The 72,089-nt window shown below is 33.5% G+C and overlaps 1 protein-coding gene and 1 long non-coding RNA gene across 2 annotated transcripts; one reads left to right on the forward strand and one right to left on the reverse strand.

Annotated features, from left to right (window-relative positions):
- Positions 1-13,251: 13,251 nt before the first annotated feature.
- LOC128555769 (uncharacterized) lies at positions 13,252-23,746 on the reverse strand. The gene is made up of 5 exons (XM_053539241.1): positions 23,500-23,746; positions 22,331-22,482; positions 17,645-17,871; positions 16,876-17,024; positions 13,252-15,868 (listed from the first exon to the last, which is right to left on the reverse strand). The coding sequence occupies exons 1-5, from the start codon at positions 23,720-23,722 to the stop codon at positions 15,765-15,767; spliced, it is 855 nt and encodes a 284-aa protein (XP_053395216.1). The 5' UTR covers positions 23,723-23,746; the 3' UTR covers positions 13,252-15,764.
- Positions 23,747-41,360: 17,614 nt separating this feature from the next.
- Positions 41,361-50,771, forward strand: LOC128555770 (uncharacterized). Its single transcript, XR_008370346.1, has 2 exons — positions 41,361-41,635; positions 49,115-50,771. It is a non-coding gene; the product is annotated as an uncharacterized LOC128555770 (long non-coding RNA).
- Positions 50,772-72,089: the final 21,318 nt, after the last annotated feature.

Raw genomic sequence — 72,089 nt, forward strand, 5'->3', positions numbered from 1 at the left:
AAGTTAGTATCTCCTACTTAGGAGTTAGTATCTCCTACGTATGACTTATTCCCATGGCTTGAGAAATATATCTGATTAATTTGAACAGTTTTTTGAGAGGTTCAAGAGAATATCCCGCGAAAGTGATGTGAGTTTGAGAGAAAGCTTTATTCTTAAAAAGCTGTCTCTTGTCTGTGACTGAAAGCTTTTCTTCAAGAGAGATATCTTCCTTTGAAATATCTGTTAAGATAAGAAGATTAATTATACAGATCCTATATTCCTTATAGAATATCGACTTCAACGTTAAAATGATGTCCCCAAATTAAACGCCATTTCAAAGACATTTTTAAATGAAAATATGGGAAAAAAGCAAATCGATACTTGTTGACTGAACAGAACGATTTACGAAAACAGCCTGACGGACGTGAACACATGGTTCATCAAAAATGGACGTCAATGGTCGTGTTTGTAGGTTTGCAGAGAAAAAAGTTACAGAAGTATCAAAAAAGTAAAATACGCATTCTATGAGAAATATGCTAAATTTTATATTAAACAAAATGTCGGAACGGAATCCAACAACTTCAAATTAGGCGCATTCCACCTTAAGATACCATTATCAACAAAAGTAGACTCTCTCTCTCTCTCTCTCTCTCTCTCTCTCTCTCTCTAAGAGTCTTAATTACTACATATTTTCTCTTAATTACAGTACTATATTTAGCTCATTTTTATATATTTTTTCCCACTGAATTTTGTGATCAATAAATCTGGTTATCCTTTGTTTTGCTAAGTTCATGCCTAGAGAGAAGAAATTAAGGACGAGTAGCTTTGTAAACATGATTTATTCCCCTTTATCGCTCTTCACTGTAGAGGCTATTATTTCTTTTAATATAGGAGCTAATTTCACGCGAAATAACCTTTACAATTTTGTTTGATCAGAGTGACTAGCTAAAAGAATAATTGACTAGTTGAAACTTACTAAATCTTATAAACATTGATAATCGTGTCGTGTAATTAGGTCTATATAAATTCATTCTTTGTTATTGGTTAGAAACAGTGGTTATGAGATAATTTCACTGAATTCAATGAAATGTTATTTATATTATACTAAGTACTACGTAGGAGATACTATGTCCTACGTAGGAGATACTAAGTCCTACGTAGGAGATACTATGTCCTACGTAGGAGATACTAAGTCCTACGTAGGAGATACTATGTCCTACGTAGGAGATACTAACTTTAAATCTCTCTGCTGGCACCAGGACGCTTCCATACGAACGTATGATTTTAGGCAGTTTCTTTGATATTACGGTTATTACATTGTACATATTTTTTTATAAATCTGATTGTTACTAGCTTTTGAAGATGTAATTTCAATTAAGTCATCACTAATAGTAATCCCAAGATATTTAGCATTTTCTGTAGTTTTTAGTTCTTGATTAAGTAATTTATATGGAAAGATGATATTTTTTTTTGAGATTCCTATTACTTCGCATTTATCAGGATTGGATTCCATAGACCAATTACGTTCTCATTCTTCTAATTTTGTCAAATCATCATGAACTTTGTAAGAGTCTACTAACGAGTCAATGTTGAGGTATATGATGGTGTCATCAGCAAATAAGCGTATTCTACCTTCAACAGAGTCAGGAAGGTCATTGATAAAACAAAGGAAGAGACAAGGACCAAACACTGAACCTTGAGGAATCCCCTGATAGAACTGGTAAATAGTGTGAGCCTTTAACTACTACAGATTGAGAACGGTTACTAAGGAAATATTGAATCCAGGATAGAGAGATTCTGTAGACACAAAGTTTCACGAGTTTATAGAGAAGGAGTTGATGATCAATCTTGTCGAAAGCTTTCGAGAAATCCATTACAATGAGATCTGTTTGTTTCCAGATTGGAGATTGTAAAAATTTTCTTGTGTAAAGGATAATAGTTGAGCCTCACAGCTATGTTTGGAACGGAAGCTATATTGGAAAGGTGTGAGAAGATTGTTGACTATTTTGGTTCTCTTAGGGTTGATTTTTTTGTGTTTTATGTATCCTTACGACCTTTTTTGTACCCTCAGGGTTAATTTTTATTTTTTCATGTATCAAGTGATTCATCAAACGGACTTCAAAGAATTGTCTTACTTATCAGTCTGTTTAATCCAAACACACATACACAAGTAATGAGTTAATACAACATGGAATGTTGATTGTCTGTCTGATGGCATAAGGTGACCACAATCAATTTTTGAATGGCATTTTGCGTTTTGATCGGCATGTCACTGGTACCTACCTTTTTCTAAGGGTTTAGATAAAATACCGTTATTAAGCCGCTTTAAGTGTATGTGTTCACATGTCAACTTCCACAACTTTAAAATGCAAATTTCAGGAATTGGTTGCTGTCAACAAGTATGAAAAATTTGTTCTCCAGTTTCTTTTAAATTATGTGTACAAGTTAATTTATAAATTCAAGGCAAACTCAGAAGTTGAATAAATACAAAACCAGGAGCCTTCAAATGAATATTATTTATTTTTACACGCAAAGTTATATGGAATTCACTGAAATTGTTTATGATATCAATATAAACAAGAGGACCCATATGGTCCTGAATATGGTCCTGAGTCGCTCACCTTGACCTTGTGGGTTATGGCAGTCATAGTAAAACTTCACAATTTGTAATTGTTAACTTCTAAATTCTGGGCATTCAGGAAATTTTAAACTTATATTGTATAAGAATAGAAGTATATTGATAATCCACATAGAGAGACTAATATTGCCCTGAGGGTGATGATTCAATCAAGTTTGAAAGAACTCCATTATAAATTTTGCTAATTTACATGCAATATATTTTAGCTCTTACCCTTGTGGCTCTGAAAAAGATTTTGCTATGTAAGCATATCATGTTTTTTTTTCTATATAAACCTTAAATAGGAACCATTTTGACCCTGGGGTATTGATTTGAACAACTTTTAAAAAGTCCCACTTGCCAATGCTACATGTAAAATATCTTAACTCTTGTCATTGCAATTCTTTTGAGAATCTGTTGGTATGATACTATCAAACTAAAACCTAGTATTTTTTATGCATCTAGGTTGTTTGTAAATTTCAAATGAAACTGACACAATCTTAGAGAAAAGTTTTTCAAACTATGATAATGGTTCAAAATGGCAGTCGCATAATGGCGATTTCACAAAGTCCTCAGTTTTTCGCTCTGTAGAACTACTTTCTCTTCAATTTTTGCAGAAATCACATGACAGATCTATGCTTGAAATATAGGTAGCATTTTCAGGTAGCATTTTCATAATGAAATAATAACACTACATAATTTGTCATGTATACATAGATCATACCCCACCACTACAATTTGGGGTCTCATTGTTTAGCTAATTTTGCAGTTTGTGTGTTTGACTGAATATACATTTTCTGCATCAAACATGACTCATGCTTTTCTTTTTTTTAATTCAGTATTGACAATGTTCTGCAAGAAAATGTAAGTTACATGCAGACATTTAAAATAGGTCCTGATGTGTGCTGCAGTCATTGGAAATACATACTGAACAGCAAAAGAAACTATCCAGTTTTATAACTGGGGTAATTTTTGTTTAAAAACTTAAATTAATAAATCACTTATTTTTTTCATATCACATTACACTTGTGGAACTTCACGTGTAAAATTTTAAAAAAATTAATCAACCGTGAAGTCAGTAGGCCTATAATAGCCGTTTTGCAAGAAATTCATGTGCGCCTATAATCAACAATTTTCTTTGTGAAATTTTATTGTCATTGAAAATATTGATAATTGGCTAACTCGAAAAGCAGCATAAAGTTTAAAAAATATTGTTGGTTGCACCGCATGACTGAATCAAATTTAGCGCGAGCGCCCAATTGGGATGTTACAATGCAACTGACGCGCAGAAGTTATAGCCTTTCAAATGGCTATTGTGGGACTACTGACTTCACGGTTGATTGATTTTTAAACACTTATCACGTGAAGTTCTTCAAGTGTAATTTTGATTTTAAGAAACAATTCAAATTTCAAAAGTTTATTTTTTATTTCAAAATATACCGGTTATACATTTGGATAGTTTCTTTTGCTGTTCAGTATAGATAAAGAATAAAGAGGAACAGCTATTAAGTGTGTAATAAATCTGGTATAATAATAATAATAATAATAACCTTTAACAAAAACAATCATTGAATACATTTTACTAAAATACGATTCGCAATAGCATATAAATCTATATCATAACAACACTTCCACATAGCATATGTATATCAATATCATTTATGTCAGGATATAAGTTACATGACCCAGGAAAGTGCTTACGCCTTCAGTATCTAGAACAATGCAATGGGTCCAATGACTAAGGTTGCTATGGCTCGGACTAGCTAACAAACTATGTAAAATGTCCTTTGTCAAAACGTAAAGCTGGTGAGACCATATACAGTACCATATATATTTTTTTCTTCTCTAGCTATCTCGCCTGAATGATTCGTGTACCAATGATTCAAAAATCATTTCAGTAATTAGCTAGATAATTTCAGGGATAAGGTGAATCACGCAATGTTTATAACTAACAACCTTCAACTAATGATAATCAGCTCAAACTCCTATTTTGTTGAAGTTTCCGTCAGACATTGTCTTTGAATCGACAACATACGAGTCCTTTCGCATAGATGTGCAGCCGAAGTTCTCTTACATGAAGCTGCAACTCAGTATGATCGCTCTGACTCCTGGATGCTCAGCGCTTATATTCTATAACATATAGCATTAAACTACCTTATAGGTATGACCCCAATGCCTTGGCTGTATTTGCTAATACCGTTGAACCTTGTCTGTAGGCTGGAACTCTCTTACTGACTCAGAAGATTACCAAACAAAAAGTCTCTGTCTCAGTTTTCCGATGCTCAGCCTGTTCTTGCTATTGTCTATCCCGTAAAGGTTTAATTTCTATGCGCTGGCCCTAAAGCTCGAAACCTAGTTACACTACTGCAACTCTTCTTTAGTCTCGAGCGTATCCTTTTATATAATTTATCTGCCTTGACAGGGTAGCTGCAACAGCTCATATAACAAGGTACTGGGATAAATTATAAGTGGGAGTCATGTTTTATGCAAGAAAAATATTTTCAGTCCAACACACAAACTGCAAAATCAGCTAAAAATGAGACCCCAAATTGTAGTGGTGGTGTATGATCTAAGTTTCCATGACAAATAGTGTCATGTTATTATTTCATTGTGAAAATGCTACCTACATGCCAAGCATAGATCTTTCATGCCATTTCAGCAAAATAATTACAATGAAAATAAGGAAAATAACTCTTCAGAGCAAAAAAAAAATAATGACTGAGGACTATTTTAATCTACCATTTTTTTCGCGCCGTTTTCCTGTTTATTGGAAAAGAAATAAACTGAAAACAAACACCTTTTAATGTAATTTTGCCTAAAAACCATGATTATCAGATGGGAAATGATCAAAGTAAGATAAAATGTACTCATATGTTTTGCTATTAAATGAGGAAGTTATCGCTGCTTTACGACAATTTCTATTGCTGAATGACTCGGCAATTTTGTCTGTATACTTCCCTATTGCCCCGTATTGAATTGTTTTTCATCTTAGATAAACTGCATGACATATTTAGTTTCGTAATCAAACTCTGCTAAGACGTTTTCCGTCTTAACACGGGACCTGGTTACTCTGGCTACTCTGGCTGACCAGAGTAGCAAAAACATGTTAAAATCCTAGAAACTCTGTCTACTCTGGCCAGCCAGAGTAAACAGAGCAAATGAAATCCTGGTGACTCGGGCTACTCCGGATACTCTGGCTGAACATTAGTCTGGTTACCGACTAGATAATCATTTTTATTTTAGAAAAAATTAATTCCGTAAAAAAGTCTGACTCCATCAGTCTTGGCTCTGATTATCTAAATCATTCAAGTTCTAAAACAGAGAATATGATAAATAAAAAGTGTAAATAATATCATTAATCCACTTATGTATCAATTATTCATTAGGTATTCTTCCTAGTTCAATAAGTTTTACTAAAGTGCTCCCTATAATCTACAGATCAAGGTTGTTAACAGGAGGGGCTGTTTATAAACATGTGTGAATGGCAATAAATATTCTAGAACAACCAGCCTTGTAACATGATCATTATCAGAAGTAACAGCTTGACCTGAGACAAAGGTCAATCTCCAGGATTTAGGAGATGCTCAAACCAATTTTGCACAGACCGTATGTTTTGAGAAGATAAGGGACATAATTATACAAAATTTGAATAGCCTCAGGAGTTATCTCCTTTGAACAAAACATACGGTCTGAACACAGATATCAGAACATGTTAAAATCCTAGAAACTCTTGCTACTCTGGCTGAACTCTGGCTACTCTGGCTGAACTCTGGCTGAACTCTGGCTACTCTGGCTATTCTAAATAGCCACTTAAAAATAGTAATTAACTTGAAATTCAGTTTAAACATGCTATTTAGATAGAAATGACATATTAAGTTTCATAATCAAACTCAGCTAAGACTGAAAATGTTTTGCGAAACGGGACCTGGTTACTCTGGCTATTCTGGCTACAGAGTAGCCAGAACATGTTAAAAATCTAGAAACTCTGCCTACTCTGGTTGAATTCTGGCTACTCTGGCCAGCTAGAGTAAACAGAGTTCTGGCTACTCTTGCTGAACTCTGGCTACTCTGGCTGAACTCTGGCTACTCTGGCTAGCCAGAGTAACAAGAGTTCTGACTTCTCTGGCTAAACTCTGGCTGAACTCTGGCTACTCTGGCTAATTTCACGCACATTTACAATTGCTTGAATAATAAATGCATTGTCAACCGTATAGTATCCCGATCTAAATCCCGCCTGTGATTCACAAATTTTACAATAAGCATTCACAAAGAATGTTAATCGTTTGTGATACTAGTAATTGATATACATGTATAAACTTTGCTCAGAACATCTAGGATTACTTACACTACCCTTTTTAAAAAGGGGTTTAACAACTGACTTTGTCCTTTGATTTGAGAATTCACCTTTAGAAAATAGTTTATTAATTAAAAACAGTTTACGAATAAAAGCAAAAGTACATTTACACCATATATTATTAAAATATTGTGGAATAATTACTCCACCAGTAGCCTTTATTAACTTTAGTGATTTATACCAGCCGTTATTTCCTCATCTGTAATACTGGCATTGAATACAAATTGCTCGATTTCATCAAGTTCAATGTTTTCATTTTCTATACCTGACATATCTCCTCCTTGCTCAGAATCTCCGCAGTTTGCCTGTGCAAACAGGTTACTAAAATGGTTACATCAATCATCTAGTGAAATGTTAGAGTCCGTTCTAGGTTTATTAATCCGAATCTTAATCTCACCTCAATTTTTGTCGAGTTGCCTGTTGTTGTTTCTAATCTATATAATGTATTTTTATTATACACAAGTCGTTTTCGTTTGCATGTATTTTATATGTGTTTTGCTATTTATAAACGATACTAAGTTACTTTCACTTCGTCTGGACCGAAAACGTTTCAATCTTTTTCTCGCTTCAGCCTTTGCAGTCCTTATCAAACCACGGTTTGTGTTTTTTCAATATTTTACCAAATAACTTTACTTAAATGCATCACTGCTGTTTAAGATAGCTTCTTCGAATGCACTTATTACTGTAGTCACTGCTTTCATCGTTCAGTAGGGTTTCCACCGCATCAAAACTATCATTTATAACATTGTCTGCTAAGTACCTATTGTATTCATTACTGTTATCATCAGTCTCATAGTTAATCCGTGTATTGTTACCTGCGTCTGTATTACTTTCATCATGGTTTATATTGGACGCTTGCAAATGTAATGTTAATGGTAAATGACAACTCTCAGTATTTCCTAAAATTTCAAAATTACTAATAACATCAAATAATTTTTTGACACTGTTTAATAGTCAACATTACTACTACCGTTTTGATTTAAAAATGTACATCCGCCACTGAGAGGTCCGAATAATCCATTTACGATAGAACAAGCAGATGTTTGACAGAAATGTAAAAGTCTGCGGCCATTTTATTTACTGTATTATCTGATGACGTTCTATATGTTTGCACACTCCTATTTATAATATCATCGAATTCGTGCAGTTCTGGTATGTTAGTAAACTAGTGACGTAGTAAAACCAGCTAGATTAGCGGTTCGTGCATTAAAATCACGATTCAATAGAAGCTCAGTATCAAGGTAATTTGTAGTAATGCAGTTCTCTAACTGTTCTATACCCGACATTATGCCCCAATATAGTTTTCTAAACGTTCGCCAGATTTCAAAATCATATTGTCACTCGTAAAGACATTCGCAATTTATCAAGTATTGTGTTAAAAAAATGTTGATCTTTGTGTTTTTTAACTTTTTGCTGCAATACTGGATGCTTTAAATATTCTTAACCTTTAGCCTGCTAAATTTCTAAAATGGACTGGTCCATCATTCAACTTGGGCAATAACATTTATTATAAGAAGGGTTGTTCACTGAAAATTAACTGGCTAAATAAAGAACAGGGAAGACCATGATCAGCCTGCAGGCTGATCTTGGTCTGAACTGGTCGCAAAGGCAGAGTCACTTGTCTCCAGCAGGCTAAAGGTTAAACAGTTGTATACCTTTAAACAAGATGAGAAATAATAATAGAAAAAAATCATAATTGCTAAAAACAATATTAAATCTAGAAATTCTAGAAGTCTAGCACAAATACATACAAACAAAAATTGAAAATTACTAGGTTTTAAAGGTGTTGAACTGTCCGGAAGTATGGCGTCTTCTTGTAGTTCTTTTCTTGGATTCAAGACATGTATTAGTAAATTGACAATCATTTTATAGACTAATATGTTTGTTTTATAAGCTTTTCAATTTTCATGTTAAACAGCTTTTTCTTTATTTGATTATGTGGTGTTCAAATGTCTTGTAAAATGTCCATGTAAACGTAAAGAATAATGGCACATTTGTAGTTGCAAGCTGATTTCTTTCTACAGGAATTAAGAATGAAACAAGTAAGCATTTCTATTATGACTGCAATACCGTTTAGGTGAATTTTGGACACTATTTACAATGTGTCATATCGCAATGCGGTATATTCGGCTAGAACTAAAGCGTTCATTTCCCGGAAATATATTTTATGTTGTTTTTTATTTTTGTTTTTATTTTTCGTTATATTTACACCTCACTACGCTGTGTAGTTTTTAGTTTTGGAACTTTTTTGTTATAAAAACTACCGATTATTCATTAAGGTTCTTGTAAAGTCATTTGAAACCTCCTCTCAAATATATTTCAATTTTGTACATTTATACCTCATAAATCTTAATTATATTCGGAAAATGTAAGAAGTACTTCTACAAAGGCTACCTTATTGAAATAAATGTATGTCCTTCGACTGTCCATACTAACTTTCAAACATCTTTTTCTCAAACTTTGCTACTTATCTAGGTATATAAAATGATCATGTGATGTGTGAATTTCTTTGTACATGATGAAATCTATAATAAAACCAAAGAAAGCATAGAATAGAAGACAAAATTTACTGTGGATGTAGAATTAAGGGGAGAAACTGACAGTTTGATATCCTTTGGTGATATCTTTCACTGCAATGATTATAGATGTGATCAAAATTCTTATTTCACAGTAAAGATCTTATTGCATTAATTAAGACAAAATATTACAAGCGTATCCCGTGATCAAGTGACGATAATACCTTATAGATATTTTTCTTCGAAATAAGATAAGCTAAAAATAAGTTGGCGTCTCTTTTTAAAAGAAAAAGAACAAGAAAAAGAAAAGGCTTCACGACGTTGTATAAAGAACCATTACATCAAACCTTGCGCAATAATATATCTACATGTCAACCTAATTAGATATTTAGTAACAGCTCTGTTTTATATATTCAGTGTGTTTCGGACACGCGCTTAAGGTAGCCCGGCACGTTTAATAAACCGGCAGTAGCTGGGTAACGTCATTTATCCGGATAACATAGAATAACGCCTGGATTCTGGAAATGAAATACATTTTATGAATTAAGGACAATGCGTACGTAAGCATACTAAGCATACTAAGACGTCAAAGTTGCTATATTTCTAATGATAAAATATGATATTGAAGATTCGACACGTTGAAATTTTCTAATTTGTCTCTTAAAATCAGCTTGACATGTTGGTATGTTAAATCATGGGCAAATATCTCAGAAACGAGCACTTTGACCAACGTATTATCTTACAATTCAAAAGTATTATAGTCCATTTGTGAGAAGTTTAATAAAAATCTATACTGTAGAAATATTTCTATCCGCAAAAATGTTTCCCATTGATCCCCATTGTAAAAAAAAAAACTTGTGTTAGGTCAAGTCAGTCTGCTAAATAATCAAGCATACGATCCTGTCTTTTTTCTTTACCGTATTTTTTAAGTATATTCTGAAGTTAGGAAAAATCAAGGTTAAATCGGTCTACATTGTAGAAAAAATTATTCGAATGTGCAGAACTATACAAGCACCATTACTAATCTGTCCGTGTTGAGGAAGATCAGACCACGGAACATGTACTCAAGAAATGTAAAAAACTATGACTAGGAGCGCGCTGCAACTTGGCCAATAGATACCTCGATCCACCAGAAACTGTATGGAGGCATTGATGATTTGCGTCAAACCACAAGTTTCATCGACAGTGTAGGGCGAAAGAAGGAGAAGAAAGGCGTCATACACATACGATTAGTTTCCGGTCAGGCAACTTTTTTTCATATTTAAAAATATTGCATTTATATAGGTGATACATACATATAAGAGGCTTTCTAAAGAGTGCGAGTAATAGTAGATTAATTAGGTGTTTTCTATGTGCAATGCATACCTCTAAAGCGTAACTCTCGCAATAGCAATATTCAGTACGATAAAACTTGATTGCATTTTACGTTAAAGAGATAACAGCTTTGATGTTATTTTTGAGAGATATTTTTCACATCTTGAAACTTCGTTTAATGAAATATTAAATTGGACATTCGCTTAAAACAAATATAATAAGCATAAGTAAGGTTTGTACTGATCACTTATGTGAAGTTTCATTAAATTGTGCGCACTTGTTTCTGCGCACTGTAGTACAGTTCTATAGTAGCATATGTAACTACATAAACATCTAATGCGAAAGCATCAATTTACTTAAATACTGATAAAAACTGTTTCCTTTGTTCTAAAGCATAGTATAAATACATGGCCACATTGCGTACAACATGCTCATTATCTGATGACATTAAAGTGTGAAATTTGTATACAGATGTATTTTCAACATTTCATTTTGGAATATAAGAAGAGCGAATATCTTTATATAGCGGACACAGGAGGACAAAGTGATATTCATCTTCAAAATAACATTCACAGTAAGGACAATTCCGGAGCTCTCTTGCAATACCAAAGTGTCTACCCCTTTCAATCATAAGAGAATGACTAGAACTTCTTAATGCTGTAAGAAATTTTCTAAATTTATCAATATCAACCACATTTACATATTATTCAACGACATATACTTTTTCATACCTTGTATAATAATTCAGCTTTGCATTGTGTTCACACCTATCTTTCCATTCCTGAATATACTGGTCTTTCAGTCGCTGTGCACATTGCAGTATGAACAAATTAGGGTTGTCAACCTTTTGGGCTTCCCACACATACCCGTAACCATTTTCATACAAATGAGTTCGTATATCCAATATTGTCATAATACATAAGCATATCATTACACATTCTGGTGTATCTGTCTTTTTGGCAAGTTTAACAAACGTATCCAGTATTTGACAGTTCGCTTAGCAGCATATATATATATACAAAGGGTATCTACCCAAATCGCCTTATAGTGTATCATTACAAGCGCTTTGACCTACTTTCATAAAGTTTTTACAAGCAAATATCTGAACATTTCCAGACACTGGGGTTTTTAAGACCCCATATTTCAGGGCCGTACAGAGCAATAAATGCAACTTTTGAATCAAATAATTTAAAAAATGTTTTTTATGGTAGACACGGAGTTATGTAGCGTAATTAGTAAAAATAGAAATACATTTTTGCTTTAACTGACATAACCTCAGCCATTTTGTACACAGACAGCCTATTAGAAAGTATATTCCAACATAAGTGAAAGCATTACCAACGTCTATGACCATATCCCCATACTTCCATCGTTCTCTTGTACCCAGTCTACCACCTTGTTTAAATATAAGCTATATTAACAAGAAGTTTACTGTCAGTACAAAATTGTTTCAATATACTGAGTTGCTTTTGCAGCCCTGCAACTGCGTTTGAAATAAGGGCAATGTCATCTGCAAACATAAGCAAAATATCTCTACAGTATAAGGAAATTGTCGTGAATTGGCGTGTTATTACAGCACTCTTATTTGGCTATATTTGTTGTCAATACTCTGTCATCTTCTGTACATTTCGTCTGCTCGATCTCTTGCGTTTGTAAATTTGAAGGGGCATGTTCCCATCGTGGCCGGCGAGACTTCTCGAGAATCCATGTCGGTCCTGTCTCCCAGAGATTATTGTTGATAAACTGATCTGTAGAAATCCCGCGTGTAAGAAGATCGGCAGGATTATCACATGTGGGACAGTATTTCCATTCATATTGCTTGTTAAGGTTTTGTTTTTCAATGACGCGATTTTAGACCAATCTTTTAAGTGGTTTGTTTGTGTTTAACCAGTAAAGCACAATTTGACTATCTGACCAAATGTTACGTTCGATAATGCTGCAATAAGCTCCAGCTGCAGTAACGTAAGCGATTTTAGCGGCGCTACTCGATTTTTTGCCATCACCAGTCTCGAGTCTGATTTGTTGCAGACGTATGCTGTGGCCCCATGGGATCTTGTTTACTTATTTACACGTACATAACATTTTATAACAACGTCTTAATGGTTAAGTGTAATCATAACCTAATAATATACTATGATACATATTTTTCATTTTTCATGTTTGCTAACCCATTTCAGACTTTCTGGAATTATACTGTTACCGTTTCTAGCAATTAATAAACGTAATCAAGTCATATCTGAGTAATTTGTAATCAGAAAACATATAATGTAGATTTGAAGACTGACTCATAAATAGCTGAGTTTTGTTCATAGTTGCATGGGATACATGCATTAGAAGTTTCGCAAAGTCCCTTGTTAATAGTCTGATAAGGTTACAGCACACTAAATAGCTGTTGTTCTTTATTTTATATAAAACTGACATATTGCTGTTAATGAAATATCTTAAAATATCATATTGAGAAAAAAACGATATCAAGTTATAAATTTTATTCACATCCGTTTTACTAGACCAAGTATATTTTTTAAATCTCATTTGTTGTCCTTTAAATAGCCCATCACCAACACAGTAACAGATTCGGTCGTAGATTAATTGTATCATAAAGTTCCATTTTACTTTTCAAATAGTACTTAATGACATTATCTATTTTCATCCAGACTGAATGTATTTATAAACAAGTGGCATAGAGAGCCTCTATCGCTCCCTTGGTCATTATGTACCGCACTCAGTACCGCTTTTTTGCACCTTCTTGCTCTCAGCTTAAGAAAAGTTATCTTAAGAAATGTGTATACAAGAATGATATAGACCAAATTGCGTGTGTTACAAGGAGAAATCATCAAATGTTTTCCTCTAATCTTAAGTCTATTGCTGATGTAGCAGAGGTACGGAACCTTTCAAATGATTTTGAAAGAAGTCTACATGTATGCAAGACACGATTTCATACAAACCAAACTTGCTTAAGACACATATATTTTCTTTTATGTTTAATTAAACTATTTTTAATCACTGAAGGGGATGAATGTACACCACTGCACGCACTGACACAGTACATTGCAAGCTGACACACGAACAAGATTGCATAATTATGTGGACAGTATTTATATAGACTCTATGTATATAGCATGTTAAAGGTCCCGTAACTGAAAGAACCTAACATGCACCATGCATAAGTTAGGTTTGTACTGATCACTAATGTGAAGTTTCATTAAATTGTGCGCACTGGTTCAGGAGATTAGGCGCGCACAACATTGCATATATAATATAGTAACAAAAAACAGATTCCCATATCTCTGCAGAATATTTATCAAAACAAAAACGAAACATGCACCATGTACAACTAGGTTTGGTACTGATCACTTGTATGAAGTTTCATTAAATTGTTTGTCAGGGTTTGGGAGATTAGGCACGCATATGATTGCATATGCAGGCTCGATGTAAATAAGATTTTATCAAAACATAAAGTCTCATAACTTTTCAGAATTGTTTTCTGAAAGAACCTAACATGCACCATGTACAACTAGGGTTACTACTGGTCACTTTTGTTAATTAAGTTTCATCATATTGTGTGCTTTGGTTCAGGAGATTAGGTGCACACAATGAAGCATATACAGACTCTATGTATTTAGTATAGTAACAAAAACAATGCCCTGTAAATCTGCATTTTTTTCTGAAAGAACCTAACATGCACCATGCACAACTATTGTTACTGATCAGTTGTGTGAAGTTTCATTAAATTGTGTGAAGGGAATGAGGAAAGTTGGTGCGCACAATATTGTGTCTACGGACAGACGGACAGACAGACAACATGAAACCAGTTTTCCCCCATTACAACCTCTTTGTTCGGGGGAGGGTACAATTATACATTCAAACCTATTTCTTTTACATCGTTTGTAGAAAACTTTCATACAACTGATTTTTGCGGTTGATGTCTGCTTAATGATATTAAGGTCATTATTTGTGCTTATAAAAAACTTTTGAAATTCACGGTCAAATTACATTATAATCCAGGATTTGTAATCATAACCACACGGTCAGGAGTCAAGCATTCCGATCTAGAGAACAGGATGAATATTACAGCAACCCTAAAAACCTGAGACTGATATCTGCAATGCCACTTAGGTACTGACATATTGAGGGATGAGTACGTACAGAAAACATACAATCTTTTGAATAAGCTCATATTTGCTACACAGGCAATAGTATAGGCTCAGTCAATAGTGTGCATTTTAAACGACTGGTCAATTAATGTTGACGGAAGAGAAGCATTAGATCATTATCAAATTACTTAAAAATGTAATTTTGTGCAACATTAGTGTCTTTATATTAGAACGAAGAGAAGGCAGTCAGGTCTGAGCTTATTTACACCTTGTATTAATATAATAGCACATTTACACAAAACAAATCACACAATAAATGTTTCAGAGACAGTAAATACAAAATCCAAAGGGATTGATGATATCAATTAAATTATAATAAACAACTCTGTTTTATACAACGTTTCGGCTTTATTCGCCTTTGTCAAGCATAAATGTTCTGAGATGATCACATCACATTTCGACCATGTTCATTGCTTTCTCAATAATAATACTACTACGGCTATGACGTTACGTTACCATAGCGTAAAACAAACTATAACGCGCCAAATAAACGTTGACTAGCAGAAAAACAGACCAATAATAAAGCAGTGATGACAAAGTCATAAGACCCAAGATACATGGGTCCTTGAAAACGATAGTTATTGATAGTAAAATGTGTATAAACGTTGTATAAAACCGAGTTGTTTATTATTAATTGTTTCAGAGACGTTAATTTTGACGTTATGGTAATTAATACAAACGTCATGCACATTGTCGATCAATACCAGGTCCTCTGAAAGTTACTAATAAGCTGATTCTTCAGTAAAAATATTTTCAACATGCATATACATATGTTTTAATTGTATATGATTGTTTGTACTCTGCTGTTATAGTTTGCATTACATGGTTTTTTATCTCAGGCTTCCTGGTCCGTAGTTCGTGAACATTTCCAAATCCTGTCGAAGGTTTTCATCAAGTCCAGAATTTCCATAAGCGCGAGAGATTCTTTTTGCCCCTGTAAAAGAAACATTCCATTACTTCTAAAATGCTTCAGTTAGGTTAGTACGATATGTTTAAAATTAACACTGATATCAACAAAGATCGTTGTTATATAAATTGTTTGTTTTTTACAAAAATATTCATTTTCATCAAAGTCATGTTCATTCTGTAAGAATATAATGAAATTTTGAAATATATATGTTTTATGATATCATGATATATACACGACAAAAATATTCTTCACACTACATACAGTTCAATGAACTGATGACACCTACGTAATACATATATCATTCGATTGCAACCAAACAAAGAAACCAAAATTAAAAATCAATTTAAAATGTGCAAATACTTTGCCATCAAAACACACTAGTGGTTCGGTGTCAAGTGTTGTAAAAACAATCTGCTTTGGCACGAAGGACATATGCATGAAGTCATTTTCAGACGGAAATTCTAATACGCTTTTCTCTGTTAAAACACTCTTACGCTAGAATGACGTCACATTAACGTGCAGTGACGTCAATGTTTTTGTTGCGACCAAGTAAGAGTGACACTATATTATATCTACTGTTTTAGAATGAGGGCATATTAGAATCGAAATAATTTATACCTAAACCTTTTTTAACACTATATATACACTCGGGAGGTAATACGTCGTACAAATAATTTCACTCGGGCAGCGCCCTCGTGAAATTATTACGCCCGACGTATAACCGGTATGGGATAGAAAATATTTTTTCCTGATGTATGATATCTATTCTATTTTTTTTTGACCAATAACTTTTATATATATCACTATATCCAAGTGCACAGAATTTGTTTTACCAAGAATAGAAACATACACATGCCATGTTCCTTTACTAGAAAATTGTCAGCCTTACTGCTCCCTCTTAATGATATTTATTTTGCGTTTCATCAATACATACACCTACACACTCAAAATGAATATTTTGTTTCACCTAATGATACGTAGTAATCTATACGAAAAAATTAAATATTCAAACCATCGACTACGGTAACTACCTTCTTCAAGCATTTCGCCTTGTCTTGTATCAGGTGCTTTTGCTTTCTTATCCCTGTCATTCCTGAATGACCTGTCCAACATCTCCCTGTCATGGTCACCATAGAGGAATGCTTGAAAGGTTTCACGCATCGCACCCTCAGTCACACGCCTACATGTTATATAAATCACTATATGTGTAGAAATTAAACAACATTTTTTTTTCACTGAATGTTTTATAAGAAATTATATTATAACCGAAAACGACCGTTGTATCATAATTTTGATTAATTTTTAAATGCCTTCGAAGATACAATACTTTTTATTTTTCTAAACCTATTGTTCTCTTCCATTCAGTAATTCGCATTTGTAACATGGGACTGTTCATTATATCCCGTATTGGACGATGCAACAACTTTCATTCGAATATGCATGTTAACAAAACGTATCCCCATGAATATAAACACCAATAAATGTTTGACGCAATGTTAAGATGAATCTTTGTTTAACTCTTTTTACAGAGAAAAATAAGCATAAAATTAAACTTATTTATTTTGTTTTGTATAGTTCGGTTATTTCGCATTGTCTTTAACAATACGGGATAAATTCGGACTCGTACCCATCCGAAATACATACTGGACTCGCCTACCAGCTAGTCAAGTATGTTTCTTCAAACTGGTACTCGTCCAAATAAATCGCTGTATTGTACACGGCAATGCTAAATTACCTGATAGTATATGGCACTGGTGTAATGTAGCATACTACACCACAATTTTCCACTACCTGTCTTACCCTGAAGGCTCCTTATGATCCGTTCTGCCCTTTACCAGAATTTCATACAACTTCGCTATATAACGGTCAGTTTCTTGAATATTTTGTATGCTTAATTCAGCTCGTACTGCTACCCATCCTAGAGTTCTCCGTTTAAGTTCCTCGTGAAGTGCCTCCCTTACTTTTGTAGGACAAGCCTTAGTTTGTGTTTCAAACAGAAGTAGTTGCGTTTCAACATTGCATTTCACCTGCGAAAGATCAAGGTCCTTTAAATTAACAAAACCAAAGTGAATAAATCAACATTATATCAAATTTTCGTTGACCGAATATTCCAGAAAGGATAATCTATCAGTACGCATAATGGGATAATAATTATGATATGGATATCCGCATTTCCTCTCCACAATATTTACTATAACAGGCTGAAATCATTTAGTTCACGAACATTCAAATTGTTCATATTTCAATCAGCAAACATTACCGTGCAATATACAACCCATTGAATATTAAGCCGTCCAAAATACCTATGTTAACTGAATATTACAAAATAATTTCTCTGTTTTTACAACTAGTAAGTGGTCCGTTTATCATGCTACTGTTCAACAGAACTGAGGCTTAAAGATCTGTGGTGAGAAACTTATTTTGAACAGTATCCGCATTCGCTTCAAAGGCAAGGAAAATGGCACATACAGATAGTAATATATAACTTAACTCTTGGGCATACATTTGTGACAAGCGTCTTTCCTATATTTCTAACTTCGGTGTCTTGTAATTGTAATTTATTTTGAATGCATATACCGCGACATACCATCCGAAATAAGTACATTTCATTTTAGTCTAACTGCGTTATGTTAGCTCGTTCTCAACTTGCCAGTTGCTTTTGTACAGAAAGGAAGGTAAAATACTCTATGGTACTCAAAAGGGTTGGACTTGTTCTTTGTTTCAAAACACAAATCCTAACGATATCATAGATGTTGAAATTCAATGTCAAGAAACGCTTGACGCACTACTTTTCTTCAATCGCTTAATATTAGCCATTTGGATCATCTAGATCTATGACGTTCCCAACATCGTTCTGTATGTTTAGTAATAAACTGTATTTGAGAGAAAAGCAGTTCCTTATTTCATGATTTTGACTGAAAATAGACATCCCTATTTGCAGACTCCTAGTGCTACATTAATTACTGCCTTCGCAAATATCACGAGACCATGAAAATCACATGACCGTTGAACTTAAACTTGTCTTCTGTTTTATTTTTCATATTTTATCACCAACATTAGCATTCAATCTCTGAAAAATACTCAAACTAATTTCATTAACGAAACACTTACATCAAATTATGAAATAAAAAGTAAGGGGAGACCACTGCTTAGGGGATTGCATGAGTTGAGGAAAGTAAACAACTGGTAGAACTGGTGTGGACGAAGGGAATGTGGTCAGTTTCGATGGAAAATAAATATTTCTTTGGGAATTGTTGTTTGTGATTTGAACAAAGTGTAGACTTGACCGCTTCACTTTAGTAAAATGCAATACACTACCCATTCTTACAGATGTGAGGATAGAATAAGCAGAGGTGTTTGATGTAAACTCCAATAACTTGTATTCAAAAAAGCTTTACAACCACAAAAATTTCCGACGTTCTGCCAAAATTGTTCACAACATTATAATAATACATAAAGGTAGATGTATTGCATCTAGTTTAATATTATTTATAAAGATATACATATATTAATTATTCAGTTTTAAGTATATATATATATATATATATATAGAGAGAGAGAGAGAGAGAGAGAAAGAGAGAGAGAGAGATAGATAGATAGATAGATATATATATATATATGGAGTATATTTGTTTGTTTTGAGTGAGTATGGAATATATCTCACTGCAAAACAAACACATTTTCTTTTTCTTTTTTGCTTAATTACGTTGAGATGTGCATTTGCAACACATTGTAATCTCAGCGCGAAAACAGACATGACACAACATAAAGTTCCATTTTATTTTATTTTTTTGCTGCATAACGTTATGAAATTCTCAATAAGTAAAATAATTTGAATCGAGAAATATATACTATAAAGAACAAAGTGCGACTACAAGTTTCATCCTGTTTTAAGCAAATAATTTAAAATTTATACACAATGTACAAGTAGATCGGCAGCTATATCTCTCACAGTGTGAAAATATAGATTTCATATTTTTACAGTGTGAGTGATGAGATATAAAAATATTTAACTGACAGAATACAGTATTTCATGAGTTAGCATGAAATATATATCGTAAAAATTATAAAATGACTTCACACGCTCGCTTAGATTTTCTTAAATTTTAATAGAAAAGTCACAAACTAGTGTGTCTAAATATATAACAATTTATGTATTTAGTTATATATTTAGACACAATGATGAGCCATTCACGGCGAAACTAGTTTGTGACTTTTCTATTAAAATTTAAGAAAATCTAAGCGAGAGTGTGGAGTAATTTTATAATTTTATGATATTTTGTTCCCGTTCCGGGTTCTTTTTTGTTTGTATATTATTAATATATTACTGCAGAAGTCGGGTTCACAAAACAGACTGAGATATTAAAGAGTACAAAAATATAACTATATTGAATATAAAACTCTACAGTGCAAAATTATAATATATCCAGAACTAACGGGAAAGCTTAAGATGCACTTTGATAAAAGGAAACAAAAAATAATAGGTAAGGGTAGATTTCTCGAAAGCACAGAGCACCAAAAACACTGCACCAAAGCCACACATTTGCAAAGTAGGCCCACACCAAAAAGAAGCTGTAATGGAAAAATATTACAGATAGATTGCTTCAAAAATCCAACAAGTACATATAAATATTTGCCAAATATAGATAGAGGGGGAGGAAGTGGTTAGGGGAAAAATAGGGGGGGGGGGTGGGGTAGGGAGAAAGTTGAAGGGGAAAGTAGAACAAGGATGAATATATAAATGGAATGCTACGTTCCTTAATCACAGTTACACTACAACGTAAACCACTATAGCGCAGACATTCATGTACCAAAGATAAACAAACAACCACACACAACTAACTAACATAGAAAAACAGAGTCAACAGAGCCATAATATCACACTGTTTTCCGATGCGATTCTCACTTTGTCCAAACATTTTTAAAATGCACCCGAAACTATTCTAGAATTGCCCTGTGAATTTGTTAGGATACGAGTTATATGACCGAGGGAAGTGCTTACACCTTTAGTATCTTGAACAATGAAATAGGTCCAATCGATAAGGTGATTATGTCTTAGATAGGTGACAAACGATGTAGAATGTCTGCTTTGCCTAAATGATTCGTGTACCAATGATTCGTAAATGATTTCAGTTATGAGCTAGACGATTTCAGGGATCAGGCAAAAATCACTTAATGCTTCAACTGTCAACTCAAAATCAACTCCTATAGGCTGAAGGTACTATACTTTACTGATCTTTTTGTCGAAGTTCCCGTCAGACAATGACTTTGAACAACAACGTACGAGTCCTATCACATAGATGCTCAGCCTATGTCCTCTTAATCAAAGCTACAACTCTATATATTTGCCCTGACTCCTGGATGCTCAGCGCTTTTAGGCTATCACATGTAGCATTTAACTATCAAAAAGATATAACCCCGATGCCTTGGTTGTACTTCGCCAACAACGCTGAACCTCGTCTATAAGCTGGAACTCTCCAACTATCTCAGTAGATTACCAAACTCTGGGTCTATATTTGCTATCATCTATAGCACTCAACTACCCTTAACGTAAAGCTCATTATAGCTCGAAACCTTGAATGTTGAAATTCTGCAACTCTTCTTTAGTCTATGAACTTCAAACATCTTCTTTTTAATAATTTATCCGCTCTGAAAGTGTAGTTGCAATAACCTTCTCATCAAGGTACTGGGATATATTAGTAGTTGGATCTTCGATGTGTCTTCTTCGACCGCTAGATACAGAATGATCTCTCTGTCATCCATCTACCTATTTATACCTTAGAAGACGTTAGCTTTGATTAGTGCTATTTAAAGAACTTGTGTCTGATTGGTCCAAATCTGTACATGGTATTTCACTAATATTGTTTTAACAAATAGCTGGTTCCCTTTAACTATTGTAAAAATCTATATAATATAATCCAGCTAACACTGTAATGGACCCAAATCGTCCATAAATGACCCAAATCCTATTATTAACAGCAATTCAACAAAAATTATAGCAATGTTAACATGAAAAAGGAGTCGAACACTATCTGTGCTCATTTGTTACGTTATCAATACATCAAATATACAAATTATTCTGACATAGTTCATTGCCGGTAATTATTGGAATTCTTAAAATGCACAGGGCAATTCTAGAATGATCCATATTCTTATACTGCACATAACATACAATATACATATATTGTTCATCCTATGCATGGAAAACACATTTATTTGCCAAATACACGACCTGTTCCTCATTCTGAACCATTGATACAAAAGTTTGAAAAACACAGTGTTGACAACTATGAATAAAAACTATCCTATAATGTGACAATCGGAAAAGGTAGGTAGCAATTTTGTATAGCAAATTTAGAACCTGTAAACTGGTTCTAATGAGTGTGTAAATTTTACTAACCTCATGCTTTAGTAAATACATGTAAAACGTCAGTGCATTATTGAATATTTACTTTGTAATATTTGAAACTTCATAAGCTTTCTTACGTCTTCATAACGTTTGTGTCTCTGATCCGGAATGGATATGTGTGACCTTCGAAAACGATGTTGCATTCCCTTTCGGTCTAATTCCCTTTCCTCGAACTCTTCCAGAGTGGTGAGCAAGTTACTAAATGTGCCGTACAGCATTTGTTTGCTTGCTATAGGAAGAAAACGTATTACAGGAGTTAAAACGTGCCTTTTTGTTATTATTATCACAAAGAAATGTTTCATTTTTAACCTCCACACATTCACTTACATCCGTAAACAAAAATGTAACTGTCCTTTTACTGTTATTGTGTAAGGAGGCTTATTATTTTTTCAATAGATGAAAAATTATGAAAAAGTACAGACTGGTATACAATTCAAGAGTGATATGGTCTAAGCGCAGGTTGTCCTGCACTTCTTATTGCCACATATATTATAACAAAAATGTTCACAGTTTGTGCGACTTAAGCAATCTTGATCATTCGGATAGACAAATGTCCAACAGGAACAGCCACATTCAAAGAACGCAGCCGCCGATACAGCATTCTACAATTAAAATACGGGTATGTGAAACTGTTGACACGTATACAATGACTGAGCACAGGTACAAATTAACACAAACAAATGTAATAATAACAGAAGAAACAAACAGAAACAAACATACATGAAGAGAGAAAAGCAGTGGAATGGTTAGTGGCAGAAACACCACTGGGAATTTTAAACTAAACTCAGAAAAATTTTGGTGTTATTTTGAATTGGTCTGCATACGCTTTGTTCAACGTTTTGTACAATCTTTAACTTTGATATGTCAATATTATGTTAAAATGGTTCTGTTAAATTGTATACTTTTATTTTTAAGCAAAGAACTAATAAAGATATATGTATTTATTATTTCTTTATATTAACTTCATATTTGGAATTCAGAATAGTTCACCTATATCAATACCATATTTTGTTTTGTCTGCCTGAGCTGGTAAAATTACAATAAAAACATCTAGCTGAACAAGTGAGAATGAAAATATTACACAAGGCATTAGACACATTTTAATTCGGATTTCATTAGGATAAACAATGAACAAACTTTACGATAGCTCATATTCTTAAAATTTATTCATGAAACAATATTCTGAAACAACTGTTGGGTTTTTTTTTTCTAAATAAATTTGTGTACATCTTGTCCCTAGTCATACCTTCTGCAGGCCGTTGTAGTTGCATTTGATCCTGGGTCTGAGTTTGACGTTGACAAGGATGTTCATGTTGGAAATGCCTTTGGCCGCCTGCGTTCATAGCGAGCCCTTTACGAAGGGTTTCTACACGTGGGTCAGGAACTTGGGCTCTCTGATTCGGTATCGGATGTCTTTGACTGTGCCTGCTTGAGGCCGTATTGTGCGCAGTACCATATTGTTTGCTCATTTTCAATATATATTTGCAAAGAGTGTATACTGCAAGAAAAAATATACACAAGGCTAAATAATAGAATTAAGATCATGCTTAACTGACTGCTTAGACTCTGCTACAATAAAAAGCATCACGACTCTTACAGATTAACACAAAGTTCTTTATTGACTCTGTGGGACCTCCATGACCAAGTGATCAAATTTGCGGACTTTGAATCACTTTCCCCTCACCGTTGGTTCAAGACCTTGCTTCATATTTAGAATTCTTTATGCAAGGAAGCCATCCATTTGGTTAACAGGAGGTCGGGGGCTCTAACTTGTAGCTTGCCCAGGCCAAAAAACAATGACCGGAGGGGCACCAGGGGTCCTTCTCAAACATCAAAAGCTGTAAAAGTTTGACTTGAGAATTGTTTCGGCGTGGTTCTAAACCGAATACAAAAATGACCGCTGTAACAATTCACATACATGTATATACACTAAAGATCTATTAATTATGTAGTTGTATTATTTCGGTGACGACAGAAGTAAACTGCCATGGTTTAAATGTAGTTGCGATATAAACAGAAAATATTTACTTAAATAGTGAGTTTTCCTTAAAGTTTCGAGCTGACTTGCATAAAAGGACTTGTTTAATTAACATAACAACCCAGAATATTTGCACCAACCATGACTGACTATTTATTTGTTTTCGAATAAAATCATTTTAACCAGTAATACAGCCGCGGCAGAAAATATTCATTCATACATCTAGATTCTAATGTCAAAGATCTCTACCAATAAACTTATATCTACTACATCTAATGACCAATTAAAAAATAATTTCATGAAAGATATTTGGAGCAATCAGATGCGTATCAAGAGCATTGCAGGCGGATGCAGAGTTGCACGCAGTTGCCTTTTGGAAATATAGATCTGTTACTGTTACTGATTGTTGCGCAGTGTAACAGTCCATCAGGTGCTTTAGCCAGCTGCACCTCCGTGGAAATTTCAAATTATGCAAGTTAATTAAGTCATTGAGTGGAAACATTCTTCCTATTTTAGTTACAATGACCTTGACCTGGGTGACCGCCAAATTCTTTCTGAACCTGTGTCTTTGATAAAAGCAACCTAAGAAGTAACCAATCTAAAACTATTTAGCCGAAACTATTTTTCTATTGTTAGTTATAGTGGCCTCAGGTATAATCCAAAGCAAGCTAATTATGCGGGAATCTAGTTTGGTGACACTAAATCAATCCTAACTTAAAATGAAGATACCTCTCTTGATGATCACAGAAAAAATGTAACTATGACCTTGATTTTGATCCTATTGCATCAACATGACTTATATTACAAAACAAAATAGGTCCAGACCGGGATTGGAACCGTGGCCCTCTGTACAAAATTACCAACGATGCAACAGACAAACGCTTATAGTTTTCACCCCCGCTAAAAGCAGAACCCCCCAAAAACATTTCTTCCCCAAATGGAACCTGATTGTTAAAAAATGTGTACAGTGTCTGTTTCATACATTTCAGTTGAAATTTCTATGGTTATAAGTGAATATGTATGTCACCGTAACCAATGTCATTTGTATTCCATTATGTTGCGATATACAAAAAAAAACAGTTTGTAGTAAACTTTTCGCTGTTGGCATTATTGTGCTTGGTTATCATGTAAGTTTCATACAATAAAATCAAAAGTCAGTTAAGTTTCTGCATCATTTCATCTAGTTGGCATTTAGGTACTCATTAGAGTCTTGGTTTCATTTTATATAAACTGTTCGTAAGTTACCGATGCAATAACTCTCGGAAACCCACAGAACACATTTATAACATTTAAGATTGAGCAAGGCCTTACCTTGTCTTTGAACGTGCATATAACACTAGACATCAGTCTGGCTGATCTTTGAATTGTACACTGTCTTGCCGAGTTTGAAATCGGGCTTTCTGTCAGTAAAATTTAACTAGTTATGAAACTAATGTCCCCACCTTCTGATTAATAATGTGTATATATACAAGATTATGTGTCAACAATTTTCTTAACCACTGACATATAGACATAAATGAAAACAATGAAATTAAATGGACTAAAATTAATCTTTCTCACACATGTTGTTTTAGTTAGTCTCGGATACTACACACTTTTGTTTAAGAAAAAGACAAGCATTCAAGCTAAGTTCAGTTTAGGTTCATCCCACATCGTTGCTAATTCAGTTTCTTTATTGCCCGCAATCCTAAGGATATCTGACATCTTTGAACGAAATTTCTGACAGTTTGATTACAACACATTTAATTTTGAAAAACAGCTTATATGGGGACATCATCACTGCCTTTGGACGTAGGTTATATGGCAAGTTTTCGGTAATAGCTCAAGTGTTCTGCTTTTTGAAATCTAGAATAGAATTTCAAAACAGTTATTGGCATGAAGTCTGCCATATGTCAGTACACTATGTTCGTTGCAGTAATGACTCAGATTCCAACTGATAATACAATATGAATCCTTATAAGTCAATAGCGCTATAATAAGGTAACGACATGGTGTGTGCTATAAGAAATTCAAATGAAAGAATATTTGGTTAATACTTTAAACTATTAAAGAACACTGTTACTATATCTGAGGACGTTAACGTAATGTTTCGTGATCTCTTTCATTTATATGCCTATGCAAACACTTCATACACATTTAGCAAAATGATTTTTTTTCAATTTCCATTTTTCTTTGTTTGTTATTATTATATGATTCCATACTCATCGCCAGTCCAAAGTTCGTGCTTTTCACCAGTCACAAATTCAACACAAAACTTGAGAATAACGTAGAACTTTATTTCTAATGTCATTTAATAAAACACTTATGGAATGGCTTGTCAGTCAAAAGTAAAAACAATATCTCTTCAATATGTCTTTTTAATAAACTGTTTGAAACAAAACATACTTGCATGATTATTTTTTATATAATATGTGGCTATTCAAAGTGATTACAATGTATATTAAATTTCATAAGATTTAACAAAATCCTACAGTATACAAAAATCTAGGTTTTCAGATGTGGTCTTTCAATTTCCTTTTATATAAAATATTATTTAAAATGTATCTTTTTATATAGATGGTCAAAAAAGTGTTGCTTTGTTCCAGGTACTCTATTTAGTACGCACAAGATTCCATCGTATAACATAGTGCAATGTCATTAATTGTCATCAGTTTAGATATAATTACCCTGAAATCACAGGACTACGTTAACATGAACTGTTAGTATTTATTGTCATTAAAAGAAAAGTTCGAAGAAGACACAAAAATTATAATCCCTGGTTTTCAAAGAGTTTTCATCGTAAAATTGTCCATTTGAGGTCGGTTTTTAACAAAGCTGTATACTAATTTGAGTCTTCTTAGGGTTGTTGCACATTTTTCAGTTCAATATACCTGTATAACACGAACAGATGCCTGGTATAATGTGTAGTATCCTAATTCTCTAATCAGTGCATTAAAGCTTTGTTAAATCTAAATCCCCATCGACATTAACTTTTGTACTTCTACAGCTATCACATGACATTTGTTTAACAGAAGTTTTTGACATAATTACACGTCAACACTTAAAATCCGTAACAACCAGTGGTAACTACAGATACAACAGCGCCTAAACAAGCTGAACGCCTCTTTTCTCTCCTGCAGTGAGTGAATGCTCTTCCTCCGGTACGGTTGATATTGTTGCCAACATTTTCTTTTTCTTCTTTAATCTGTCATTTCTTTCTAAATATTCATCATAATATTCAATCTCTTGACCACGCCCTTGTTTCTTTATCTGGGTTGCAATAAGCACCATTAACGCCATAGCGTAGAACATAATCACTATGACAACATATAATAACTCATTTAACTGGCTGTCACGGTAAATTTCCTTACTAGCTACTCCAACGATAGTTCCATTTAGGGAATTTATCAATTGTAATTCGGACTGTGATATTTTGCTCGTATTTACGAACAAATGTATGGATGACTTCGACATTTTCGAAAGTAGATCAGGGATTATCTAAAGAATTCACGTTTTTCAAAGTCCGTAAATCATCTATGACAATAGATTTCGAGTATATGACAATAGATTTAGAGTATCACAATAAAATATCCTTAAACACCACTTAACATACAAAGCTTTGAATGAAGTAATGTTACAACTGTGTACTTTCATATAACCATCCCTTAGGAAAGCGTTCCAGTGCGTGTAAGCTTATCAGCAGCACCTGTAGTCTTTGTTGGTTACTTGGTATGGCCTTTCGACAGATGATAGGACGCTGACCATTTCAAAATATCCTTTGGTTACACATTCCTGAAATAAAACAAGGAGTTCAATACTTTAAAAACGGTCTAGTAGTACATTATTATATTCTTACATGTATATCTATTTCGAATTAAGTAAAACACGAAACACTAATATTTTCGACAGTGACATCTGAATTTCATATTGTGAGAGTGACGTCACATGATTTTTTTATTTTCGCCAGCATTATCATTTTTATTCTTGATATAGGAGAACTTCATAACATTTATATAGCAACAGCATTGTGATACGTATGTTATAAAAATGTTAGCTGTGCACTGAGAAATAGGCACTCTTTTCCATAGCGTAATGATATTTCGGTCCTAAAGGCGCGCAATATTTCTGTTGCAGAACTCGTGCATATTTCTAGATACAAAGCTATTAACCTATCAGTATTTGGTTTGCCTGAAAGCGTGCTTGGCATATATCACTTGTGTACTAATTTCTTCATTAAAATCTCTTAATCCGTTTATAGAAACACGCGTGATAAAAAGATATAAAACTGACTGACAGAATTTGAATGAATTGCGCTGCCTACTCGTAAATCAACCTGTTATTAGTATCAGAAATGTGACGCCAAATCATTAATATAAGACAGATGTGAAAAAGGAAGCTCCTAGTGCGTTTACAAATTCTATTCTTTGCCTATCAGCCATATTAAACATATATTGTACGGGGTTGACCAAGAAATGATGTAACTGGCACCAAGAAAACGCGTACAAGAAAGAGAAAGCAACAAAGTTCATACCCAAATATTTGCATTTTGTTGACGCTTATTTACACTTATTAAAATGAACATTTTAATTGATAATATTATCTATAACACGCATTAATGTACATTTTCATTTCTTTTGAATTAAATACTTCATCATTTGCATAAAACATTTCAACAGTAACTAACTGCAATAAGTACTAATATCATTTGTGAAATATCGAATAGTTGGTTATTCTACATTTCTCAAATCAATTCATGTAAATGGTGGTAACTGTTGGCTAATCAATATCAATTATTTTCTCATTTTCAGGATAATGTTCACAACCATTGCTGGAATCTATAAGACCGTCAATACAAATATCATGTTGAAAGTTATTAAATTGAAGTTCTCATATTATTTTTCAACTGCATTATTTGTCCTCATATCTTTCTAAAGTTATCAGTATATTCCACATATCTGTATTAAAAGTTCAAAACTAAAAATGAGCAAGGATGAAAATACTATTGTACTAATTTAGTTATTTAGTACATGTACTTGAAAACCAATGAAAAGTTTGTAAAATGAAAATATCTGTCAAACTTTGCGAACGTTCCACTAAAGAAAAAGGATAATATCAAACGGGGAAATTTCCCACGTTCCCAAAAACCCAGCCTCCCAAAACGAAATCCCCGCACGCACATGTGCACACTGCAACACACAAAACTCATATACAAAGAAAAACACACAGGACAAAACGAACACTGAGGCACCCCCTTCGAACGGTCAGTGGCAAAAAACCCCACTGCCCAGGGAGCTTAAACCGGTTTATGGCGCGCACCCAACGTTACTCTAGTATCTTAACCCATCATGTTCCAAAGTCACGGGGCAGTGTAAATAAAAGCGGTTAAATGAAGAATGTACGACTGCCAATGTTATTACAAAAAACAAAGCATCCACTGAAACCGAGTTTGTTCATGCATTAGACTAGGTCTTGATTTTTCAAGGCGTAACAATCTTCTACGAAAAGCATATTATTCTAATAGCCTGGAAGAAGAAAATGTTGATAGGCTTTAGCCCTTTATGATTCAGGCTTGAAAACAGAAATTATGTATATTGGAGATAATGAGAAATGTCTGCCAGAAGGGAAAATGATTGTATTTGGAAAATTGTCTCGGTTTGACATTCCGATAATTTAAAACATATTATGTTATGTTATGTCCAGCATTACCTACATTTACTTTTAATTGAAAACAATATATTTGAATGCGGTCTAGACAGGGCCCCAGGGAAAAAGTAATATTTGCTGGAAACGGTAAAGCTCCGAAAAAAATTCCTCAAATGTTGTATAAAAACGCAGTCAAGTAAGTTTATAACAGAGTGTGAGTCTGCGTTATGAGAACATTTAAACCATAAAAACGAATTTAAATTTATTGATTGAACTCCATGTTACCCAAAGGTCTAGAACATAGAAAAATACTTAATCCGGTACAGGGAGAAATTTTTATGACCACCAACATCACTTATGTCTACTGTTGCGATAGTTAAAAAAAATTATGATTTAAATCCCCTGAAAGTATAGAATTGAGCCAAGAAAATAAAAGCAGGGCTCAGTTTGAGGGAGTTGTACAAAAGAGCAATAACCGTGCATGATTTCCCACGCCCACTGAAGCAGACTTTAGCGTAATTGTGTCACACATAAAGATTGTATGAAAACAATGATCAAAAGGACCAAAAATATAACAACACCGAGTCCTTTGTACAGGTAGCGTTTTACGGCAGTCACATCGCACTTCAATACAATGTTATAAAAGATAAAAATATTTAATAAAAGATACTTAAGAAACAACCAAGCAAGTTTATGAAAGGCTATGAAATGTGCAACACCACTCTGGCCACATAGCAACGGTTTATACTGAACTCTATTATACATAAAAATTGAATGGATTCAATATTGAATGGATTCAATGGTCCATAATGACCAGACCAAAAATATACCATCAGTTGTTTATATTATAATCTTAATATGAGTCCTAAATACTTCTTTATTTATATATATGTAGTATTTTATCAGGTTCTTCATAGATATTATAAATCAAAAAAAATATATTTTTGTATAGCATGACAATGTCTCGGAATACTCGAATATCAAAATCATTTCGATATAACATGCATCAATCGTATCCCCTTCACAGCTGAGGGTTTCCACTCTCATAGAGTCTCATTTATATAATTCGGTTTCCATATCATAAAAAATGCACAATATGAAATTACATGTTTTATCTCTTTTTTTTTTTAATTTTGTTCAGCGTAAACATTTCAACGCTCATTAAGTTCAGTTTGGAAGCAAAATCTGTTTGAATTACCACCGCGAAGTTTGCTCCATCTTTGATTAAATGGGATTAAAAATCGTTAAAAAGAGAAATTACTGCTAGGTTTTATCCCAATTTCAAACAATGACGTGAAATCACTTTTGTCATTACTCTGTCATTGTGTGTATGAATTTCCTTCGTTTTTTAAATACTGAAAAGGTTTTAATACTGGAATTAGAAATTTAAAGTTTTCCCTTTTAAATAAGTTGCTTTCTGTTTTTCAGTGATCCGGTTCTGGAAAAAAACCCGGAAAATGAAAAAAAACTTTCCCCGGGGAAAATTCGGGAATATAAAAATTTGGATAAAAAAAGGGAAAAAAAAATAAAATTTATCAGAAAATTTACAAAAAAAATGTTGGGTTGGTCACCGCTTGTTTGTGTTTTTCCCTTCATTATTAAAGTTTTTAATTCTATAAAAATAAACTAAAAAAATATAAAGAATAAACTCAAATGATTGTTACATGTAAAATTTTAAAGCCCTTGGCCTCAGGGTTGGGGAAGGTCTTTTTGTAAGAGGCGATGACGAAAAGGGAAAAAAACCACTTTTCAATCAGGAAAAATCGGTTATAATAAATTTTACTTTTAAATTTCTTGTCCCTCACTCCCTTCCTTTTTACCTAAACTCTGATATATCAAATTTTTAAACCATTTTTTTCGCTAGGAAAAAGGATGTACCCTTAAAAACTGTGGCTGGTGGGGGGGAACAGACGGCGTCTTTTAAAAAGTTGTCCGCTTCTAATTTGGAAATTCTTATTGTGTTTCCCAAAAAAAACTTTATTAAAAAGTTGATGCACAAATTTTTGACATATTCGATAACCAGCGAATTGTTTTTGAGGTTCTGGAGTTTTTGTCCCTTAAAACTAAAGTGCCACCATCTAAAATTTTACTTTTCTTTATCCAATGTTCATATTCGTGGTTACAATGTTTATTGCATAATTGTTGTAAAAAATTTGATAACCGTGGATTTCCTGTCCTCTTTAGTTTTGGTCCTGAATTTCTTAAAAATTTTGAAAGGGGGACAGTGTTATTCTAAAACTTAAACAATTTTTTAAAAAGTATTTAAAAAACTTAGACGAAAGTTTAAGGGATATAATTTTTGGCCAAGTTTTATAAAATATGGTACATAGTCTCCCCTTGCTTCGAGGGACGGCCCCCGAATTGATCGACAGTGGAAATATGGACTAGTTATTAATAAGTAGTGTTTGTTTTTTCGTTTTTTTGAAAGGAAATTTTTTTCGGTGGTGGTTATGCCGTAGACCTTTTGATCGCCCTGCTTGATTTTAAATTTTTCAAAAATATTTTACATTCAATTTCGTGTTTTTTTGATAAAACTTCATATATACTGGACCGGAAAGGCAAAATTATTTTGCATTTCAACAAAAAACTTGGTGGTTATTTGGAAAACAAATCTAATAAAAAAAACATTTGTTTTTTTTTCCGTGTTTGGTCTCTATGGTTTGGGGCACTTTTTATGACGTCAAATATTTGACAATTTCTTAAGGTCAATATCTATTTGGCCCGGTCAAAAATTGTTTTATCGTTTCTATGACTGTGTTTTGACAAATGGAATTTCAATATATAGATTTTTGGGGAGAACCCGATTTACCAAAAGCTTCATCATGGGCAATTTTTTTCCCTAGCCCCGGGATAGCGGTCACGTGGCGGCAAGAAAAATACTCTCGCCCGGGTTTTGAATAAAAAAAACGATCCCACGTATGCGGCCCCCGTGAAAGCAGTAGAAATAAAAAAATTTCTAATTTTGTTTTGTTTTTTGTTTGTGACCCGTTCCAAGTAAATAGGCGTAGTTTCTTGGCTAACGGTACCCCTTTATAAGCGGTCACCTGCCCCTTTAACTGAACTTTTATGTCACCGACAAATTCCTTTTTGCATAAAGGCCACCCGCTTTTTAGGTCATGCTTTTATTCCCAAATGCATCCAAGACCCCCTTTCCGGTGCACTATTTTTACTTTCTACTTGTCCCATAGACCTACCAGTTAAAATTTTCAGAAAAAAATCATATTTTTTGTTTTTGACAATATCAAAATACTAAAAACATATTTTTCATTTAGTATAACGAAAGAATATTATTCATAACATGGTCACATTTTATAAATATGTATTATACTTTCTATTGGACATATTTGTACACCTGAAAATATACTACCTGTGTTACGTAGCAACCTGTCTTAAGCAGCCGTTATTGTTGTTTCCCCCTAAATGTCTTCTGAACAGATAAAGACAGCTTTTTAATTTTATCGCTTTTACTGTATAATAATAAATTTCGGCTGAAACTGATTGCTCATTATTGTCAAGAATGTTCATGAATAATTTATCCAGTTAATCTGTCTTAATAATATTTACATTACCAAATCAAGAGACAAACTATAGGGAATACTAAATGCTCAAAATCAATTATGTGTAAATATTTGCTTAGTTAAGTGGTTTAAACAATATTAATGTCATAAATGGTGGTATGGATGGTCTGTAATTGTTTAAACATTGTTCTTATACAATGTCACGTGCAGTTGCACGGCGACGCCTCAAATCATGTTATTTTTCCTATTTGTGACAGACTGCATAATGTCGTTGGTCTTCTTCGACCCACGTATGTGACGTTTAAAGCAGAAAAACACTAAAAGTAAATATAAGATCAAATGCTCACGGTGATATTCTGTTTACAAGAAACTGATATAGAATGCCTTTAATTAAACTTGAAAGTCTGAAACTGTACATGAAATGGAACTTTGCATGTTGTCCTTATTTAAATGTTCACTGTAAAACAAGAACAATTTCTTTTATTGATATATCGTGTAACCTGATCAAGTTCCTGTTTGATGTGACGGAGATATTTGTTATTCTGCTCTAATTCATATTTTAAAGTATACTATAATTTTACTGGAGCAAACAGTTAAGCGTTCAAAGACAAAACGAAAATAGAAATATATTATAAATATTACAGTTCCAGTCGTTTATATTATAATCTTAATATATACTTCTAAATGTTGGTTTGTCTTTTTAAAGCGGTTATTGGCACAGCTTAACCTATATTGTAAAGCGGTTATTGGCACAACTTAACCTATATTGTAAAGCGGTTATTAGCAACTTAACCTATATTGTAAAGCGGTTATTGGCACAATTTAACCTATATTGTAATGCGGTTACTGGCACAACTTAAACTGTATTGTAAAGCGGTTGCTGGCACAACTTAACCTATATTGTAAAGCGGTTACTGGCACAACTTAACCTATATTGTAAAGCGGTTACTGGCACAACTTAATCTATATTGCAACTTAACCTATATTGTAAAGCGGTTACTGGCACAACTTAACCTATATTGTAAAGCGGTTACTGGCACAACTTAATCTATATTGCAAAGCGGTTACTGGCACAACTTAACCTGTATTGGAAAGCGGTTACTGGCACAACTTAACCTGTATTGTAAAGCGGTTACTGGCACAACTTAACCTGTATTGTAAAGCGGTTACTGGCTGAACTTAACCTATATTGTAAAGCGGTTACTGGCACAACTTAACCTATATTGTAAAGCGGTTACTGGCAGAACTTAACCTATATTGTAAAGCGGTTACTGGCAGAACTTAACCTGTACTGGCACGAGGATGTAGCTTGCCTGCTAATATAACTAAAGGAGTGTTAATTACAACTGAAGGCACTTTACTGTCATTAAATAGGTTGTTACCTAAACATATGACACGGAAAGTGGCATTTGTCAGCGTGGTTTTGTAATATTACGAAACATGATAGTAAAAATGCAATAAAGTTCCTTCAAACCTTCTATGTAAATATCCGATGTACTTTACAATTCCGTTGCTTTTAGTTATATTACTTGATGATATAAATTACCACAGATAGCAGTTATATTTGACACTGTTAGAAATATAAAAACAAATAGCATCCGCATATATGGTACATGTACTTCTTGAAACTGTTGAATAAATACATTTCAACATACCTTTAAACATTTCTTATTCCGTAACTTTTTTCAAAACTGAAATATAAAAATATTACAGCTTCTGCTCCACTTTTTCATGTAGATGCATAGATAACGCAATATTTGTGAATAAACTTGATTTATCCCATATGAATTCCGTAATACCATACAGACAGAGACCGCTTGCTTTGAAATATTTTCCCCAGTATTGATCTGAATGTAGTTACCGTGTAGCGGGGGATAGGAATATCGGAGGAATACAAGGACCGTTCATTAACGCGAGTTTTATCTCACATTTATTGGCAGTTTGATCGTCGTTTAATTATTTTTTGGACACTAATGAAGGCTGATGCAACAGTCTTTAATTTTCTTAAAATTGCTGGATGGTCTACCAGACAAGATATCAAAGTAGCACACCTAATATATAATAATTTACTGAATTGCGTGCCGGTCCATAGTCTTAACTGTTAGCTCGAGGTCTGTTGTCTTATAATTTTCTTATCGTTCAATTTTACCAAAATTTCAAAAAAGGTTTCTCATACTTGCACTCTGTGTTGTTGTTTTTTCTATGCCTTTGGAACCACGCATACAATTCCATGTTCATATGAAAATGAAATCCGCTTTAGCCTGTGCTACAAGTTTGGACCCGATGGTATATATTATCCGGTCCGAATTCATGCAGTATATATATTTTGACAGAATTCCGCTTAAGTCGTTGCCAGAGAACGCGCGAGTGTTGTCCATATTATTATCTCTTATGCACAAACTAACTCAAACCGAGTCTGCTATCATTTGGCTTGTTGTGTTTAATGCTTCCAGGCGAATAACAGTCATATTAATTATATTTATTACAGAATGATGTTCTCAATTTTTACCATATCCTATCAAGTTCAGAAATAAACTGTCCGTAAATTGTGTATGTATGTATGTATGTATGTATGTATGTATGTGTTCGGGTTAAACGTCTTTTTCGTAAATTGTGAGCGTTAGTAATCATAATCCATTTTCATTCAGTTCCAGCAAAAACCATGTATGCACTTTGCAGTCTGTGAAAAGAAAGATACAAAACCGTCAAAAATCATTAGTATAATTGTTTTCGTAAGAATGTCTTGGCATGGAAAAATAGAATTGTAATACTCACTCATACAATATTGGGAGAAATGACAGAATATGCTGCCCGAATAGGTAACTCAAAGAAATATATGTTTTACAAGTACTTGAGAGGCTGCCATTTACTTCTACAAAGGCATATGAACCGTTAGCTTTGCTTTTTATAAGGAAACATTTCTACACGAGAATTATTATGGTTTCCTTAGTGTTAATTATGTTCCATTCGTCCAAATATTTTGTGTAAATGTCTACCATGCATAAATCTACACATGCACTGTTGTAGGACTTGCGTTTTTTTTATCCTGTTGCGTTTAATGTCACACCGACTTGGATTAAGTCATAAAGTGACTTCTCTAGCTTTTGTTGGTAGAGGAAGACCATCAAGTGTCCCTCTGTCTATTGTTTTAGGCATAGGCGGACACCTAGGTAGAACTATCGACCGTACATAAGCCTCACATAAAGAATTCTACAACAAAGGAGGTGCCGCACCGGTGAGAAGCAAGTGATACGAAGTCAGCGAAGTGAACCACATATCCATGGAGGCGTTCTTTGAACGTGGCTTTCACAATTTGATCTTTTCTTAGTAGCTTGCTTATTTACGATATATATTTGAGAATAACTGCTATTGAAGGGTTTAGTCGAATAAAATCAGAAAATATCGTTACAAAAAATAAAACATTGTAGATAACAAAGCAGACGTATGCGGTATTGATATTTCACAATTAATTATATCTAAGATTTCATTTTCGTGATGAAGTGTCTTTACGAGAGAATGAAAGTATTGACTTTTTACTAGAATATATATAAATTTTATATAATATGTCTGTAACGTACAGTATTATTACAAGGTTTCACAGAAAGTTGTGATATATCTCTTACAGCCATGTCTGCGGTTACTACTGTTCTTTGTGATATATAACCTACCGTTGTATTTAGAAAAAAAAACGAAAAGGAAATATAACAAAAAGTGCTTTTAATCGTGATGCCAATATCACAAAATAGGGTTTTGATAAAAGAATAAATCGTGTTTTATTGTATTTTAGCTGAAACAGTTTATCCCATTGTTTTATTTATGTTCATGAGTATGTCCTTAGAAAAAACGATACTAATCAAATTAATGATTAGAGAAAAGATTTAACATTGAGTCGCTTTGTATATAAGGTTTGTACTCATTAAGTTTTTTTTACACAAACGACCAAATTCGTTAGTAACAATATCAAATGGTACAAACGAAAAATAGTCCTGCAAATGCAAATGTTTGATACTTCTGGTGTTTGATAGTTGTAAAAACCGCAGTAAACCGCCTCGATAGCCTAGTGGTAGAGCGTCCGCTTCGAGTGCGGGAGGTCGTTGGTTCGATCCCCGGCCGCGTCATACGAAAGACGTGAAAAATGGTACCAATAGCTCCCTTGCTTGGCGCTCAGCATTAAAAGGGAAACTGGCCTCTTCTCTCAAACCCTCGTGGCGATGGATTCCATCAGGAATGAGGTGTCGAGAGTGATTAATATAAGTTGTAGAACTTCCTTCACAGTCGACCTAAAATAAATTATGTATCAATTAAAAACCGCAGTACTTCTGAAATATACCACCTATGTTCGGCAATGATGTAACACACAGAAAACGGTATCACCACACCGTCATTTTCGCGCATCCGTCTGTAACATTGTCGTAACCTTGTTCAACGCATGTTCAACAATAATAGCGGGATACTTTCTCACAATTAAATATCGTGATAATTCAGGTAATATTTTATCACACTGATTATTAGAAATGATACGTCTATATCTTTTAACCTGGCTTAAGGTATCCCGCGCTTACATAAATCATGACGGAATGAAGAATATTTTAAGTACTGATGTAAACTTCTGTCCTTTACGATTCCAGATGTTTTAACTTTTAAAACTATAACATCCAGAAAAGTAACGGATGTCTGAGAAACAGTTTAGGTAAACTTAATGCAAGAAAGAAAGACGTGTATAATCTTTTTCGCAGACTTCCGCTGTTCGTCTGCTACAAATTTGGAAGTGTCACAGAACATTAACCACCGTTTCCGATTACATATATGAGCCGTGCCATGAGAAAACCAACATAGCGGTTTTGCGACCAGCATGGATCCAGACCAGCCTGCGCATCCGCGCAGTCTGGTCAGGATCTATGCTGTTCGCTTTCATAGTCTATTGCAATTAAAGAAACCGTTAGCGAACAGCATGGATCCTGACCAGACTGCGCGGATGCGCAGGCTGGGATTGATCCATGCTGGTCTCAAAGCCATGTTGGTTTTCTCATGGCGTGGCTCATATATTTAGTTCTGTAGCTCTTTTCTTTTAGTAAAAAAAATCAACCTACCCTTTTAAAACTAGCCAGCGTTTTCGTAGGTAGAGTTTAGCACTGTTCGATTTTGGAAATATATACTTTTGTCAACATGCTCTGGTGCATCCGCCAGATACATATAAATACCAAAAATCTTCTAGGAAAATTTCTCCCAACCATGCTAAATAATAGCAGACTCAGTCATGTGCGGTCTGTTCTTGTTGCTAAGTCCGTAAAGTGTAAAACCTGTCTTAAAACACAATTTATATACGTGCCGTTTACATACTTTAACCTGGGTTAATAAAACATTCGTATGATATTTCAAACGGTTTGCCTGGGTTCAGACGGAAATGTATAAAAGCTCCCTGATAATCACTGTACAAAAAACACACACAAAAACCCTTAAAAGTAGGTCTTCAAGCTAAGCAGATCATCATATCAAACTGATTCCTTATAGAAAACAGTTTCAGGCATGATAAAACGGAAATTGGATAGCCTGAGACATTATAAATAGAAATAAAAGACCACTTTTATGTTATCTGATGCGAAGAGCTGTTTGTTGTTTCTTCATCTGATTTGCCTTAAAATCAAACACAAAATAGATTGATACAAGTAGAATATACTGCGGTATACAATAATCTACGATATTAAAATGTACATTTTTCGGGTACTATGTCAAAATCAAATTGAACTAGAAAATGCTTTTGTAAAAAAGCGCATGTCTCCCCAAATGCAAAGTCCTATAGGCAAGAAGTCAATAGGGGTCAGGAGCAAAAGTCAAAGAGACACTGATGGTTGGCTGCAATAGGGATCATCTACTTGGCATGTCCAATCATCCCGCTAAATTTCAACACTCTTGGCCTAGTGGTTCTCAGGTCACTGTTCAGGCTTCTGTGACCTTGACCTTTGATCAAGTAACCTCAAAATAAATAGGGGTTATCTACTCTGCAAGTCCAATCATCCTATTAAGTTTCAACATTGTAGGTCAAGTGGTTCTCAAGTTATTTCCAAAAAATGATTTTACATGAACAGGCCACTGTGGCCTTGACCTTTAATAGACTGACCCCAAAATCAATAGAGGTCATCTACTCTGCATGTTCAATCATCCTATGAAGTTTCAACATTCTGGGTCAAGTGGTTCTCAAGTTATCTATCGGAACAGGTTATCAATGTTCAGGCCCCTGTGACCTTGACCTTTAATGGAGTGACCCCAAAATCAATAGGGGTCATCTATTTTGCATGTACAATCATCCTATGAAGTTTCAACATTCTGGGTCAAGTGGTTCTCTAGTTATTGATCGGAAATGGTTTTCCATGTTCGGGCCCCTGTGACCTTGACCTTTGACGGAGTAACCCCAAAAACAATAGGGGTCGTCTACTCCAGCAGCCCTACAACCCTATGAAGTTTGAAGGTTCTAGATCAAATGGTTCTCCAGTTATTGCTCGGAAATGAAGTGTGACGTACGGACGGACGGACGGACGGACGGACAGGGCGAAAACAATATGTCTCCTGGGGGAGACATAATTAGTTAGTTATATGAGCACGGCTAAGTGATCTGTTAATATTGCATCTCAGTTACTGGATGGCGATATGACAAAGATAAACAATGATTGTGTTCTTTTAAACTTTAAGACAGGTTTTGGGATTTGTTCATCAGAATTGTTTCATCATTAATAATTCTTCCTTGTACCGTTTTTAACACATGCCTCTGGAATGCATATGTTAAAATCATTGAAAAAGCAAATAAAAAGTTTCTCATTAGATTTTAAGATAAAATTATGATTAAACATATAACAATTTGCGATACAGACCCTGTGTCTGTGTGGTACCAGCATTAACATAAAAGCAGATTGTTTACTGCTCGTTGATTTTTATTCTTGAATGAGTTACTGGTGATAGGTTCATCTTTCTTTGACACAAGGTTTTGTTTCGTGTTTCAATGTTTTTTTCGGTTTGGTATCTCGGCAAATTGATACCAAAATACAGGCTCCTACATGAGTGACTTTGCATTCAGAATTTATCAAAAGTGTTGAATGATATAGAAATGTCAGGCTATGATCAAGCACTGTATCATCACTTTTTTAACGACTTCAATACATTCAATGTAGAAAGACACGCATATTAGTTCCCTTTATCATATGTAAGCTTTTTCTGCTGAATTTTCTCCGAATTTGCCTATCATAGAAAAAAGTAACTTCGAGCAACATTTACTATACTTGAAATACCGTCAATATCAAAATATAATTACACTAGAGCGGTAAATTATAACGGTCCTATGTCTTATGATATAGTTTTATCAGGGAATGCTTAGATGGGCGGCTGGAAGGGGTAAGGTTTACCGAATCTTTCACCCATTTTTGCCGAGCCAGACAACATTGATATTAAAGAACAATAGTCAATATAACCTGCCTAGAGCAACATATTTGAGGCATTGTAATGAATACAACACAAAACATTGTGCTAAGATGGAAACCATAAATATGAAATAGATACATACACTGATAAAATGTTTTTTTGTTTTTTTTAAAAAGTCAAAATGATTTACGAATGCTTCTAAACAACAATTGCCATAACACAGTTTAAGTAATAGATTATTATTTGTTTACAATTTAATTAGTCTGTTTAGTTTATTCAGACGTAGTAAGTAAGCCATGATAACAGAACAGGCTTAAGCTATCTGTTGTATATGTACATTATGTATAGCATATGAAAATACGTTTCATTCCTCTCCTGAACTTACGAGTTTACATTTTGGCTGCTCCAGTCGTGAAACTGCCTAATTTACTATTCAAAAGACTTGTCAGGAAGAACTTCAAGCAGTTTTCAACGTCCAATACATTTCATTAGAGACTATAAGATAAAAAAATAAAACTTGCCAATAAACACGAGAGAAAAATGGCGCTAATGAACACTGCTGTTCCTACGATAGTCCAATCCATCGCAGCGAGATGAATACATTCAGGATCAATACCAGTGAAAAAAGCTTTCAAAGCAGGCAGACTGTGAACGACATTACTTGGATAAAATCACGTTTATTCATAACTATTGTGTATCTATACATCTACAAGAAGAAAGTAAAGCAGTAACTGTGATATGTTCTATATTATAGCTTTTATAGCAGTTATTTAATTGGAACTACTTAAGTCTAAGTGTATGTTGAAACGTAAAGTTATCACATCTTAACAGTGGACAAAACATGCATAAAACACGTAAGTAAAAGTTAAGTTTACTTGGATGCATTCTTTGCTTCCAATGGTTCTTCTTTTAGATTTTATTAAGAGTTTTGCTTTTCATGCATTTGTTATTGATTGTAAATTTCGTATTATTAGACTAATATAAATAAACGAAGAAAATGTAACACAGATGGACTTTTTACGAGTGGTTTCAGAATCGGAGATAAAATTTTGCAGAAATATTCAAACTTCTGTTACATAATCACCGCTTTGATAAATGGGGACAATTGCATTGACTTTGTGCGTGCACAAAGCGTGCGTGCACAAGCGTAATAAGGTAATACTTATTTACAAAAGTGAATAAGATTTAACCATTAAATATAATACAAAACAATCAAAGATAAATGCGAAATTCACAGAAGTACTTGTATTGTTAATATAAATGAAAATACTTCGCAGCTGATGCCACTGTCAAGATATCCGGGACATTGTATTATTACAGTTATTAAACCGCTACTTAAAAGTACATATGATAGAATATAAACATGGCATGCTGATTTGAAATTATTGTCATTTATTTTCGATTTCATTTCATTGTTAAAGTTTCTATTTTCACTGAGTGTGCGCCTATCAAACAGGAAAACATCAATATGAGTGTAAGAGGCCGTTAACGATGTAAGCATTCCCGCAACATCAAACAGGAGTATGATCACTTACTATAGTGGTCGATACTCGCATTTCTGGGTTAATGTAATGGAAAATTTTTAAAACCATTTAATGCCTTTGATTTATTAATAATCAAGTACGGGTCTAAATACATGCATCGACCCAAAACGAATTCATGGTAAAGGAAAGATAGCACGTCGTGAAATAAATTGGGCTATTATTTTAAGTCTAATGGAACAATACAAACCTATATGTACTGTCTATCCAACTTCTGTTTAATGTCAACACCTATTTCGAGTGTTAATAGGCATGGGGTGCATGCCGACTTGTTAGTTAAGGCGACAACAAATTCTTAAATACTGATGGGTTAAATATCAGCGAAAGTGATAATGTAAAACAAAGAGCATGTAAGCATGTTAAGAGGTAACAATAATAATAACTTTATTTTAAGAAGGTGACATATTAAGAGTATATAGTATACATACAATTTATTTCTAATATGGCCTTCAAGGTGACGAAAAGGTTTATCTATAAAAGAATGGGTTGTCACAATCACATTGAAAGCATCAACTTTGTAACCTCATTGCTAGGCATACTATATTTCAGAATAAAAGTGATGTATGGTAATCTGAGGTAGCTTTAACTTGTCTGCAGCTAAGTAGTAAATTAGTTTGGTTTGTCTCAGTGGATTCTTTATATAAATTAAGACATCGATGACAACAAATTGATGGCAGATGTTTCTAAACGGGAATCTGGTCGTCTATGCTCATAAGAGCGCCTTCCCATGCCTGAAGCACACTGAAAATGGGCAATAAATCCCTTTATCAGCCATCAAATAGATCGTTAATAAACACTTTCTGTGTGTTGTTTACTTTGACATGTTCATGTGGATACCAAATGGTAGATTCATACAAGTTAAAGCATAGCAAAAGTTCCTTCCAGGGCACATCTATGTAAATATATAATGATCATCTTGTAAAATTTTGGTTGCAATATCTGTTTATACTGCCAAAAAATGTCAAGTAAAAAAGTATTTACGCTAGTTATTTAACAGACAGACAGACAGACATTTTATTTCAAATCAAATAGGGTAAAAAGCCCATGATGACATACATTGTCACAAATACAACAGCGGACAGTGTACAAAAGAAATATATATACAATGACACATATAACATATACAACTAGCAAAACTGACATTGCATTTAAATGAAACCCTATTAGATGAGGTAAGTACATGTATTCACCCGGAGAAGGCCGGTAGAAAATAGAAAGTTACCAAAATAATGTCTTAGAAGAATAAATTCAAATATATTAACATTACAGCGACATTTCACCTTTTCGTTTAATATTTACCAGAAAGCAGGATAACAACGAGGCTGGTAAGCCGATTACAAAAAGTAGTTTCACAATCAGTTTAACTCGTTATTATGTAACACATTTGAAACCACATTTGAACAGAAACAACTAAAAACAAGAGCTATCAGTGGACAGCGCGCTCGACTATCCTCAGTGCTTGATAGTATAATATAAGCAATGAGTAAAACTTTAACATTACAATAAGCATATTCTAAGTCGAAAAGGGGCCATAATTTAGTCAAAATGCTTGATAGAGTTGGCTCCTCCTTTTTACAGACTGGGGTCATGATGGTAAACAAATATGCAAAGTATGCAAATTATGAAAGCAATATCTCAATGGACTTTGTAAATATTTGGGGTGGTACGCAAACTTTAACATCTTTTCTAAGTCGAAAAGGGGCCATAATTCAGCCAAAATGCTTGATAGAGTTGCCTTCTCCTTTTTACAGACTGGGGTCATGATGGTAAACAAGTATGCAATATAAGAAAGCAGTATCTCAATGGACTTTGAAAATATTTTGGGTGGTACGCAAACATTAACATTTATTCTGAGTCGAAAACGGCCCATAATTCTGCCAAAATGCTTGATAGAGTTGCCTCCTCCTTTTTACAGACTGGGGTCATGAAGGTTAACAATTATGCATAATATCAAAGCAATATGTCAATGGACTTTGAAAATATTTGGGGTGGTACGCAAACTTTAACATTTATCCAAAGTCGAAAAGGGGCCATATTTCAGTCAAATGCTTGACGGAGCTGCCTCCTCCTTTTTACAGACTGGGGTCATGATTGTTAACAAGTATGCAAATATGAAAGCAATATGTCAATGGACTTTGAAAATATTTGGGGTGGTACGCAAACTTTAACATTTGAGTGACGCTCACGCTCACCCTCACGCCGACGCCGGGGCGAGTAGGATAGCTTCCCTATTCTTCGAATAGCCGAGCTAAAAAGACAACAACAACACAATGCCACATTAGCTATATAAATCCAAATGTACATATAATACATAAATTGTTTAACATTTAGCTTGTATGTTGAAAACGAAATTGAAGAAATGAAACAATCAAATAATCTGAAGACAGTTAAAAGTGTCCAGAAATTTAGTTTTTAGCTATTTTACTAGTTGTATTTTTTATTATGTCTCCCACCATACAGTGGTGTGGTGTGGGAGACATATTGATTTACTCCTGTCAGTGTATCTGTCTGTGTATGTGTGTGTGTGTGTGTGTCACAAATCTTGTCCGCACTCTAAGTCGAACATTCCTCATCCGATCTTCACCAAACTTTAACAAAATGTGTTTGACCATAAGTCCTCAGACAAGTTCGATAACTAGCCAAATCGGCCTAGGCACTTCGGAATAATGGCCCTTGAATTACCGAAAATTGGCCATTTTACTCTTGTCCGCGCTCTAAGTCGGACATTTCTCATTTGATCTTCACCAAACTTGAACAAAATTTGTTTGACTTTTAATTCCTCAGCCAAGTTCGATAACTAGGCAAATCGCCCGAGGCACTTCGGAATTATGGCCCTTGAATTACCCAAAATCAGCCTTTTTACTCTTCAAAGGTATATTTTTACTGAGTAAACAGTATATAAAGACTGACTTACTATTTTGATGATTAGGCAGTTGTGGGAGACATGCGCTTTTCTCAAAAGCAGCTCTAGTTTTCTTTTAATTCTGATTTATTTTACACGTTTGCTTGGCATGTGGCGTCATTAACCATTTTCTGTACTTGACACATAGCATTTATTTGCAGAAATGATAGCTTTGTATGACGATTCAAATAACCTTACAGTTTGACCTCTGTGTAATGCAAAACAGATATTCATCCGCAGCCACAGTGATTATATCATCAAAAAAATACATTCTCATTTCCTACTTTAAATACTCTATTTTCGCCAGTGTGAATTCAGAGACAGGCTTTCCGCATGGAATGCCTTAAATCGAATATTAAAGTAAATAGAGTCTTGAAGCTTGAGGTGTCTAGTATAATTTATGTAATTGTTTATCCAAAGAGAGGAAGCTATTCATTGAACGCTGCAATTCTGTAATATATTTTACGATATAGGGATAGGGGTTAAAAATAAATAAACAAAACAAATGTTTGCCTCAGACTTTAATTTTCATAATGAAATTGGAAGCATATAACGCAACTTAGCTAATGATAACTGAGCCTGGTCGTGGGAGGTAATGTGCAACATCTCTAACGCTTTCATATCCGATCTAAGATACATTAAATGGGCTCAATGATCCCAAAGGACCAGGAAATATAATAACACTGAATCTTGGAATGGGAGTTTATACGGTCGCCACAGTCTACTTAAAGACTGCTGATGCGATAGCTTATAAAGTCTCTAAGAAGTTTTATTTTCGGAAGCATAGAACGCGACCTAGCAGCGTAATAAGATACTTTGATTGGACATGTAATGAATGTACAACACCACTATCTTAAAATATACGTATATGTTTCATTAGGTCTTTTAAAATTCTTGAAAAACTTAAAAGCATTTGTAATACACAAAAGATGAAAAACATCTCCTGACAAAATGCAGTTCTTAATAAAATACATTGTCAAATATATAATATATCGCAAAGAGTGATTTTATCGTTGAATAAAGTCATTGTCTAGATGCGAAAGAAATATATCACAAGGGCGCATCAGAATGGCAAACAATGCTTTCATTCAAGAGAAAATGACTGTTAGAGATAGGTATTTTCAATTCAGATGTGATATCTACATTCTTGATGACATCCACCAAATATCTGCTTTTTGTTTTTATTTTCAGCGCCCCGCTATTACGTTTGACGCTGTGACGTAATAATTATGACGTATTAACAGTGATATTTTTGTATTTTAGAATAGTAGTTTGGTCTAATGCATTACTTCGCCATAGAAATTTTAGTAGCACTAATGAATAACACACATAATAAATGATGATTTTGTCATTATTTGATAGAGTACTTCCTGAATAATTTTAGTGCTGATAGGAGTACAGTCATATTAATAGGCAGTAAATATAGGGGATAACTGAAAGAATTATCATTTTTCAAATGTTTTAGTACAGTTCCAAGAAGTGTAATACTACAATGCTGCGATTTTGCAAAATGATAAGAACTGTAAGAATATGCTTTGGAAGCATAGGACGCCAACAAGAACAATAATAACTGACTATTAAATTGAGTCTGTTAATAAAGCCTACACCCAAAACATATATTTTAGCGAAACCCTATTTCCTGTGTGTAACGATGGAAACTTGTATATATGTGATTGTATGGACGTTTTGATAATAAGCGATAATTCTTACTCATTGTATGAGTTAAGCAAGTAAAGGTGCAATCTCAATAAAAAAAATACAAACATTAATGTTATATACAATGTAGATATGAAAAAAATACATCATCTGGAAATAAAAATTACTTGTGCTGTTAGCATAATCTCATTCATTCGTCTTAAAAGTGAAAATAATTTTGCATTCGTCAATGGTCTTTTTCTTATTTTAATCATTTCAATGACCAAAACCAATAAATGCTAGTGATGTCGCACATTCTTTTATCTGTCTAGACATGCTCATTCAAATCGAGTCTGATATTATTTTGATTGGTAGCATTTTATGTTTCCAAACGGTTTAAGACTATTACTTCTGTTAATCAAAGCCTTGAGATGTCTGGTAGTTGCGGGTTTTGCTAGAGTTATTTTCATTTTAAATGCCAATCTATAAATATACATGCATAAGAAACAAATACTTATGTGCCTCATATCTAAGATAAACTCTGTCTGACCTTACATGAACAGCTAGAAGTCAGTGATGTAACCATGGGCTGGAATACTTAATCATTGACAGATCTTATATAATCTAAATGGCCAGTGTGAATGGATAGAGGTTCAATAAAACTGCTTGATCATTGATAATTCATCCGCATTGTTCATGAATAGGACTACTTTGTGTAGCACATGAACAAATTCCTTTGGGTGTGATTTGGAATCAAATAAATACACTTAACTTTGGTAGCGGGATAATCGGTCCCATTTGAAGATCAAAGCCTTGAGATGTCTGGTGGTTGCGGGTTTTGCTAGAGTTATTTTCATTTTAAAATTTTAAATGCCAATCTATAAATATACATGTATAAGAAACAAATACTAATGTGCCTCATATCTAAGATAAACTCTGCCTGACCTTACATGAACAGCTGGAAGTCAGTGATGTAACCATGGGCAGGAATTCTTAATCATTGACAAATCTTATATCATCTAAATGGTCAGTGTGAATAGATAGAGGATGAATAAGAACTGCTTGATCATTGATAATTCATCCGCATTGTTCATGAATGGGACTACTTTGTGTAGCACATGAACAAATTCCTTTGGATGTGATTTGGAATCAAATAAAGATGCTACATGATTGTCAAAAATACACTTAACTTTGGTAGCGGGATAAACCCGCAACCAAAAACTATTTAATACAGTAAAACTAACACACCACATGTTCGCAGTAGTGTGTAGCATTTAAAACTAATTCTCATTTAGTAAACTCTGCCTTATTGATCACTTTAAATGATGAATTGTCCGATAATTCAACGCTCTCCATGAACAAATTGTATTCTAGACTTTGAAGTTATTGTATGGAAGCTGTTACATCCTAGCATTGCAATTAATATTATCAACGGCATTGAAATCAAAGAGAGATATTTTCAAGCTGCGGAAAATGAAGCAGTTCCATATACAGAGCATTGAATAAATGTGCTATAACGCATCATTACTGAAATTGCATATCCTAAGTCACTTATAAGTAATGTAAGCGAAGACAAAACGAACTGTGAAATACGGAGCGCCTTTATAGCACTTAGTCACGCTCAGTTTGGAGGGGATACGGTCTATAAATAGTTTGTCAAGGAACTTTACATGGAGGAGAAAAGGAATTCTGTAATTTCAAACTTCGAGTATTTCGAGATATTATGATATTCAAAAGGGATATTCTAACTAATTTATTGGTTAGATTCTGACAATCCTTAAAGTCAGAATAGAAGATTATTTTGAACTAGCGTAAAGTCAATACTGTTTAGCACATTTTATTTGCCGTAGACTCAAGGAACCATAAAAACTTCATCAAAGAGTGTTGTTTGAATTCAGCGCTGTGTGTACACTATTGTCATCACTGAATCAATTTTATTTGCTACGAAAGAAGAAACTAGAATACTGTATGTATAATCGGATCAGACTTACAGCTTAGACAATTATCCTATTAAGTCATCTCTCAATCAAGCAGACATTTCTGCGGATCGTTTAGAGAAGTATCGCTTATATATTCTACTATATTCATTACTCTATTCATTAAATCTCAGAGTCGCTTCTTACAGTGGCTGAAGACTTTTATGATTTACCAAATTTGTAACGTGTTTGTGTCTTCAAAGCAAAATCGTTTAATTGTTTAAGAAATCTTAAAATTAATTGTGTTTGAAATCAATGTTCAAATGTGTTATATTTCAGGGAGGTATCTTGAAATAGCCACCTATCATCTGCCGGACTGTCATACAAACAAAAGTAACAAGTGCTGACGACAAACTTTATATTACTGGATTATAAAGTTTGTATCTCGTGTCGACAGGATCATAAGGTTTATTACGTCAAACGATATGGTTTATATTACTGGATCATAAGTCTAATAGCTTCTGATTGTGGTTTATGACGGATAACTGTCTCTCGGATGGATACATAAAACAGGACTTCCATTACATATCTGTCTTAAGTGACGGATGTCATAATATTCATTTTAGACACTCACATTTTGTAGTCGTTGATGTTTTTCCATATTCCAAGAAAGGACTATTAGATAAGTATTGTTCTGCGTTTGAAAATGTCGAAGCCATCTATACACTTGTTCGTAAATGCGAGCAAAATGTCACAGTCAGAGTTACAAGTGATAAATTCCCTAAATGGTACTATCGTTGGAGTAGCTAGTAAGGAAGTTTACCGTGACAGTCAATTAAATGAGTTATTATATGTTGTCATAGTGATAATGTTCTACGCTATGGCGCTAATGGTGCTTATTGCAACCCAGATAAAGAAACAAGGGCGTGGTCAAGAGATTGAATATTATGACGAATATTTAGAAAGAAACGACAGATTAAAGAAGAAAAAGAAAATGTTGGCAACAATATCAACTGTACCGGAGGAAGAACATTCACTAACAGCTGGAGAGAAAAGAGGCGTTCAGCTTGTTTAGTTGTTTTGTTGTTGCTTTTGTGATATTTAAACGTGCAATCTGCAGTTGCTAATGACTCTTTAGAATTAAACTGATAACTTGATTCAAATCATAGTTGTAATTTTATAAAAGCAGTGAAAGATTATTGATTTTGAGATACAAAAGTAATCGTCAAATTGGATTTCATTTTAATTTTTCAAGCATCCAGTCTTCTAATTAGACATTTTATTTACAGTCAAATTGAAACAGGTTAGTAATAATAAAAGGAGAACGATTTACGGGAAAGTTAATATGAAAATGTTTGAAATGGCAATGACCATAACGTAAGTTTCTATTTTGATTTTATTAATGGTCGTAATTCTTAAACAACTTAAATGTTATCGCTGCGTCAAACTGGAATATGAACAATCCTTGTTAAGGTAGTTTTGTATTTTCAGGAAAATTGCATCAGTGCAATTCTAAAACAACTGAAGACAATCAGAGTTATATCAATTAAAATGTCACTGGCAATATGATGGAATATAAACGTCGGAGATGAACTTTGCGTGTGCCAAAAAGAATTTCTGGGAAAGCAATTTAAACGAACAAGAACAAAAGGCAACCGTTTGTTGATAATCTCATAATTATATTAGAAGAATGCATCATTCAATTTGAATGCTGAACTTGAAAAATAAATCTTGACAACATTGATTCTTAAAAGATTGACATGCATAATCCAGTGAAACGGAATGATATTTAACACACGTTACACAGTAATTTTGTTAAGAATAGGCAGATGTTATTTGGGGAAAAATCGTATGAGGAAACTCGTGGAAACAATTCCTTTTGATCAACGCCTACAGTGTTTGATAGTCCCATACCACATTAAGGTTTGGGACAAATTGATTTACAGTCAGTTTTTCCAGAAAATAATAATGATTAATAAAAACAATGTATACTTTATTACTTCAGCGTTTTAGGGGCATTTCCAGGAGTTGTTACTGCGTACTGCCGATCTGTTACTGACGGATTTTGCTTTGGGGTTAAATGTAAAATTAAAATAGTTGTGTACGGGAGTGGACATTTCGAGTAAATCAAATGAAAATGTTTCAACATGTAGTATCCTAAAAAGCCGGGTTATATATAATTGAAAGTCAAATGTTATGACACCTAAAGGGACGGGAAAGTAACGAAAATGCAGTATACGGTTGTTACTGTTATCTTTTGCAAAGATGTATGTATTTTACAGTGATAGTTATATAACTCAGACAAAAGCATTGATACTCGTGAGTTTTATGTTTTCGTTCTGGAGAGTAGATCCCTCGGAAGCACCGAGAACAATGCAAACGGTGAAAATTGCAGACTCGGTTTGATTGAGTCTGTTCATGAGCAGTAATGGAAAATGCAACACTGCCCACGCCCCCTAGCACCGGCTTAAGCAGTATACAATCTTCAAATAAGCCACTTATATACAGCAAAAAAGGGGAAAAAGCTGTCCGCTGAACAAAAAGTTCTGATTAAAAGATGTGCATTTTTGTTACATGTTTAGTACAGTATACGAGTATACGAGAAGGTTTTTCGGAAATAAAAATATCAATAAAAATCAATGTTGATTTATTTAATTTCCGTAATTATTTGTATCAATTTATCAATTTAGAAATATTGTATGTAGAGAAGTAAAATTTTAAGAAAATTTGAAAATAAATTTATTTTTTCATAACATTTAATTTATACTATGCTGCAGGGTCTTCATTCTCATATTTGAATACAAATTTCAAATCGGGCATATATATATAATGCCTATACCTTAAAAACGGGCTTTGTGACATACCCTTATGATTGCTGAAATTGAATTGAGTAAATATTAAAAGAGATTTCTGTCCGTGGAGAAAAATTCTAGGAAATGACCTTCATTAGGAAGTGTTTTTACGTGTAAATGTCTTTTAACTCGCATCAGCATCAAATTTATGAAAAGTCACTATAAATAATTCTGATGATTTCTCATATACGAAAGGACACGGTCTACAGAATCCAAAAATTTAATGGAATACTTAACTCATTTATTATATACGGTATACAATACGAACAGTGTCAAATAAGTCCAACGATTTTCCATTGCTGCTGCACCGGTTTCTGTTTTAACCGAACTTTAGTAAAAGAAATTTCGAATTAATGGGGTTGTGCTTTAGCTAAGTACACGTATTTCATTCTCCTGTACATAAATGCTTTTATTTAAATCCCGTGAAATGATGATGCTTCTTTTTCATATAGCAATTAAAGCAGTTACGCAAATGCAGAAGTGCTATAATTTAACATTCAGAAACAAATCGTTAGGTCGGATATACGGTATGAACAGAGACTACATCAATATTTAATTAAGTTTGAGAAGTTTGCAGGAAGGAGACACTGAGATACAATTCCATTTGTTTATATTAAATGAGGCTTATCTGGTTAAAATATTTCTAACGAAACACATCCTGATATTGTGAAATAGACATCTAAAATGTCCACATTTGTATAAATAGATACGGTGAAGGATCAATATTATGTATATCTGATAAATAGAATGACACGATGCGATTTTCTAGTTCACAGAACGAACTTTTAACCCTGCAGCTAATACGTTCCAAATGATTTCCCTGGATTGATCTAGACTTCGGTAATTGTGATTTAGTTTTAAGCTTGCTTTTTATCTTAATTGCAATAAATTATTGTATAACGTATGAAGATTTTAAGTCCATATTATATCCCTGATAAAACTTGATAAAACAATGACCTCAATTAACCTTTCGTTCAGAAGTGAAGTACAGAAGTTGGATACTGTTGTTTCATAGTTTAAATAACGTCTTTAATCCAAAACACGTTTAAAAAGTTTATACAAATGATACGTTTAAGCCGTTTTCAGTTTTAACTTCTGTAACGTGGTTATTGTCGTTTTTGACCTCGCAACATTTACCACAGTAACGTTTTTACGATAGAAATAGCTAATTTAAATTACTTATATAAAAATAACATGACCTTGTTTAAAACAGAACTTAAGACTTCCACTAATAACGAAAGCGAAGCTATAACAGGTTTTATGTACCCGAAATATTCATTTTACTAAACGAACTGAAGCAAAACACACACTTTGTGTTGCTCATATATGCTATGATTCGCCAGGTTTTGATTTCCTGACTGTTTTGTATCCATTGTTTTCTTTTTAAAGACACTGTCTGCTTTGGAAAGCTTTTCTATATAAATGTTGTCATGAACTGTAGTGAATAATTAAACCCACAGAAGATCCTTTTAATAGAAGCACAGAATATTAGAAATTAATAGCAGACTCGGTTTCATTAAGTCTGTTTATAAGAGAAACTGATATGTCCAACACCCTTTATTCCTTTGTGAGATTCGTTTCTCCTTTCAACAATTGTTAACATTAACGAGAGAATATGTTTTCATCTCATTAGGTCAAAGAGTCTGATATCATATACAGTATTACTTCTTGTTAGGTTTACAACAGTAGCTCCTTTGAGAATACCAAGGCATCTCAAGAATTATCTTACTCATTTGATATGACATTGAAGTTTAATAATTTAATTAAAACATTAATAAACAACATTTTTAAACAACATGGTCCTACATAACCAGTTTAGTTCATGCTCACACTCATCAAACCTTAGTGACAAGACATAAAACTGATCTGTACATAGATGACCTTCACCTTCATATGATCTTCACTTTAAACTTTAAACCTGAAAAACAACCTCTTTTGGGCATTCACCCGGGGACATGATTTTGCGTTTTGACAAAAATGCAGAAATAATGATGTGGCAGAGAGATTCAACATCATAATACCATTAATGTTAGGAAAAAACAACACATATAAGAAGAAAATGGAAACTATCAAGAGTATCCAAACACTGCTAAACAAACAAATCATAGTTCCATGTTAAGCCGATTTCTTTGTGCAGTAATTTATTGTTTCAAATGAATAACTGATTTGATGGATGTTAAAAATAATTGGGTTTCAAATCTCAGTGGGAATCTTCTTGATCACAGAAATAAATTAAGAAGTAGATTTACCTTTTTAGTACATATCTTTTGATTTGAAAATAAAGCAATGAACCTTTAGAGTTAAGTCCATGTTTGGAGAAAAAAAAGTTTGAACATCACCAAATCATAGAAAGAAAGCATTGTTTTACATGAAAATTAAACAGCATATGAAACATGTTTATTATTCTGCAAAGCCATTGTCAATTTACTCATATATTTACTGAATTCCGGAAAGGAACTGCATGAAGGGGCCACACTTCTGGACAGTTCAGCGCAGCCTTTACAAACTCACTTTTTTAAAAGCTGTTACATGTTTTCGTTTTGATGCATTTGCAACAATGTACCAGTGTTTAAACTTAACATAACTAGGTAAAACATTGTTTTTGATAACTGTTTACATTTATTTCTTTACAAATGGCATTCTTTTTTAAAAGGGGACAACTCTTTTAGAATATTTTAAGTATCCAATTCTATGGGACAGAACAGTAAAACATGTATTGGACAGATAAATTGCTTGTCAAGATGTTGTTTGTTTACTAATAATTTCTGTTGTTTTGTGATATACTGCTAAACCTTAAATCATTTTCATAAATACCCTCATGCAAACGAATATCAAATAGCAATCTAAACACTCTCTAAACTCATCATCAAAATCGAACTCACAGAAAGTATCACTATATTCGATATAAATCAAATTATTTTGTATAAACAGCAATTATACTGAATATGTTTTACTAAATTCAAATATTCTGGTACGGTTCATTATCAATTGTACATTCATGTATTGCGAAATTCTTTGCCACCTTCTTTATGTAAACAATTGAGAATCTTCCTTTTAGGTGTGCACCAAAATGTAAGATAACTGTATTACGGTTTTAGAAATAATTTTGATTTTAATTCTGATTCGTTTTACACGTTTGCTTGGCATGTGGCGTCATTAACAATTTTCTGTACAAGAAACGTGGCCTTTGTTTGCATCAATGATTAATTTAAAATGACGATTTAAATAACCTTACAGTTTGACATCCTTTATGATGTAAAATCATTCGCAGCCACAGTGACTATATCAACCTTTAGATTTTAGCTGTCCATTCAATTCTGCTTCCTTCTTTAAATACTCTATTTTCACCGATGTGAATTCAGAGACACGCTTTCCGCATGTAATGCCTTAAATTGAATATTAAAGTAAAAGAGTCTGGAAGTTTGAAGTGCCTAGTATAATTTATGGGGTTTTTTGTCCATAGAGAGGAAGCTATTCAATTAACGATGCAATTCGGTAATATATTTTACGATGTAGTGATAGGGGTAAAAATAAGTACAACAAATGTTTGCCTCAGACTTTAATATTCATATTGAAATTAGAAGCATATAACTCTACTAAGCTAATGATAACCGAGTCGAATTGATGTGCAACATCTCTAACGCATACATAACCTTACTAAGAGGAATTCTATTTAAGGTATACATTGAATGGGCGTAATGGACCCAAAGGACCAAGAAATATAATAACACTGAATCCAGGAATGGGAGTTTATACGGTCGCCACAGTCTACTTAAATACTGCTGATGCGATAGCTTATAAAGTCTCTAAGAAGATTTATTTTCGGAAGCATAGAACGCGACATAGCAACGTAATACGATACTTTGATTGGACATGTAATGAATGTACAACACCACTATCTTAAAATATACGTATATGTTTCATTAGGTCTTTTAAATATCTTGAAAAACTTAAAAGCATTTGTAATACACAAAAGATGAAAAACATCTCCTGACAAAAAATGCAGATCGTAATACAATGCATTGTCAAATAAATAATATATCTCAAAGGGTGATTTTACCGTTGAATTAAGTCACTGTCCAGATACGAAAGAAATAGATCACAAGGGAGCATTGGAATGAAAAACAATGCAAATGACTGTTACAGATATGTATTTTCGATTCTGATGTGATATCTACATTCTTGATGACATCCACCAAATATCTGTTTTTTTTGTTTTTATTTTCAGCGCGCCGCTATTATGTTTGACGCTGTGACGTAATAATTGTGACGTATAAATAGTGGTTTTCTTGCATTTTAGAATAGTAGTTTCGTCTAATGCATTACTTCGCCATTGAAATATTAGTAGCACTAATGAATTACACACATAATTAATGATGATTTTGTCATTATTATTATTGAGTACTTCCAGAATAATTTAATGCTGATAGGATTACAGTCATATTGATAGGCAATCATTTTTTAAATATAGGAGATAACTGAAACAATTAACATTTTTCAAATGACCGTTCCAAGGCGGTGCCCCTATTTTCAACAGGTTGTTTTGTCTGTCTTGTATTGTGTGTTGCGTATGTTTTCTTTTTTTGTTGTAAGCGTTTTTCCTCCGCCCCACTCCCCCTTTTGCCCTCTCCTTTCCCTTGCATTTACGCCATTTTTTGAAACCCCTCCCCCTTTACTTTTAGTAAGTTTTCGTGGCTCCTCTTTGTTTTGGCAGCCGAATCCCAAGACGGTACTTGATTGCTTTTTCCTACTTGTGTGGGTGCGTTTGTAAGCTTGTGAGTCTATAATGGTACCCTACTGTTTTCTTATGTGTTGCTTGTTCGTTTTTCTATGTTATTCAGTTGATCGTCGTTGTGTGTTTATCTTTGGTACATGAGTGTCTGCGCTATTGTGGTTTACGTTGTAGTGCGACCGTTTTTAAAGAACATGGCATTCCCTTGTATATTCGTCCTTGCGCAACTTTCCTCTTCGGATTCCTCCCCCACCCCCGACCCCATTTCGCCCCTTACCATTTCCTTCCCCTTTATCAATATTTAGCTTATATTAATATGTACCTGTTGGATGTTTGAAGCAACCCGTATGAAATATTTTTCCATTACAGCTTCTTTTTGTTGTGGGCCTACTATGTAAATTCGTGGCTCTGGGGCTGTGTTTTTTAGTGCTCTGTGCTTCCGAGAAATCTACCATTACCTATTATCTTTAGTACCGTTCCAATGCTACGATTTTGCAAAATAATAAAATCTGTAAGACAATCCTTTGGAAGCATAGAACGCCAAAAAGAAAAAAAAATAACAGCTGACTAATTGAGTCGGTTTATAAAGCCTACACCTAAAACACATATTTTTGCGAAACTCTATTTCCTGTGTATAACGATGGAAACTTGCAAATGACTAGTTACAACTTGTGTTGTTAGCGTAATCTTATTCATTCGTCTTAAAAGTGAAAATATTTTCTGTATTCATCATTGGTCTTTTTCTTATTTTAATCATGTCAATGGCCAAAGCCAGTAAATGCTAAGGATACCGCACATTGATTATCTGTGTAGACAGGCTCATTTCAACCGAGTCTGTTTTATTTTGCTAGGTAGCATTTTATGTTTGCATACGATTTTATGACATGCTTAACTGTTGAATTGTTTTAAGACTTAACGTACTGTTTAAAACTTTTTATTACTGTAAAACCACAAGTTCTCAGTAGTGTGTAGCATTTACAACTAATTCTCATTTAGTAAACTCTGCCTAATTGATCACTTTAAATGATGAATTGTCCGATATTTCAACGCTCTCCATGAGCAAATTCTATTCTAGACTTTGAAGCTATTGTATGAAAGCTGTTACAACCTAGCATTGCAACTAATATTATCAACGACATTTAGCATCAAAGAGAGATGTATCCAAGCTGTGGAAAATGATCAGTGCCATATACAAAGCATAGAATAAATATGTCATAAGGCATCATTACTGAAATTGCATATCCTAAGTCACTTATAAGTTATGTAAGCGAAGACAAAACGAACTGTAAACTACAGAGCTCCTCAGGGACAGCGCTCAGTTTGGAGGGGATATTGTCAATAAATAGTTTATCAATAAACTTTATATGGAGAGGAAAGGAATTTTGTAATTTCAGGCTTAGAGTATTTCGAGATATTATGATATTCAAAGGGGATATTCTAAATGATTTACTGGTCAGATTCTGAGGAAGAAAGTTATACAATCCTAAAAGTCAGAATAGAAGATCATTTTGAACTAGCGTAAAATCAATACTGTTTAGCACATTTATTTGCCATGAACTCAAGGAACCATAAAAACTTCATCAAAGAGTGTTGTTTGAATTCAGTACACATGCCTGCTGTGTGTACACTATTGTCACCACTGAATAAATTTCATTTGCTACGAAAGAAGAAACAAGAATATTGTATGTATAATCGGATCAGACTGCAGCTGAGACCATTATCCTATCGAGTCATTTCCTCGATCTAGCAGACACATCTGCGGATCTTTCAAAGAAATACCGCTAACATATTCTACTATTCATTAAATCTCAGAGTCGCTTCTTCCAGTGGCTGAAGACTTTTGTGATTTACCAAATTTGTAACGTGTTTTTGTCTTCAAAGCAAAATCGTTTAATTATTTAAGAATTTTTTAAATTAGTAGTGTTATGATCATCTTGTTGTATCTTAGGGAGATATCTTGAAAAAGCCACCTATCATTCGTCGGACAGTCATGCAAAAAAAGGAAACAGCTGCTGACGACAAACTTTACATTACTGGATTATAAAGTTTATATCTCCTGTCGATACGACCATAAGGTTTATAACGTCAAACGATATGGTTAACATTTTATGGCGGATAACTATCTCTCGGATGGATACATAAATATGACTTCCATTACATATCTGTCTTAAGTGACGGATGTGATAATATTCCTTTTATATATCTATATTTTATAGTCAGGGAAACTTTTCATTATTCCATGAAAGATCTGTTAAAGAAGTACTGATCTGCTTTTAAAAATGTCGATGCCATCTATACATTTATTCGTAAATACGAGCAAAATATCACAGTCCGAATTACAAGTGATAAATTCCCTAAATGGAACTATTGTTGGAGTAGCTAGTAAGGAAGTTTACCATGACAGTCAATTAAATGAGTTATTATACGTTGTCATAGTGATTATGTTCTACGCCATGGCGCTAATGGTGCTTATTGCAACCCAGATAAAGAAACAAGGGCGTGGTCAAGAGATTGAATATTATGATGAATGTCTGGAAAGAAATGATAGATTAAAGAAGAAAAAGAAAATGTTGGCAACAATATCAACCGTTCCTGAGGAAGAGCATTCACTCACTGCAGGAGAGAAAAGGGGCGTTCAGCTTGTTTAGATGTTTTGTTGTTGTTTTTGTGGTATTTAAATGTGCAACCTGCAGCTTCTAATGGCTCTTCAGAATTAAACTGATAACTTGAATTCAAATCACAGTTAGAATGTTATAAAAGCAGTGGAAGATTATTGATTTTGAGATACAAAAGTAATCTTCAAAATGGATTTCACTTTGATTTATCAAGCATCCGCTGTTCTAACCAGAAATTTATTTACAATCAACTTGAGAAAGATTATTACTAACTAAAAGGAGAACGATTTATGGGAAAGTTAAGATGAAAATGTTTGAAATGGCAATGATCATAATGTAAGTTTCTATTTTGAATTTTTGTAATGGTTGTAATTCTTAACAACTGAAATGTCTTCACTGCGTCAAACTGGAAAATGAACAATCCATGTTAAGGTAGATTTGTATTTTTCAGGATAATAGCATCAATGCAATTCTAAAACAATTAAAGACAATCAATGTTATAACAATCAAATAATTCAATGGCAATATGATGGAATATAAAAATCGGAGCTGAACTTTGCGTGTGTCAAGCAGAATTTCTGGGAAAGCAATTTAAATGAACAAGAACAAAATACAACCGTTTGTTGATAATCTAATATCATGATGATAGAAGAATGCATCATCCAATTTGAATACTGAACTGGAAAAATAAACTTGACAACCTCGTTTTTGTTTTCAAGAAATACATGCATAATAAAATGAAAAGGATTTGAAATTTAACACATACTGTACAGAAATTTTGTTAAGAATAGGCAGATGTTACTTGAAAAAACTCATACCAGGTAATTTATGGAAACGATTCCTTTTGCTCAACGGCTATGTATAGTGTTTGATAAGCTCATACCGCATAAAAGTTCGAGGAAGATTAAATTACAGTCAAATTTTCCACATAGTAATAATGGTAACTTTATTACTTCATTGCGTTTTAAGGGTATTCCCTGGAGTTGTTACTGCACAATGCCGATTCGTTACTGACCAATTCTCCTTTTAGGTTAAATGTCAAAATAAAATAGATGTGTACTTCACCGGACTATTCGAGTTAATCAAATGAAAATGTTTCAACAGGAAATAACCTAAAAGCCGGGTTATATATAATGGAAAGGCAAAAGTAACAAAACCTAAAGAAACGGGAAAGTAATGAAAATGCAGTATACGGTTGTTACTGTTTAAATTTTGCAAGGATGTATTATTGTTACAGTGATAGTTTATATCTATATCGTTAGAATATGTTATATTGTTTTCAAGAAATACATGCATAATGAGATGAAAGGATTTGAAATTTAACACATACTGTACAGAAATTTTGTTAAGAATAGGCAGATGTTACTCGAAAAAAATCATACCAGGCAATTTATGGAAACGATTTCGTTTGCTCAACAGCTATGTGTTTGATAAGCTCATACCGCATAAAAGTTTGAGGAAGATTAAATTACAGTCAAATTTTCCACATAGTAATAATGGTAACTTTATTACTTTATTGCGTTTTAATGGTATTCCCTGGAGTTGTTACTGCACAATGCCGATTCGTTACTGCCTAATTCTCCGTTAGGGTTAAATGTCAAAATTAAATAGTTGTGTACTTTACCGAACTATTCGAGTAAATCAAATGAAAATGTTACACAGGAAATAACTTAAAAAGCCGGGTTATATATAATGGAAAGGCAAAAGTAACAAAACCTAGCGAGACGGGAAAGTAATGAAAATGCAGTATACGGTTGTTACTGTTTAAATTTTGCAAGGATGTGTTATTGTTACAGTGATAGTTTATATCTATATCGTTAGAATATGTACTATATTGTTAATATATGTGTAGGGAATCATATTTAATATTACAGTCTATCAAAAATAAGCATGAAAAATGTATATGTCAAAATGTTTTATCCAGAAATGAGTTATTTGTTTTTGTAAAATTAAGTATGAATTCGAGTATTTTATCAAAATAACTCGAACATTGATACACATTAGTTTATGTGTATGGTGTAAGTCACTTATACAGCAAAAAAAAAGAAATAAAAGCTGTCCGCTGAAAAAAGTTATCACAAAAAATGTGCATTTTTGTTCATGTTACGATGGTGTTTTGAGGAAATAAAAATTAAAATTAAAATTCATATTATTTTTTTAATTTCCGTAATTATTGATATCAGTTTACCAATTAAGAAAAGATAATAGGTAAGGGTAGATTTCTCGGAAGCACAGAGCACTGGCAGAAAGAATATGCCTCTGTACATGTTATACCCTACCCCTAGGTATTCTAAAAGAACCATGGTCATGAACGAAAAAGTGCACTTACCCATTTCAATCATACATTTCTCACCTAAAACGCGCAGTGAATGGGTAACCAGCATATTGAACAAGCGGTAATTTATCTTCCATCGTGGATTAATCACATTGTCTCAATATTTCATATTGCAGAGATACTCCACTCCACTTATTTTATGGTTTTTTTTGTTTACGTTACAGAAAAAAACTTGCGTGAACTTCCCTAATGAACATCTGGTCTAGAGGTCACAGTAATGTACACATGTTAGGCGAAATGTAAACAAACAAAAACAGAATGCAAAATAATTACAGTTTTACAATAAAATGCGAAATGATGAATGAAATTCATCTTATATATGATTTTGAATATGAAGTTATATATTGGTCTACATCTGTACTGTTTATTTAATTCATATTGCACATTTATGCTGCATATACACATATTAGCGTACACGTGTAGTTAAACAACGACTGACATACATTTTCACATCGGCCAATCAGAATAGTTTTGTAATCTAGGAGGTAGTAAACAGTTTTCTGAGCTTCTCGGCTTAGAGTCGCCTACCTAACTTTCAAAACCTCACACAAAAGTCTGTAACCACACACCTGAAATAAAGATATTGCAACATTAACACCACTGTATGCCTATCGTTACAAACCATCTACAATACATCTCTAATATCTAGTTTTCTGTTTACAAGACCTGAATTTTGTGCTCTCCCGGTCGCGGAAACTGATGACGAAAAAAGCTAAATTTGCCGATTTTTAAATCGCTGCAGAAAATTCCCTGAAAACGATAGCCCCAATTGCTACACTGTTCCATTCTCCAGTAACACTGTAAAATCTGAAAATAAGCTCAAATATATGTGCCATCCGTACCGTTTTTTCACTGTTCCAGTTTTCCTGAGGCCCCTGCTAAAATGACAACCCCACTTTAAGCTAGCTCAGAGGAAGCATGTATACGCTCCTGCAAGTCATTACGTCATACTATCAAGATCAAGGCTACTCAACTGATTTTTTTTAAATAAGTGAAACTCAATTCTAGCCGCTGAAACTTCAATTCTAGCAATTATTATTATTTAGAAGTTCAAATATGCACTTCATTCCGTAAATTGCCTCTTATTTGTAAATTTCACCCCGGCCAATTCGACACTAACAGCTCAAAACTGTTTACTGCCTCCCTAGACTGGAACTTCTCTAGGGAAGTTCACAACGAAGTTTTTTCTGTAACGTTGAAAAAGACTATAAACTACGCGTTGTTTCTCTCTGATAAGAAAAATTGAAGAAATGTGACCGGTACGCGATGGAAGATAAATTACCACTTGTTCAATATCCATGTACACATTTTCCGAAATGCGCGTTTTATGTATGAAATGCGCGATTGAAATGGGTTAGCGTATTTTCCGGTTCATGACCATGGTTCTTATAGAATACCTAGGGGAAGGGTATAGCATGTACAGAGGCATATTCTTTTTGGTCTGGTGCCAGTGGCACAGAGCACCACAAACTCGGCCTCAGACCAACGCATTTGCAAAGTAGGTCCACAACAAAAAGCTGTAATGGGAAATTGTATACACGGGCTGCTTAAAAGATCCAACAAGTACATTTTAATTTTATGCAAAATATAGAAAAAGGGGAAAAAGAAGGGGAAGAAATATTATATGTAGGAAAGTAAAAATCTAAGAAAACAAATTTAATTTTTCATGACATTTAATTCTTACTTTGCTTCAGTTATTCATTCTTATATTTGAATATCAATTTCAATATATATATCCCGTCTATACCCAACAAACGCGATAGTGACATACCCTAATGATTGCTGAAATTGATAGGGTAAATACTGAAGTAGTTATGTGTAAATTTTAAAAAGAATTCTGTCCATGGAGAAGAATTCCAGGAAATGTCCTTCATTAGCAAGTTTTCTTACTTTTGAATGTCTTTTAATTCGCATCAGCAGCAAATTCGGGGATTTCTCATATACAGAATAATGCATATGTACAGAATGGACAGCATCTGCAAATTTACGGAATACTTACCTCATTTTCAACGGTCATAGCATTTTATATATGGTGTACAATAAGTCAAAGTGATTCCGTTCCTGTTTTACCGTTTACAGTTTTAGCCAAGGTTTAGCAAAAGAAACTAGAAATGACAGGGTTTTACTTTAGCTTGATATTTAAGTGCCGTTTGAAATTAAATTTCATGAAAAGATAATGTTTCTATTTTAAATAACCGTTTCACAAATGCAGAAGTACTGTAATTTAACATTCAGAAACAGATCGTTAGGTCGGATATACGGTCTTAACAGATATATTACTTGATAAAACAACATGAATATTTGATTGAGTTTGAGAAATTTGCAGGAAGACAGGAAGGAGGCACTGCGATATAATTTCATTCGTTTATGTTAAATGAGGCACATTTGGTAAAATTATTGCTTACGACACACATCCTGATATAGAGAAATAGACATGTGAGATGTCCACTTTTGTACAAATGTGAAAGATCAGTATTATGTATATCTGATATATAGAATGACACGATACGATTTCCTAGTTCACAGAACTTTTAACCCTGCAGCTAATACGTTCCAAATGATTTCCCTAGATTAATCTAGACTTCGGTAATTGTGATTTAGATTAAAGCTTGCTTTTTTATCTTACCAAAGGTGAGCTTAATTGCAATTATTTATGGTATAAAGTATGATGATTCTAAGTCCATATTTTATACCTGATAAAACCTGATAAAACAATGACCTCAATTAACCTTTCGTTCAGAAGTGAAGGACAGGACTTGGATACTGTTGTTTCATAGTTTAAATACCGTTAATAATCCAAAATACATGTTTACAAAGTTTATACAAATAATAAATTAAAGTCGTTTTCAGTTTTAACTTTTGTAAACTGATTATTCTAAACGCCAATATCTTGTGTTTCACCTTGCAACAGTTACCATGATAGTAACGTTGTTTACGTAAATTACTTATATCAAAAATAACATAACTGTGCTGTGAATCTCCGTGTTTTGATTTTCTGACTGTTTTGTAACCATTTTTCTTTTTAAAGACACTGAGTGATATAAAAAGCTTTTGTGTATATAAATGTTGATATGAACTATCATGAATGATGAAACTTATAGAAGATACTTTTGAAGCACAGAACGCAATAAATCAATAGCAGACTCGGAGAGAGATTCAACATCATAATATCACTAATGTCAATAATATGTAAGGTGTTAATGGAAAATATCAAGAGTATCTAAATACTGCTAAACAAAAAAACCATAGGTCCACGTTAGAGATTTATCTTTGAGACATATATCTTTTGATTTGAAAATAGAAGCTCCACCAATGGACCATAAATCATCTTAATAAATTTCCCATATACAAACGAATACCAACAAGAGTGCCAGAATGTCAAAATATACGCCCGACATTTCTTTACACTAGGACCTGTATTTGCAAATAGAATTTTAATTTTGTAGTTGTGTAGTAATTCTTATAATTCTTTGTTTAATTCTTGTTTTTCTAAGTCAACATAAAACTCCTTACCAGGTAGAGATACCTTAAAATACACTTAAAATTTGAAAGTAACATCCATGTTTTACAATATAAAAGTGGTCTTGGCTTTTCCCTAAAATAAGTTATTTAAAGTAACAACAAAGGGAAGTTAATCTTAAAAAAATTCCAAGTCCACACAAAAATCCTTACCCGGTAGAGATAGGTCAAAATACACCTTAAAACTGGATGCATGTTATACTTGAGAAAAGTGGTCTCCATATTCCCTACGACCAGTAATAAAAAGTTACAATATAAGCAATTTATAGTAACAACAAACAAAGGAAAGTAATTCTACACTACATGGTTCCTGCGCATGACACTTCGTCTCATGATGGTGAACAAGTGTGCCATCCCTCCATGCATGAAGAAGAAATGCCCCGGAAAAAGTAATTCTTGGTAATGTCCTTTGACCTCTAAGTCTGACAGTGACCTTAGACCTAGTTATCTGGTTCTTGTTCAGGACACTCCGTCTCATGGTGATGAAAAATTGTGCCAAGTTACATCAAAATCCCTTCAAGCACGAAGAAGAAATGCTCCGGACAAAGTCATTATAAGATTTGACACTTGACCTCTTAGTGTGACCTTGACCTTATAATAGGGACCTGGTTCTTGTACATGACACTCCGTCTCATGATGGTGAATATTTGTACCAAGCTATATCAAAATCCCTCCATGCATGAAGAAGATATGCTCCGGACAAGTTTGTGAACGCCGCCCGGCCGCTAGGGCCGTTCCCATAATACGTTCCGTTTTTCAAACGAGGACTCAATATGTACGCAGATTTTATCAAACATTACCAAAGCAAATAAAATCGATTAGAACGTTTTTGCTATTTTCCTATGTACTAGCAAATAACCGAATGGAAGCAAGTTGAAATTAAACGTTAAGTAATATTTCTTAAAACACTGTGTTAGTTGTTGTGTATCTAGAATCTTTTGTTATTGTTGTTGTTGCTTTGATGTCGGAGGAAGACCCAATATGCCGCTCCCTGCATTATTTCATCACGGGCGGACATCTGGGTAGAATCAGCTAGATGGCTTCCTCACATAAGGAATTCAACACCCCGAGCAAGGCTTGAACCCATATCGGCGAGGGACAAGTGATTTGTAGTCAGAGACCTTAACCACTCATCCACGGAGGCCCCTTATTTAGATGTTTAAATAATAAGGTCAAAACGGCAACTAAACCTTACGGTTCTTACAAAATTTTATATAAAGAGTGTAAGCATTTTTCATGTTGAATTTGAATGTGCATAAAATCTGATTTCTATGCTTAAATGAATTATTTGCTTTCCTTGTAGAATTGTACAATCACTTTCTTCAACCAAAACAGACAGATACAGATAAAGCAAAATGTCAAACTTTAGAGGTTAACAGTATGCGGTGTGCATATTAAGTAATTACATATTGTATAGCTAATTTCGCTTTTCATAGCATGTGACATGAAAAACTATTTGAAATCTTTTACAAATTTTACAAAGCTGAAACAAAATCAGCAAGCGGTATATACAGTTACAACAGTAATTTATTACAGAAGTTGATTTTGTTAAATACCATAACGTTAAATATTTCAGGGTACAGAAATGTCAAATTTTTGTCATTGCCAAAATTGTGTTGTTAGATTTTGTTAGAAATGTCTCATGCCGAGACTGTTCTGTCAGACTTGCGCTGATTTCAAAATGTAATATTCATGGAAATTGAAATACCTCTTTGTATACACATACAAAGTTACATAACACTAATTACAACACAAAACGACAAAAAGTCTGTCATATTATATTCTCTGTCAAACTGTATGATAAATTCGTTCCTCGAATCGGCTTTACTATAATGCTGATTGATAGCTCTTGCAAAATGAAGAAATCGGAAAGCGCTATTGATCGATGTTCCGAGAGAAAACATTGAAGTCACAATTTCCTTGCTATTAATTATTTATATACTGACAAAGCAGCTTTTCAGAATATGTTGTCATTAAATAATGGCTTGGTTCGTAGTCTATGTTTTGTGAGATCCAGATGAAAACAACTGTCAGAATGAGTCGGGTGGAGACGCTTATTCTATTTAACAGAAAACAACCAACAGCCTGAACAGGTATATCCTTTATGTTAATATTATGTTAGTATAATGACTGATAAATGTTTTATAATAAGCCATTATTATTATTATTATTCAACCTCCAGCAGTGAATTTATATGTCATAACAATATTACTTCGTGTAAAATTTAAGACTTAAATAGTTGATTAAATGAGCTATTGCTGGATTTCATCCAAGTAAGCATAGAATCGTTAGCGATTATCGCATTTCAGTTTGATTGAGATGTAAAATCTTTAGACCTTGAAAAAACGAAATTAGCCTCGGGCTTCGCCAACCTCATATCGACCTCTCTAAAGGGCAATAACTGTATGAAAATATTAAATTCCACATATACAATGTATGTATCCTACAGTCTGAGAAAGGAAAGTTTTCGCGTATTATTTTGAAACAACAAAATTAATTAGTTTCACAAGAATGTTGAGACCTGATACTTATGGAGCCAGCCTGGCTGTTCTGTTCATCGGAAAATGCATTGCAGTTTTGTTGTACTGTATTATATATTTGCATGCTTTAGAGACGTTGTTAGTTGTTTTGAATTTTATCATTGATTTTTAATTATTTGATAACTGATAAATCTTACTACTGAAGAGTTTAATCGAATTCAATCAGAAAATAGTTAGATAATAAATCAACTCAGTTTAATTGAGCAAGAGTATGATGGTAATACATTTCGCTCTTTTGATTGTGTTTGTAATTAAGCGTCTTTACGAGAGTAATAAAATATTTAATTCAAGATAAATGGCTAGAATGGTTTTTAATGATATCTGCTATAATTTGTATTAAAAACTTGAAGTATTACAAAGTTTTAATGTATGTAAAAATGTACGTGTTGTGTTGATTTTTAAAATGCAGCCAAACCTAGGAAATAAAGAAAAGAAATAGACTAAATATGAAAAAGGAAAATAAAATGATAAAAAATAAATAATTATCCTCGAAGTTAGAAATGAATTGATTAATGACAAAATTTAAGCACAGCAATACTTGTTGATACGACAACTCACAGATATGTTTCAAGATTCAAGTTTATTGGCATAATCAGCAAAACACAATTTGCCTTTGGCCATTTACAAATAATAAACAAGAAATATGGCAAAGACAATAAGCACAGCAACATATTACAAATAGAAAATATACAGTTCAGTTTAAGAAACAGTCATAACTTCCAGAGTGCTATTACGAATTTCAAAAGCTTCTTTAATAAAACGACACAAATTATACAATGTTTTTTTATTTGTAGACGACATTAAAGTATTAAATTTATTAATCGTTGGCCATGATATGTGAGTCAGGTATTTTCTACGGATTTGCAAGTATTTTGTACAGCATAATAAAAAATGATATTCAGTTTCTGTGACATTCGCATTACACATTTTACATAATCTGTCAGTTCTATCAATCCCTCTAAATCTACCCATTTCAATTTCTAATCTATGTGAGCTTAATCTTAAGCGAGACAGCTCAATCCGAAGTGAATCATTTTCAATTTTATCCAGGTAATGTTCGTAACCGAATGAACTTTTAAATTTCTTATAACAGTCTAATTTAGAGCAATTATTAAGTGAACCATTCCAGTCCTGAATATATTGATCTCTTAATCTTCTTTTTATCATAGGAAAATAATTAAAATCTTTGTTGAAATTATTCAAAAGATGTGAAAAACCCAAATGGTCAATAATAGAATTAATACGACTTGCCCAGCAAGTTCCAACAATATTATTACACTGGTCAGTATACATATTATATAATGATGAATTGTCAGATTTCATTATCTTTAACCAAAATTTAATAGACCTCTCCTTTGCTATAATAGATAGTGGGAATCTCCCCAGTTCACCATAGACAGCATTATTTGGTGTTTGTGTACGTACACCTAATATATATTTACAAAATCTCAGGTGAATTCTATCTACTTCAGTATAATTGTATACACCCCAAATTTCAGAACCATATAAAAGAATAGGTGCAACCATTGTATCAAACATCTGCAGTTTTAATTTAACAGTCATATTTACACGATCAAATAATGAAAGAAGATTGTGATAAGCCCTCAAGGCTTGGTCGGACAAAGTTTTAACAGCTCCTAACAAATTGCCAGTATAAGAAAATTTCACACCTAAATAAATAAAATGATCAACAATTTCAACCTTTTCGTCGTTAATGCAGAAATCGATATCATGATGAGTCTTCCTCTTCTGAAATATACAAACTTTCGTTTTATTTACATTAATTTTAAGTCCCCATTTTGAAGAGTACTCGTAAATTTTATTGATCTGTGCTTGAAGACTATTTGGATCAGTTGTAAACAATACGATATCATCAGCAAACAAAATTAGGTGCATTGATAATAACTCAAGATCTTTATCTGTCATAGCATTGAGGTCTAAGTTGTCTACAATATCATTGATGAACAATATAAATAGCAGGGGGGACAATGGTTCTCCTTGCTTTAGACCCAATGTAACATCAAAAAACTCTGACATAGACATACTTGAAGACAATTTAACACAACATTTTACAACACTATATATACTCTTAATCATATTTAACATTTTACAGCTTATTCCAGAATTTACTAATTTCACCCAGAGTGCATCCCTTATAACAGTGTCAAATGCCCTTTGGTAGTCAATGAATATACACCATAATTTAGCCTGTTTAGATAATATCTTTTGGATTATTGAATGCAATAGAAAAGCAGCGTCAGCCGTAGATCGATTATCACGAAACCCATACTGTGAATCTATATAAACATTTTCGTTTTCACACAACTTATTGATCCTATTTCTTAACAACAGTGAGAAAATTTTAGCAGTAACATTTACTATGGTTATACCCCTGTAATTCGAAGGAATATTTACATCACCTTTCTTATATACAGGTACAATTATACCCTTAGACCAAGATTCTGGGTATATTCCAGATTCATAAATTTTATTAAATATTAAACATAAGTGAGGTGAAATGAAATCTTTGGCATCTATAAAAAAGTCAGCTACATTATTTTCAATGTCAGAACTTTTATTTCGATTCAATAAAGTTATAGTTTTTTTTTATTTCATCAACCGTAATAGGAGCATCAAGTGTTTCAACATTTATATCAGGTTCAGGCGAAATAAAATCGAACCCTACATTATCATCATAATTCGGTGTGTTATACATCGTTGAAAAATATTGTTCAAAATCGTCTAACTTCACTTCACTTGATTTGGGACCATTTTTATTAAATTTCTTAATGTACTTCCAAAATTTACGAGGAGAATTTTTGCTAAGATCAGACAATTTCAAATTTTTCCTTATTAAAAAATTTAGCTTTCGCATGACGTTTTATTTTAGCATATTGACTTCTGCATTTTAAAAATGCATTTTTATTCTCGGCACAGTTATCTAAATTTAGTACACGCTTGGCTTGCATAAACGTCTCCTTCGCTGCACGACAATTTTAGTCAAACCAAGGTGACTTCTTTTTTACAATCGGTTTATTAGAAAATCGTCTCCCAAAACTTTGACAGGAAATATCTTGCACTAAATTGGAAAAGGTATACATACAGCTATCAATATCAATTTCACCTAAATCCAACCTGTTTGTAATATCAGTAAACAGATGAGATTTGCTTTGAAGAATATTCAAAAATTTATCCTTCTCAGCTGTGTTCCATATGATTTTTTCATGAGATTCAAAATTATTGATATTTCTTAATGAAATATTATAATTCAGAGAAAACGATATGGGACAATGATCCGAAAATTCCATAATATCCATTACACACATGTTAGAGACATATTTAAAATTTTCACAATTTGTAATTAAATAATCAACTGTACTGGACACAGGTTTGTTCCTCAATATAGAATGAAAAGTGCAATAGCCAGGTTCACGCCGCCCATTCAATATTGATAGATTATTTTCTTTACAAAGCGTTAACAGTTTTAATCCAAAAGGATTAATCTGATTGTCATGATTGACCCTAACGGGTAACTGAATAGAGTGACCCATATTTTCCGGTAAATTGACATAGCGATCTAAATGTATGTCAGATATATAGTCTGGCTGTTCACCCGTCCGTGCGTTGAGATCACCAAGCCAGTACACATCACCACGGTCACTATATTTCCTAATTTCAGCATTAAGGTATTCAAAAAAATCAAATTCAAACAAAATAGAGTTAACATTTCTGTACAGAGCTGAATCTTCAGGCGGAATGTAACATGTACACAAATATACATCATTATCGGAATTTAAAAATTCTTTTTTAAGTTTAATCCATATAATACCCTTATTATTAACATCTACAAGTTCTAAGGCATTACGGTAAATTTCTTTATAATAGAATAAAACTCCACCACTAAAGCGTTTTGCCCTACTGTTTGTTTTCGGTCTAGGACAATCAAAATAGTCATACCCATCAATTTGTACATTGGATAGATTTGAATTCCAAAATTCAGTAAAAAGAAGTATATCATAATCAGAAACAAAATTCAAAAAGTCACAATCATCCAATTTTGACTTAATACCCTGGACGTTCCATAAAAGAAAAGATAACTGTTTCTGTGAGTTATCCTAACTAGATGTTTCATATCCAGCACGTGCTACAGTATCAACAGTGAACATTTTCTCACCAATGAACAGTTTATCGTACGACAATTTTGCCGTTTTACCGTTTTTTTTTGCAGCAACAAGAGTGGGGATAAGTTTCTTACGTTTCTCTTGGATGGCCTTGGGAAACTGATCCCCGACGCGGACGGAAGGATCAGTTACATTTTTGTTAGCATCAAAGACACACTGTTTAACTAGCAGTTTATCTTGATGGTAATTAAATTTTACGACAACAGGCCGGGTTTTCCCATGAATGAAGCTTCCAATACGATGGGCTCGGTCAATCTTAATTCTCTCCCTTGCCTCAGTGATTTTCAAGTTTGTCGTGAGATAATTCAATATTTTTGTGGCACAGTTCTCGTTTTTACGTTCCTCGGACGAGGTGGCCTCAGAGATCCCGAAGAACAATAAGTTGTCCCTCATGGACCGAGATTGTAAATCAACGAGCTCATCTGTGAGGGAAGAGTTATTTTTCTTCAGGTGTTCACAGTCACTTGTAAGTTTCTTAATGCGATCTCGTTCCTCCTTCAGGACAGTATCAATGTTATTCTGTTTCATTTTAATTTCATC

The sequence above is a fragment of the Mercenaria mercenaria genome, chromosome 3 (genome assembly GCF_021730395.1).
Source record: "Mercenaria mercenaria strain notata chromosome 3, MADL_Memer_1, whole genome shotgun sequence".
In the NCBI taxonomy this organism is placed as follows: Eukaryota; Metazoa; Mollusca; class Bivalvia; order Venerida; family Veneridae; genus Mercenaria; species Mercenaria mercenaria.

Excerpts from the sequence above, each read along its gene's own strand:
- LOC128555769 (XM_053539241.1), bottom strand. The coding sequence starts at position 23,722 with ATGAGCAAACAATATGGTACTGCGCACAATACGGCCTCAAGCAGGCAC. Across the intron at positions 17,872-22,330 it reads GACACAAACGTTATGAAGAC|GTGAAATGCAATGTTGAAAC; the intron begins GTAAGAAAGCTT and ends GATCTTTCGCAG. Across the intron at positions 15,869-16,875 it reads AGGCGAAATGCTTGAAGAAG|GGGCAAAAAGAATCTCTCGC; the intron begins GTAGTTACCGTA and ends TTTCTTTTACAG.